The sequence below is a fragment of the Lactuca virosa genome, chromosome 9 (genome assembly GCF_052849685.1).
Source record: "Lactuca virosa cultivar CGN04683 chromosome 9, Lactuca_virosa_CGN04683_v6, whole genome shotgun sequence".
In the NCBI taxonomy this organism is placed as follows: Eukaryota; Viridiplantae; Streptophyta; class Magnoliopsida; order Asterales; family Asteraceae; genus Lactuca; species Lactuca virosa.
Genome location: NC_136434.1, coordinates 28,825,125 through 28,897,213, shown reverse-complemented (window position 1 = coordinate 28,897,213; position 72,089 = coordinate 28,825,125). Strand labels below are relative to the sequence as shown.

General features: G+C 35.7%; 4 protein-coding genes and 1 long non-coding RNA gene across 9 annotated transcripts; 1 reads left to right on the top strand and 4 right to left on the bottom strand.

Moving 5' to 3' along the window:
* Positions 1-47,676: 47,676 nt before the first annotated feature.
* Positions 47,677-48,893, top strand: LOC145139080 (uncharacterized). The gene is made up of 2 exons (XM_079073030.1): positions 47,677-48,304; positions 48,511-48,893. Exons 1-2 carry the CDS (start codon positions 47,677-47,679, stop codon positions 48,891-48,893), a joined length of 1,011 nt encoding a protein of 336 aa, XP_078929156.1.
* A 4,213-nt stretch (positions 48,894-53,106) lies between these two features.
* Positions 53,107-54,885, bottom strand: U2B'' (U2 small nuclear ribonucleoprotein B). The gene is made up of 5 exons (XM_079074615.1): positions 54,725-54,885; positions 53,976-54,148; positions 53,810-53,903; positions 53,654-53,724; positions 53,107-53,583 (listed from the first exon to the last, which is right to left on the bottom strand). Exons 1-5 carry the CDS (start codon positions 54,795-54,797, stop codon positions 53,305-53,307), a joined length of 690 nt encoding a protein of 229 aa, XP_078930741.1. The 5' UTR covers positions 54,798-54,885; the 3' UTR covers positions 53,107-53,304.
* Positions 54,886-59,123: 4,238 nt separating this feature from the next.
* EMB2735 (embryo defective 2735) lies at positions 59,124-63,161 on the bottom strand. Its single transcript, XM_079071973.1, has 4 exons — positions 63,076-63,161; positions 59,915-60,143; positions 59,666-59,828; positions 59,124-59,502 (listed from the first exon to the last, which is right to left on the bottom strand). Exons 2-4 carry the CDS (start codon positions 60,050-60,052, stop codon positions 59,300-59,302), a joined length of 504 nt encoding a protein of 167 aa, XP_078928099.1. The 5' UTR covers positions 60,053-60,143; positions 63,076-63,161; the 3' UTR covers positions 59,124-59,299.
* A 3,655-nt stretch (positions 63,162-66,816) lies between these two features.
* LOC145137990 (putative ubiquitin-like-specific protease 2A) lies at positions 66,817-69,930 on the bottom strand. 5 transcript variants are annotated; one of them, XM_079072133.1, is made up of 7 exons: positions 69,795-69,930; positions 69,155-69,334; positions 68,760-68,927; positions 68,523-68,657; positions 68,289-68,370; positions 68,090-68,203; positions 66,817-67,046 (listed from the first exon to the last, which is right to left on the bottom strand). In XM_079072133.1, the coding sequence occupies exons 2-7, from the start codon at positions 69,319-69,321 to the stop codon at positions 66,975-66,977; spliced, it is 738 nt and encodes a 245-aa protein (XP_078928259.1). In that variant the 5' UTR covers positions 69,322-69,334; positions 69,795-69,930; the 3' UTR covers positions 66,817-66,974. The 5 variants fall into 5 exon arrangements, with proteins under 5 accessions (XP_078928259.1, XP_078928263.1, XP_078928261.1 ...); XM_079072137.1 differs by having other exon boundaries at positions 68,289-68,349; XM_079072135.1 differs by having other exon boundaries at positions 69,155-69,399; positions 69,795-69,926.
* Positions 69,931-70,959: 1,029 nt separating this feature from the next.
* LOC145138195 (uncharacterized) lies at positions 70,960-71,625 on the bottom strand. Its single transcript, XR_013721378.1, has 2 exons — positions 71,402-71,625; positions 70,960-71,139 (listed from the first exon to the last, which is right to left on the bottom strand). It is a non-coding gene; the product is annotated as an uncharacterized LOC145138195 (long non-coding RNA).
* Between the last annotated feature and the right edge of the window lie 464 nt (positions 71,626-72,089).

Below are 72,089 nucleotides of genomic sequence, written 5' to 3'. Positions count from 1 at the left end.
AACCAAACCAAGATAATTATCACAAAGACAATCATCTCCTAAATACTCCTCTTTGGTGGGCCGGCATTGTGGCCTTAGACCCACCCCTACTGGAAGGTAACTCACCTCGTACGGGAAGCTGCTGATAATCTGTGCGGGAAACCTCCGTCCGCTGCTGCTTCGGAAATCCTCCGGCTACAACCCCCACAAAACACTCAGTTAGAAACTGATGTCTACTCTTAGGGTAAAATGACCATTTTACCCCCAACCAAGTCCAAGTCAAAGTCAACTTCCAGTTGACCCGACTCGCCGAGTTGGGCCGTCAACTCGTCGAGTCCCTTCCCTTTACTCGTCCTTATCCACGACTCGACTCGTCGAGTTTGGCAACGACTCGACGAGTTCCCCTTCCTTACGAACATCAATGAACCTTCATCCGACTCGCCGAGTCGGATGAACACTCGTCGAGTTCACCTTCAACTGATGAACAAGTCCTGACCTTGACTCGCCGAGTCGTAGGAACAACTCGTCGAGTTCATCTTCAAACTTAAGAAGATTGCCTTGGACTCGCCGAGTCTGTTCTAGCACTCGTCGAGTCCCATGAACTCCAGGTCTAAAATTAAGTCCAGTGCGTTAGGTCACTCCTTTTGTACTGTTACAACCTTTCTAACGCCTAACTGAGTCCTTTTGACCCTCATCAGAAATGGGACTCAAAGCCTTGGACTCGTCGAGTCCCAAGTACGGACTCGCCGAGTCGATAACGTCCACACCCAAAATCCTCGATTTCTGATGTACAACACTTGACCAAAAGATAGATCTAGGCTCCTTTAATCGTTCTAGCACGTAAAGTTACAAACTTTACGTGCACGCATGGGACTTTGAGCTCAAAAGGACATAAAATAAGCTCTAGTGTTGCATGGGGCCTTCCTTGGGTGCAAAAGCAACCCAAATCTGCCTTGTGACCCCTCCCAAGACTTAGATCCGAAGTCTTGACCCCCAACCATGTTTGCAATCATGGTTGGTTACCAAAATGGCTTATAAAAGCCCTAAATCTCCCCAAAAAGGGATCTATCAAATGAAAGAGCAAGGTACAGACTTTATACCTCTCAAAGGCTGCAAATGATGAACCAAAATCGGATCCTTCAGCTTCCTCTTGATCTTTCTATGCTCTTCCTTCTTCCTTGAGGTCAAAACCCACAAAAATCACTCAAAAGCCTTAGATCTTGCACCAAAACACTTAGGGTTTGCTATGGAGGGTTTCTGGGAGCATAAAGGGGCGATGGAGGCTGTATAAGGTTGTTTAAATAGGGTACAAATCCTCAGATTAGGGTTTTGTCCAGTCAGAGCCTACTCGTCGAGTCCGGGACCCGACTCGTCGAGTCCATCACTTAAATCCTGCGCCTCATCCCGCTTCTACTCGGCGAGTTGGTCCTTCAACTCGCCGAGTCCAAGACCAAAAATGCAAAATACTTAAATAAAAGTACATACCAAGAACCAGGTGCTACAGATGATCTGGAAAGCAAGAAACGCAATTGTTTTTAAGAATGAGAGGCGACCTTCAATGGCGATTGCTGATGATATTAGCATGCTTAGTTGCTTACGTTTAATTGGATTAAGAATAGATCTAAATTTAATGTTCTTAACTGACATATGTGGTGTAATTCTCCTTTATCTTGTTTTTCATGAACTTTATCTTGATCACCTTGCTTAAGCTTTTGTTTTTTTTAATGAAATGTTTTCTGTTAAAATAAAAAAACATAAATACTACAATTCTATTAAATTTTTGATTGATAGTTAAAAGAGTTAAGGCCATGGGGTATGGCATAGTTTTTGACGCGTAGTAGGTGACGTGGAGGGGGGTATTTATGCGTGAACACCCCCCCTCCCCCCATGTTGAGTGTGACGCGGATTGATGGGTATCACGGATGGTTACGTCGAATCTGATTCGCCAAAACTTTTTGACCGTTTTTTGGACCGTTTGGTTAATTAAAAAAAAAACCTTTTCAATTTAATTCTTCTACTATATATACACAAACACATAAACACAAAAACACATATCTCTCTACAAATAATATCTCTCTACTTTCTCATTTTCTCTCAAAAATATGGAGCAACATCAAAATACCTCTACCACTCCAAACACCCAACAACCCCAAACACTCCAAATGATCAATATCAAGGTTACATTCAAATGCTAACATCTCCAATCCAACATCAACCTCTATTTACCAACATTCCATTTCAACCAAACTAGCTTCCAACAACAAATACCACAATCCCAATTCCAAGGTTTTCAACAATTTCAACCCCAACAATTCCAAACACAACCATCTCAACAATTCCAAACACAACCATCTCAAGTCCCTTTTTCTCAATCCCCACCTATAAACTTGGACAACGACGACGACGACCGGGTCGAAGAAACACAACCATCCAGGCGAAGGAAATCAAAAGGAAAAGCTACAAATAAAAGAGGAACGACTTGGATCGAAGAGGAGGAGGAAGCTTTAGCTAAAGCTTGGATTTCTATATCGTGCGACTCGAGGACTGGTAACGCGCAAACGGGAAACAGTTTTTGGCTTCGCGTTTTAGATCACTTTCACTCGCTCTTGGGAAGGCAAACGGGCCGAACGTACGACGCGATCAATGGAAAATGGCGTGACTACGAGCGGCGTGCACCAAATTTAACGACATATTTGAAAATCTGAAAAATATGCATAAAAGTGGTAGCAACGATTTCAATATTTTATCAACCGCTTGCCAACAATTCAAAGTTACCACCGGCGGTAAAGCGTTCGGCCACCAAAAAGCGTGAGAAATTTGTCGTAACGATCCAAAATGGGTCTTTAACCCGGAGACTTCGCATTCGGGATCGACCACTGGCTCCAACAAAAGGCCAAGAACTTCTGAGTCGGATGTGAGTTTTGGTGTCGACCTCAATGACGACTTCGATGGGACCGAAGGGGAGGGTCCACCGGAAGTCCAACTTCGTCGACCACCGGAAAGGGATAAAGGGAAAAAAGCGGCGTCTTCAAGCGGAAAAGCGATTAACGAAGACGAGCTTGTGGACAGAATTGACAAAACTCTAAGTTTTTTACAAAAAAAATATGAGTCAACGGAGGATGTTCGGCGTCGGAAACAAGCACTCACTGATCTTCAAATTTTAAACATGAAACCGCAACCGAATATCGTCCCGGAAAATTTAGCCGTGTTTCTGAAAATCCAACAAGAAGTTCGGGAAAAGTATAGAACTTAGGTTTTAACGTTTTTAATATTTATGTTTAATTTCTATGGTTTTTAGTTTTTAGGTTTTAAGTTTTATTTTTTATGGTTATTCGGAATCTAGATTTGAAATTTTATGTTTTATGTTTTTTTTATGTAATGTGAAATATCTAATTATGTTATTAATTTAGGTTTCTTTTTTAATTTTAATTTAAATATATAAAAAAAAACAAAAAAAAAAACAGTGATAACCATTTTAATAGGCATCACTTTTCTAGTAAATAACTAAATACATTGTGAATTTGTGACCATAGCCATGGCCTAATAAGATTGCGGAACTTGCTGGAGCCTGGATGCGTACATAACTCGAGATTTTTCTTTCACTTGGCCCCACCATGCAAAACATGTTCAAAGGCCAATCAAGCATTGCACAGTGCACAATAAGCATTTCTTTTCCCACTAAAACGAAATTTCTTTAAAAAATGTGTTTTTTCCTTAAATAAGATTTTAAACAAAAAATTGTTTGTTATTTGTTAACAATTATTTTAATATTGTAAAATTCAATTTGACGGTTTTGAGTTTTGACCCATGAGTTTTTAATGTCTTCTAAAAGTACTGTTTAACGTTTCATTATTAGTCAAGAGAATTGTGAAAAATTCATTATATTCAATATTGTTTCAAACTAAAAATAACTAAAAATTGTGTTATAGATATTCGTTTCAAAAACAATATTGTGAAATATTGTTTAATATTTTTTATACATCTTGACACTATTAGACCAAAAACTCTTTAGTAATTATAGTTACTTTTGTTATTGTTTCTTGATAGATGCCTTCTCTACACACACAAAAAAAAAAAAATGAACACTATCCAAATTAACAAATAATTCTACAAAGGATTGTTTCTTCACCCAATTATATGTCATTGATGGAAAATTAGGTTCCTTTATTTATGGATGATATTGAGTAAATCTTCTAATTTGGTTGGTTTATTTACGTCAATTACTAGTTGTTATGTTGTATTCCTAGTTGTAATGTTGTATTGTTTTATTTATGTATTACATATTTAATGTTATTCATGTAATTGTTTTTAACACTAGTCTTTTTAGTTTGAATTTTGTTTCATCATTGGTCCTTTTGATTAACTTTATTAATTTTTTTCCTGTTAAACCCATGTGGAATTACTTTTTTGCACTTTTAATCTCACAATTAAAAAATAAAAATAAACATCCATCCGAGCGTCACCATCAACCACCATCATTCACTAGGACCATCCTTATGCTCTTGTAACACCCAAAAAAAATCAGACCAAATTTAAACTTTTTAAAATATTTAGAAACCAACAGTTATTACCAATTTATTTTCAAAACAGTTTTACATCAGAGTATCCCAGAAACATAGTTATAAAAGGTGAGGAGCTGTACGATCACACATTTGTCTTCCTGCGATCATCTGATGTACCTGAAACAATAAACTGAAAATGTAAGCCCGAGGCTTAATGAGTTCCCCCAAAATATCGATACACTGCACATAACATATATACAAATAACAGCATGTACTGGGTCCACAACTTTACAGACTGGATTACCCATGGGCCCACAGTGTGAGTCTGGATTGCCTTTCGGGCCCACAACTCACATCTGGATTGCCATCGAGCCCACAATACGAGTCTCCCTCAGCTCGTAACTAGAATGCTCCCGAGCCCACAATACGAGTCTCCCTTAGCTCGTATCTGGAATGCTCTCTGGTTTGTTGGTTACCGCACGGAGCAGTATCACCTCAACCCATCCCACATAATATGTCAACATATAACACAACTAATGCGCATACAGATAATCACATAACAACACAGGTAGTCCTACAGATCTACCTAACTGGCATAGCAACTAGCATGCAACACTAACTCATACGTAACATACTACCAACTGCTATGATATCATATCCAATGGGCCGACCTTGGTGCCTTAGACCCCTTAGTATAGTGAGGTAACTCACTCGGCACTGCTGAAGTCCTGTGGATGAAACTCCAGCTGTTGGTTGACAGATTCCCGAACTGCCAACATCAAACAAAACCCAATTAATAATTGGGTTCCAAGCCCAAGGTCCAACTCATACTCCAACAGCCCAACAGTCAAGTAATGGGCCAAGGCCCAACATATGGCCCAATTTTCCAAATTGGGCCCAACCCTTCACATGGGCCTTACCCTTAAGCCCAACCATCTCTTCTGGTCCAAACACTTGGCATTCTAATAGCCCAATCTCTCATAATCATAAAGGCCCAATTGTGGCCCATCTATGGCCTAATTTTCCAAATTGGGCCCAAGTCTCTCACATGGGCCTTACCCTAAAGCCCATCTAATTATTTTGGTCCATTAACTTGTTCTTGGATAGCCCATCTATAGTTCAACCACTAAAGCCCAAAACGAAGGCCCAACTCAAGGCCCAAGTGAAAATAGGGTTTTCACATGAAATGACAATTAGGGTTAAGTGTTCCTACTTAACCCATTAAGGAATTAATCCATTAAGGGCTTAATCCATTAAGTCCATTACTGCCTTAGGTTAATTTGCCAATGATTATAATTTAATATTTTAAGTTTATTAATTAATTCCGATGCGAGTCCTGATCGATCCCCAAAATTAGGGTTTCATGACACTAGGGTTTTCCAAACCCTAATTAGGGTTTCCAGTCCATTACTAGCCCATTAGTCACATGGTTGGGTCTTTAGGTCCATTAGGGCTTCATTGGGCACACTAGGGTTTTACTAGGTCGATTAGGGTTTCACTAGTCGGGCACCACCCACTACCACCTCGGGTAGTGGTGGTCAACGGCGGATCACAGCGGCGGCCACCACCTAACGGTGGTGGTTATGAGTTTTCCTTTTATTATTCTTATACCGATTATAATTTACAACTCGATCGAAATACACACACACATATACTAAAATAAACACACACACACACACTAATAACACGTGCACACACAACCACCCTTGCGGTGGTCGGTGGTGGTATATGGTGGCAGCCACCACTTGTAACATCCGGATTCCCAGGTATGTTAATTTAGTTATTTATTTTTGTAACGACCAAAAATTTCAACCAATTTAAAACATTTTATTTCATTCAAAAACCATTAAGTTCATACATCCTGTTTTGAAAATAGTTGAAACATCAGAGTATCCACCAGAACCATATCACATAAATCATAAAACATGAGGAGCGGTACGATCACGCCTTTGCCTTGCCACGATCACCTGATGTACCTGAAACAATAAACTAAAACGGTAAGCTCGAAAGCTTAGTGAGTTCCCCCAAAATACCCATACACACATAACCATACACATACAACAATAAACAGCATACAATGGGTCCGGTCAACCATCAGGTTGGAATACCCCTGGCCCTCAACCGTCAGGTTGGAATACCAACATACTACGAGTCCAATCATCCTTGGGATGGAATACTCTCGGCCCACAACCATCGGGTTGGAATGCCCACCCACCTATACATACAAAACTACTATGGGTCCAATCATCCCTCAGGATGGAATACCCCAGGCCCTCAACCATCGGGTTGGAATGCCCACCTACTGTACATACAATAACTACTATGGGTCCAATCATCCCTCAGGATGGAATACCCCAGGCCCTCAACCGCCGGGTTGGAATGCCCACCTACTATCAAACATGTGCACCTATCAAATAATCACATAACAGTCTACAGAACGACATACTAGGGCCCTATCATCCTACCAGGATGGAATACCCTCTACTACTGCTCAACACGTGCACATATAACAGGTAATCTCCTACCAGCATACAGACGGTCAGACCAACTACCGGTCACTAAGCATAGCCACATCCAATCTATCAGAATATTGATCTAATAGAGCATACCATCATATAGCCATCATATCTACCAGGATGCCAACTAACATAACACAACAGTAACTAACTCAAATAACAATTAAAAGGGCCGGCCTTGGTGCCTTAGACCCTTGGGTATAGTGAGGATAACTCACCTTGCACTGCTGAAACCTTGCTGATATCCCTCTAGCTGCTATCTGCCAATCCCGAACTGCTGCTCCTTTGGCTCCCCGAGCTAACAACACCAAATATCACTTAGTCCAATACATTAATCCATCTTAGGGTAAAATGACCATTCTACCCCTAAACTAATTGGGTCCATATCTATTGTCCACAACCAAGGCCCAATACTAAGTAAGCTTCCCAAGCCCACTAGTAGCCTTATAATGGCCCAATTTGCTATATTGGGCCCAAACCCTTAATGGGCCTTACCCTAAGCCCAAAATATAATTCCTGACCCATATTAACCGACTCCCAATGGCCCATCAAGCCCAAATACCCAAACATGCCTCCAAACCGTGGCCCAAAACATATAGCCCATATAGAGAGAGTACGATGAGCGTACATCTATGTACGCTAAGCGTACAGGCAAGATGGTGCGTACGCTGGGCATACCTGCACGTACGCTCATCGTAATACCTATGTTAAGACCTTTTCCCAATAAGTGCTTAATACTCAGATCTACAAGCTACCATTACAGATTATGGTCCTTTTCCACGTCTTAACCCATAAAGTCACTAACTTGGTGACTTGCAACCCACCAAATAAGCCCAAACTCAAAAAGGTGACAACATACTTCCATAACAAGGGCTAAATATCATGCATGAACTCATTAGGACCATCAAGATTGAAACTTTATTACTTGTGGGACACTTTTAGCTCTGAGGGTGGCAACCCCAAGCTCAAAATCGAAGTTGCTCCAAAAAGGTCCATTCTTGGGACCAAAATAACCCCAAAACCACACTACACAAGATCTAAGCTTTCTTAAGCAAAGTTATGAACTTTATACCTCCAAAGAGTTCCAAATGATGATGTTATTCCATATCTATAAGCTCCAACTTCCCAAGTCCTTCTTTGACAACTTCTTCTTTTCCTCTTCCAAGCTTAAAACCACCAAAATGAGCTTCCCAAGGTCAAGATCTCACAAAATGAAAGGATGAGGCATTCTAGGGTTTCTATGAGGTTGGGGAGACTGATAATGAGGCTAGGGTTTGAGCCATTATGTTCTTTATATAGTGGCTCACCCTAAAATTAGGGTTTAAGGACTCTGGACGTATGCTGGGCGTACTACCCCAGCACCCGCGATCATTTTGCCCTGCTACGCTGGGCGTACCCCAGCCTTACGCTGGGCGTACCCAGCTAAACATACGCGTGCATTACATGCATGCCAAGGGACTGCCTTGCCAACTTTTCCATTAAGGGACCATAAATGACAACAACTTCAAAATGTTATAACTCCTTTATCCTAAGTCCGTTTCCGACGAACTTTATATCCACGAAAAGGTGGCGAGAAGCCCTACGCTTCTAACGACACACCCCCGTCCGAAACCTTCTCGAATGAAACCCATTGCCCATGAAAGACCGAAAAGCCCTTACTCTTGATCTCGAAAATTCATAAATAAATACTTTTAGAACGGGGCGTTACAATTTTTGAGGTTCATTGATCTACTCGACGAGTTGGTGCTATAACTCGCTGAGTAGAAGCGGGGTGTACACGTGGGTTTAATGATCTACTCAACGAGTCCGAGAGTAGACTCGCCGAGTAGGCGCTGGGAGTGAAAACCCTAGATCCCCGGGTTTGAGACCTATTTAAAGGCACTTATAGCCTCCTTTGCGGCCACCTTCCCCAGAGAGATACCCTAACCTGCCCTTTTCGTTGCATAGAGAGACAGAGAGGCCATCTTGAGCATTCTTAAGCTTTTTGGATGAAAGATTGGAAGAGTTAGTGGATCTAATCAAGAGGAAGCTGTGGATCTTGCATTCTTCTGTCATTAGCTGCTATTTAGAGGTATAAAGCTCTCATCTTGACCTCTTGTTTGTTAGATCCCATTTTTGGGAGCTTTTAGGGTTTTCTTCCAATCATCTTGTGTCCTTGAGTTATTTGAGCATGGTTTGAGGTTAGGACCTCAGATCTAGACTATAGGAGGCCTTGAGAGCCCAAAGATCCAAGCTTTATTGAGCTAGAGGCAAGCTCATGTGCATCCAACCTTCTTTGGAGCTTGTAACGGCATATTGGAGCAAATATGCCAAGCATGAACGTAAAGATCGAAGCTTTACGTGACATTCGAACCTACGGAGTCTAGATCTAGAGTTTGGAGTGATAGATCTGCCCTAAAACGCCTGAATGGGAATATAGACTGGATGAACTCGCCGAGTCCATGAACTGACTCGACGAGTCGCTTAGGGTTTATCCCGATAAGTCTGAGCACGCTGTAACTCGACGAGCTGACGGGTCTAATCGACGAGTAGAGTTGGTTTTCATAAGGTCTCTGAGGGAACGAGGGGACTCGACGAGTCTTCTCGATGCACTCGACGAGTTGAGTCAACATGGACTGTTGACTCAAGTTTGACTTCTGTTGACGTTGGAGTTTTGACCAAATATGAGTAATGGAGACCATGGAGGGGTAGAAGGGTCTTTTGCCCTTACCAAGAGTTAGAGAGGGGTTAGTATGAAATTATTAGAATAATGTTCTAATTAGAGATAATCACCACATGTATTAGGCGGAGGCTAGATCGATGATTCGTGTACGAGGTGTATTAGCTTGCTCGCTTCGAGGTGAGTTTTATCACTATACCTTACCTAAAGTGGTGACTATGCATGACCAGAGGGTCTTATGTGTTTACATGAGTTATGTAGTATTATGTTTTCGTTTATTTGATATGTATATGCTATATCATGATGCTTACAAAGCTAGGACCGGAAGGTCAACGGAGTTAGGACCGGAAGGTCTACAGAGTTAGGACCGGAAGGTCATCATGGCTAGGACCGGAAGGTCCATCAGAGTTGTGGGACCGGAAGGTCCCACTGAGACACATTGACCGGAAGGTCTTATAGAGTTATAGCCTCGAGTGGCTAATTATTTATGTGTGGTATTTTGGGGAACTCACTAAACATGCGTGTTTACCGTGTTATGTGTTATGTGTTTCAGGTACCTCAGAGGATCGCGGGAAGGCACCGGCATGATTGTACACACGCCATGGAGTTGGAGTTATATTTTGTGGATCCTGGATTGTGAATAAATGTTTTTGAAAACTATGTTTAATATTGGTATTTGGAGTTTTTGAGAAACGTGACATGTGTTTTTGTGACAATTTAAAAAAAATGAAAAAAAAATGGTTTAAAATTTACGTCGTTACAAGTTGGTATCAGAGCCTTGATTTGAGGGATTCGGATACACCTTCGGGTATGTATGGACTCAAACTGAGGATTTGAGGAAAATTTTCAAGAAAAAGGATTTTTTTTCTAAAAACGAGTAAGAGTTTTCAAGAGAAAAGCGGAAAGGAGCAGTGTGTACAATCAGCCAGCGCTCGAACGGTGATTTCCCAAAATACCCCTATTTTATGTGTTATGAGATATTATGAGATATATTATGCATGCTAGAGAAAAGGCTATGTATTTCATATCTTAGGACTAGAGTGGCCTGATTTGTGATGCCTTAGCCTAGGAGTTACTGCTACTGTGAGTTGCTTAGAGTGCGAGTAGGTAGTAGAGAGGAGCCTATGAGAGGCCTACTAGAGAGTAGCCTGTGTTCAGAGAGGCATAAAGTACTTGCGATCTGGGATCCTAGGAGGAGGACTTGGGATGAATACGGATGCGGTGTGAAAGGTAGTATTGGGCTCGTACTACTGGAAGCACCGGATCGGTAAGTAGTCCAAGTAAGAATCTTTAGCATGCTAAGGAACAAGTAGGGGTGAGTGATCGAGTGCGAGTATTCTTGATCGAGTATCTGATTATTTTGTATTGTGTTTCAGAGAGACATCATGGTGGGTACGCGCCACAACCCAGGGGGCAGTAGTACCAGTGGTACCAGTGACGAGGAGATTCGCAGGATGATTCACGAGGAGGTGGCCGCAGCCATCCGAGCAGAGATTTCCGAGATGTTTGGGTATATCAAGACCACCTTGATTGAGACATTTGATGAGCGTTACCCTGCGATTACCGAGGCAGCTGCTGCTGCAGCCACCGCAGCTGTCGCTGCTGCCAGGCCACATGGGGGTGACTCGTTGCTGTACCGGGAGTTCAGCAACACGAAGCCACCGGAGTTTGACGGGACTCAGGATCCGATTGCCGTGATGAGATGAATCTCTGACATCGAGGGGTGTTTCTACAATTGTTCATGTCCGGAACATTTGAGGGTACGGTTCGCGCTGAACCAGCTTCGCTTGGGGGCGAAGGATTGGTGGAAGTTTGTGATAGCCAGCTTCACCCCTACAGAGCTCACTGCAGTGTCTTGGGAGAGGTTTACTACTATGTTTCGAGAAGAGTATGTTCCCCCAGTGGAGAGGGAACGGTTGGCCCAAGAGTTCTTGTCCCTTAAGCAGAGGACAGAGTCTGTGACAGTGATTACGAGGATGTTCCATGAGAGCGCGTTGTTTTGCCCAGAGCACGTGTCTACCGAGCAGGCACGAATGAGCCGATACTTGAGCATACTGAGGAGGGATATTCACGAGTTTGTGGCGAACTCGGCATACCAGACATTTGATGAGCTTCAGGCAAATACCCGAAAGAGGGAGATTGAGCTGGAGACTCAGGCCAGAGAGGACGCGGAGTCTTAGGGGAGGGACAGGCGACGGACACAGTCTCAGCCGGCAGCCAAACGGGCAAAGCTCGCTGATTCAAGATCTGGAGGCCAGAAAGGCCGCACTTTTGGGAAGTGCGGCAAGGGCCATGAGGGGATCTGTCGAGCAGGCGCTTGCTACAAGTGTGACAAGGAGGGGCACATAGCCAAGGATTGCCCCAAGGGGTTCACAGTCTGTGTTCACTGCAACCAGACCGGCCATAGGAAGGTCGAGTGTCCACAGCTTGTCCAGGGATCAACACAAGGATCTATGTCTGCTGCTTTACGCGTTACTGATGGTCGGCCAGTGAAGGCCGAGGCACCGAGAGCCCGTGGGAGAGCATTTCAGCTGACAGCGGAGGAGGTCCGCGCAGCACCTGACGTCGTGGCCAGTATGTGTTATTTTTACTTATTTCAGGTTATTTTGTGCTTATATCGTGACATGAATAGGTACTTTTCTTGTGAATTTTGTACCTGCCTTGGTGTTATTTGACTCGGGTGCGAGTCGATCATTCATATCAATAGCGTTTAGTCATCACATCAACATCCAACGAGAGGCGTTTAGTCGACCTCTGATAGTATCCATAGCCAATGAGCGTGCGGTGTTTGCGACTGATATGATCCGGGGATGTGTGCTTGAGATTTTTGGAGTTGAGTTCCCGATAGATCTGGTACCGATCGCGATGGGGGATGTCTGTGTCATCGTAGGTATGGACTGGTTGAGTCGATTCGGAGTTGTGATCGACTGCGAGCGTCAGTTAGTGACCATATGAGACCCTAATGGGGGAGTACTTACAGTATACGGCGAGGGTACCCGATCTAGGTCGGCATTTTGCTCGGCCGCCAGAGCGAGACAGAGTCTACAGCAAGGTTGTAAGGGTTTTGTAGCGTATGTTATGGATATGCGAGTGGCTGCCGAGAGATCGAGTTCTATCGCCGAGGTTCCGATAGTGAGAGAGTTTCCAGATGTTTTTCTCGAGGAGTTACCGGGTGTGCCTCCCGAGAGGCAGGTGGAGTTCCGGATCGATTTGGTTCCGGGAGCTATGCCTATTGCCAAGGTCCCTTATCGCCTTGCGCCGCCTAAGATGCAGGAGTGATCCTCGCAGCTTCAGGAGCTGTTGGGGAAGGGATTCATCCAACCTACTAGCTCGCCGTGCAGAGCGCCGGTCCTTTTTGTCAAAAAAAAGGATGGTTCACACCGGATGTGCATTGATTATCGGGGGTTGAACAAGCTGACGGTCAAGAACCGTTATCCGCTTCCGAGGATCGACGATATGTTCGATCAGTTGCAGGATGCATCTTGGTTTTCCAAGATCGATTTGAGGTCCGGATATCATCAGATGAGAGCCCACGAGGAGGATGTTCAGAAGACGGCCTTCAGGACTCGCTATGGGCACTACGAGTTCGTGGTGATGCCTTTTGTGCTCACCAACGCACCGGCAGCGTTCATGGATCTCATGAACCGGGTGTGCAGGCCTATGTTGGATCGTTCGGTGATCGTGTTCATCGACGATATCTTGGTGTATTCGAGATCTAGAGAGCAGCATGAGGAACATTTGCGAGAGGTTCTTGGAGTGTTGAAATCGGAGAGGCTTTATGCCAAATTCTCCAAGTGTGATTTCTGGTTGCGGGAGATCCAGTTCCTGGGACACCTAGTTAAATAGAATGGGATATTGGTCGATCCGGCCAAGAATGAGGCAGTTATGAGATGGGAAGTGACGAAATCCCCTACCAAGATCAGGAGTTTTCTGGGTTTGGCCGGTTACTATCGGAGATTTATCAGGGATTTCTCCAAGATTATTGTCCCCCTCACCAGATTGACCCGGAAAGGTGTTGCTTTTACTTGGGGTCCTAAGCAGCAGACCTCATTCGAGACTCTTCGCCAAAATTTGTGCGAAGCCCCGGTGTTAGCCCTTCCCGAGGGGATGGATGATTTCGTGGTTTACTGTGATGCATCCATATCTGGGTTGGGTGCGGTGTTAATGTAGAGAGGGCACGTGATAACCTATGCATCGTGGCAGCAGAAGCCTCACGAGACGAGGTACCCCACCCACGATCTAGAGTTGGGGGCGGTGGTGTTCGCCCTCAAAATCTGGCGCCACTACTTGTACGGGGTTCGGTGTACCATATACACGGACCACAAGAGCCTAAAGTATCTCATGGATCATCCCAACCTAAATATGCGCCAGAGGAGGTGGTTGGATGTGGTGAAAGACTATGACTGTGAGATCTTGTATCATCCAGGCAAGGCTAACGTGGTAGCCGACGCCCTGAGCCGCAGATTAGAGTACGCCCCGATCCGAGATGTGTGTATGAGGATGACCGTGATGACTTCGGTCTTGGATACCATACGAGAGGCCCATGTGGAGGCCGTGAGACCGGAGAACTGCAAGAGGGAGCGGGTGATTGGGCAGGTGTCTGAGTTTGTGACGGATAGCCGAGGACTTATGACTTTCCGAGGGCGAATTTGGGTGCCCTATACGGGCGGAGCTCGGCGTATACTGATAGAGGAGGCGCATAGATTGAGGTTCTCGATTCACCTCGGGGCCACTAAGATGTATTTGGACCTGAAGAGAGATTACTGGTGGCCCTGTATGAAGAGGGATGCTGCCTGGATAGTTGAGAGGTGTTTGACCTGCCGTCGGGTCAAGGCAGAACACCAGCGTCCACATGGTCCACTGCAGCCTCTGGAGATTCCCCAGTGGAAGTGGGAACAGATGTCGATGGACTTCATCACCAAGTTACCGAGAACTACGCGTGGAGTTGACGCGATTTGGGTGATTGTGGACCTGCTGACGAAGAGTGCTCACTTTCTTGCTATCAGTGAGAGCTCTCCTGCGGAGCGTTTGGCTGAGATATATGTGAGGGAAGTGGTAGCACGACATGGAGTGCCGATCTCTATCGTGTCGGATCGAGACGTGCGTTTTACTTCCAGGTTCTGGAAGAAATTTCATGAGGAGTTGGGCACGCGCTTGCATTTCAGTACTGCGTATCACCCTCAGACAGACGGACAGAGCGAGTAGACGATCCAGACGCTCGAGGACATGTTACGGGCATGTGTCATGGACTTCGGAGGAAGTTGGGACACCTACATACCATTGGATGAGTTCTCCTACAACAACAGCCATCATTCGAGTATTGGTATGCCTCCTTTTGAGCTCCTGTATGGGAGGAAGTGTCGGACTCCCATTTGTTGGGGGGAAGTGGGGCAGAGGGTGATGGGCAGCACAGAGATAGTGCTGAAGACGACCGAGCAGATTCAGCAGGTCAGACAGAGGTTACTGACAGCCCAGAGTCGCCAGAAGAGTTATGTAAATAGGCGGCGATCCGAGCTAGAGTTTCAGGTCCGAGATTTTGTACTCATGAAGGTATCCCCCTGGAAAGGGGTGATCCGGTTCAGGAAGCGGCGCAAGCTGGGGCCTCGATATATCGGTCCTTTTAGATTGACCGCCATAGTGGTTAGGGTAGCATACCAGTTGGAGCTACCTGTAGAGCTAAGTCAGACTCATAACACCTTCCACGTGTCCCAGTTGAGGAAGTGTGTAGCCGACGAAACGCCAATGGTACCGCTGGAGGACATTCAGGTAGATGCGAACCTGAATTATATTGAGAGGCCGACCGCGATCTTGGATCGAAAGGTGAAGGTTCTGAGGAACAAGGAAGTGTCCCTGGTTCAGGTCCAGTGGCAGCATCGGAGAGGGTCCGATTTGACTTAGGAGTCGGAGTCAGAGATGCGGGAGCAGCATCCATAGTTATTTGCGGAGCATGAGTTCGAGGGCGAAGTTTGATTCTAGTGGGGGAGAATTGTAACATCCGAATTCCCATGTATGTTATTTTAGTTATTTATTTTTAAGGTTCATTGATCTACTCGACGAGTTGGTGCTATAACTCGCCGAGTAGAAGCGGGGTGGCCACGTGGGTTTAATGATCTACTCGACGAGTCCGAGAGTAGACTCACCGAGTAGGCGCTGGGAGTGAAAACCCTAGATCTCCGGGTTTGAGACCTATTTAAAGGCACTTATAGCCTCCTTTGCGGCCACCTTCGCCATAGAGAAACCCTAACCTGCCCTTTTCGTTGCATAGAGAGACAGAGAGGCCATCTTGAGCATTCTTGAGCTTTTTGGAGGAAAGATTGGAAGAGTTAGTGGATCTAATCAAGAGGAGGTTGTGGATCTTACATTCTTCTGTCTTAGCTGCTATTCATAGGTATAAAGCTCTCATCTTGACCTCTTGTTTGTTAGATCCCATTTTTGGGAGCTTTTAGGGTTTTCTTCCAATCATCTTGTGTCCTTGAGTTATTTGAGCATGGTTTGAGGTTAGGACCTCAGATCTGGACTATAGGAGGCCTTGAGAGCCCAAAGATCCAAGCTTTATTGAGCTAGAGGCAAGCTAATGTGCATCCAACCTTCTTTGGAGCTTGTAACGGCATATTGGAGCAAATATGCCAAGCATGAACGTAAAGATCGAAGCTTTACGTGACATTCGAACCTACGGAGTCTAGATCTAGAGTTTGGAGTGATAGATCTGCCCTAAAACGCCTGAATGGGAATATAGACTGGATGAACTCGCCGAGTCCATGAACTGACTCGACGAGTCGCTTAGGGTTTATCCCGATAAGTCTGAGCACGCTGTAACTCGACGAGCTGACGGGTCTACTCGACGAGTAGAGTTGGTTTTCATAAGGTCTCTGAGGGAACGAGGGGACTCGACGAGTCTTCTCGATGCACTCGACGAGTTGAGTCAACATGGACTGTTGACTCAAGTTTGACTTCTGTTGACGTTGGAGTTTTGACCAAATATGAGTAATGGAGACCATGGAGGGGTAGAAGGGTCTTTTGCCCTTACCAAGAGTTAGAGAGGGGTTAGTATGAAATTATTAGAATAATGTTCTAATTAGAGATAATCACCACATGTATTAGGCGGAGGCTAGATCGATGATTCGTGTACGAGGTGTATTAGCTTGCTCGCTTCGAGGTGAGTTTTATCACTATACCTTACCTAAAGTGGTGACTATGCATGACCAGAGGGTCTTATGTGTTTACATGAGTTATGTAGTATTATGTTTTCGTTTATTTGATATGTATATGCTATATCATGATGCTTACAAAGCTAGGACCGGAAGGTCAACGGAGTTAGGACCGGAAGGTCTACAGAGTTAGGACCGGAAGGTCATCATGGCTAGGACCGGAAGGTCCATCAGAGTTGTGGGACCGGAAGGTCCCACTGAGACACATTGACCGGAAGGTCTTATAGAGTTATAGCCTCGAGTGGCTAATTATTTATGTGTGGTATTTTGGGGAACTCACTAAACATGCGTGCTTACCGTGTTATGTGTTATGTGTTTCAGGTACCTCAGAGGATCGCGGGAAGGCACCGGCATGATTGTACACACGCCATGGAGTTGGAGTTATATTTTGTGGATCCTGGATTGTGAATAAATGTTTTTGAAAACTATGTTTAATATTGGTATTTGGAGTTTTTGAGAAACGTGACATGTGTTTTTGTGACAATTTAAAAAAAATGAAAAAAAAATTGGTTTAAAATTTACGTCGTTACAAGTTGGTATCAGAGCCTTGATTTGAGGGATTCGGATACACCTTCGGGTATGTATGGACTCAAATTACTTCTCGGGGTCCCAGGTTTATTATTTTAATTATTCTATTTTAAATGGGATGTTAAACTAGAGAAACCTTCTAAAGTCACATCGACACCCACCTTTCCTTTCCCCCTAACTGTTGAACTAATCCCCATCACAGGCCGGTCTAACCATCAGGGAGGGAAGATGACGGGAGGTCGTGGAAATTGAAAAGGGTGAAACAGAAGGGTCAAAGAATTGAACTCCCCCAAGGTTCTAGACACTTCCAGGTCGAGACATCGGACCACCAAAGATTGTTGATAGATCGTTGCAATTTTGTTAATTGCTAATCTGAGTGTCGACACATAAATTGGAGGAGAAACTACAAGGAGGTGTAAGGCAAATCATTTTCGAAGGAAAGAAAAACATTTGGGGTCCCAGACTAGGGTTAGGGTTTTCATTGGTGTTTAGGAGTGCTTTTCAAAATGACTTATTGACTTATTGGCTTTTCAAAAAGTCAGTAAGTAATAAGTAAAAAAAATGTTTGGTAAACATCAACTTTTTAATTAAAAAAATGACTTTTTCAAAAAGCCAATAATTTATGACTTTTCCAAAACGCATATAAGTTGATTGAAAAGCACTCCCAAACACCCCATTTGTATTCCCCACTTCATGTATTATCCGTGTCTAGTTTATGTTTGTTGGAAACAACCAAAGAGTGGTATCGACGAAACTTAGGGTTTGGTCTAAATGATTTTGACATAAGGGGATAAACAGGTAAGACGTGAGAGGAAATAAGTGAGTTTAGAGTGCATACTATCAATGGGTAAAATTTTTGACCTTTAAATATAATTTTACATTAAATTAAATTAAATTAAATTTGAATTATTTAAATAATAAAAATTAATTAAAATTTCAAATTATTTATTTTGATGTAATTTAATTTAATTTTAGTTAATAGATAGATTTTAACTAGAGCCAAAAGTTATAATATCAATACTTGTCTTTTTAACTATTGTAATTTAGGTATAATTTTGATCAAACCTATTTAATTAGATTTTTAACTTACATTGTAAAGATATTAACAATATAAGGTTTTAATAATTTTTTTAATAGTCCTATTTCGAGTTTAATAAAAGTTGAGGGACAAACGTTTTCAAATAAAAAAAAACTTGGATAAATCACCCTTAACCTTACATTACCATAATTTTATTCATTTGGATATTAGTGGAAAGAGAAAGAATTCAAATTTCAAAAGAGAACTGAAATACAAGTAAAATTGAAGTTATATGGTGTAACTACATGGTGTAAGAGTGGGGTTTGGCCTATCCCACACAAATTTGAGGTGAAATATATTATATACAGATTTTATATTTCTTTTGAGTAAAAAATGTTAAAGCTATAAATTGTAACATGGCTCATTTCATTCTAAACTTAAATTTATAATGAAGGAAATAATTTACATGTTGAGACATGTGGATTAAACAATTAAGTCAACAATTTTTTGAATAGATCAAATTGCATTTCAATCTCCATAGTAAACTCCTCGTTCATTAGGTTTGTACATTAATATTTTTTTCATTATCTTAATTAATCAGTTACTTCCTGTAACGCCCGTATTTCTAGGCTAGACATCAATATTGATGTGATAGTCTAGGTTAACCTTTGTAACTCAATTTGAAGAAATGAAAAGGAATTATGTGAATATTATGTGAATTATGTGTTTTATGCTTAATTATTAGGATTTAATTAATTAAGAATAAAAATGAGCGTCGAAAACAAATATTAGATAAAGCCGATATCTATTAAGAAAGTTGTAGTGGTCGTGACAAGGATTACAGATATATAAAGAATACCGAAATCCGAGTTATAACGAAGAAGTTATGACCTGTCGAAGTTTTGCGACAAAACCGGCACGGTGCCGAATGTCGTAAAAAGTGAGTTTTTGATAAACTACTTTTTAGCCTTAGTGATCTAAACGAACGTCGTAGTGTTCGTCAAACCGAGAGTATGTATAAAAAGAACGCCCAAATCTGACTTCGTATGAGGAAGTTATGATTTTTCTAAGTTTCAGCTTAGCAGTACACAGCTAAAAACTCGAATTTTAGATCGAGTGATTTTTAGCCGACACAACCTAAACGAGAATCGAAGGTCTCGTCAATAGTAGTACAACGGTAAAAAGACAGACGAAAACAGACGTCGGATGAAGAAGTTATGAATTTTTAACGGATTTCCTGTCCCGGTCTGTTAAAAATAATAATATAAAAATTAAAGTCAAAATTAGCCGACGAAGTCTAAACGAAAGTTGTAGAGCGTAATTTTACCTACGCGTGCATATAAAGAACGCAAAAACGGAGCTAGTATGCGAAAGTTATGGATTTTAGAAGTTTTTGCACAAAAATCAAGAAAAAATATCAAATCCGAGAAATTTCGCATGGTGGACTTCGGCCACGTCACCCTCGCTCATAACGTGCCACGTGTTCGAAATTGCTGAGTCATCCGAGCAGTTGGCAGACGCGTGTTCGAATCCGGAGAGCCGTCCGAAGCCGCCTCGCCTCCGTCCGACGTGTGTCCAGGTGACTCCTCGCATCTGAAGCGCTGGTCCAACCGCGGAGCGACGCATGCCCTCCTGACGTGTCCGAGCTTCGCAGATGCGCCACGACTCCAACCCTCGGACCTAGACCTCGGTCCAATCAGGAGGCTACACCAGGACCCTCGCACGTGCGAGCCATGTGCTCCCTCTTCGGATCTGCTATCACCTGGAAGCCTCTCAGCCGCCCAATCAGAAGCCTCGCCCCTATAAATAGAAGGGTGCGAGACCTCCAGGGTATATTTTGGAAACTTGTCATTTTTAACCCCTCTTTCAATATTTCTTTCATTCCAACTTCCCCCAAAACCCCGGTATTATACCAAACACCCGAAACACGTCCCGAAGTGCCCGAGAAGCCCGATAAATTTATCTTTTCGGTTTTGAATCCCAACCCTCGCAGAGCCCGGTTTCTCAATAAAACTCCCGGTTTTATTAGAAACGATCGTTTTAGGAAACGAAGTGCTGTCCGATTATCATTAAATCAGGTGAGTGTGTAGTCACTTTCATCTTACACCTAGATATGAAATATTTTCTATAAAATACGTGCTATGTGTAATTATATTAAGTGTTTATTTGAGGTGACTGTTGAATAGATGTTTTATACAAGTTTTAAACTGTATATGTATTTTATCTACAAATATGTTGGGTAGAACATGGGTAGACGAAATAGTTGATGTGTGTTAAAATGGTGAGAGGCCTCGATGTTGTTGTTGTTGTTGTTGTTGTAGTCGTCTAGCGGAGTATAGATGACGACCACGGACCTTTCTAGACAGTCCAGTGGAACACTAGCAGGTTCGCAACTTGTAGGTGTTGGTGAACTAAATGTTCATTGGCGTACTCCATCCTCCTCATGGTTGCCTTTAGGACATGTATGGCTGAGGAGTCCCCTTAGCAGTAGTGTCCATCCCGATGATATTCCTTAGGTTAGGTCCCTTGTGATAGGTGTTTAGGGACGTAAAGTGAGGACAACGGGAATGGGTAATCAGGGTTATTGTTGATTGGTGAACTTAATAAGTTTATTATTATTGTGGGTTGAAAACCCTATATGCTCACCAGGCTCCCAAGCCTGACCCACTCAGCTTTTTATGTTACAGGTAGTGGACCCCGAGCATAGTCGGACGATGATGAGAGATTTTTGGATTATAGGCCAGTAGTTGTAAATAACTGTTGTAAGGCTTATAATGTCTTGTTTATGCTTTTGATCTGTATCGGAACATGACATCCCGAGGTTTTGATATAAAAGGAAATTATATATTTCTTAAAGAAAGGTTTTGATAAACTTCTATCATGTTTTGTTTTGGGGACCAATTCCGCAACATCTTTTAAAAGGATTTCTCTGATTTTATTTTAAAAGCATAAATTAAATCGGTCTTTTCTGACAGAGAAATTAGGGGATGTCACACTTCCAACTTAAACGAACAATTTACTTTAAAATCATATATTGATATATTTTGTTATCGTTTCCAGTATTTTGCTACTTGTTCATTTTTGTAAATTATTTGGCCCACTCTAAAACAAAATCTTGGCTACGCCACTGTCTCCATCAAATGAAGCAAGTAAGGTATAGTTGATCTATTCACATATTTCTCATTCAAGCTTCCAACCAAGAGCGGATCCAAGGGGATCCCGGGATACCCCTCAATTTTTTTTAGTAGTGTAATTTTTGTTTGCGCATCCCTCAAATTTTTTTCGGTATAGTGTATATATACGCATCCCTTCACTTATAATAACAAACAAACAATTGGTTGGTTGGTTAAGGCGCTGACTTATTGAAATAGACGTCTCAGGTTCGATTCATGCTTCTTACATATCCTTTGTTTACTTTTGTTTTATTTTTCCAGCTATTCTATCCCACATCGCCAAACACATGTAAAATCAGTCATTTTTGTCGATTATATAAACATGTTATCCTCATGCTTCATTTCATATCTACTTTGAGTCTCACATCGATTCAAGTATCAAAATATACTTCAACTTCATGTTTATATAACAAGAGTTGAAGTTAGTTAATGATTCAATTAAGGTTTGGGTTTAAAACCGAAACCGAACCGGGGAAACCCAAGTATCTCGGAATTTTTTTTGGGTTATCTTAAAAAAAAATTGGGGATGTCCCTTTACTTTCATTATTAAACTTTTGATTATTTCAAGTTTAGTGTTAGAATTCTAAGTTTATAACGCTAATACAATGATACAAGTTGATAGTCAATGGTAAAAAGTTGAGTTATTAAACTTTAATGTTTCGATTGTGAGCATTGTATAGGCTCGTTATAACAATGTGGGTGTAAGCTTTTTGGCAAGCAAGATGCCAATTGTAAAATAACATAAAAAAACACATCTGTATATATAATTAAATATAGGTAATACCAAATTTGGAAAACGAAAGTGCTATTTGTTTTTTCTGAGTCAAAATGTCTGTATTCTGCGGACCACATCTGTTGATCCCTGCAGCACAAGAGGTGAACTGAACGTCTGCAGTCTGAAAAAAGAATATTGTTTGTTTTTTTAACATCTGCAGACTACTAAAATAAACTAAAATCTAAATAAACTGATTTTTTTAACTACAAAATGATTTTTTAATATTTTTATGATTTTGTTATAAATAAATTAACAAATCTTGATCAACTTTTATGTATTATTGTATAAAAAGTGAAAATAAAAATGATACAAATTAACGTATATATTTGATAAAAATCAACAATTTTGGTCGCAAAGTTATACCTAAACATTGTAATTAGGAATCAAATAATTTGATACATAAATGGATGAAAATAAACTTCGATTTTTTCAATTAAATCAATTAAAAACGTGTCGTAAATATTTTTCTAAGAAATTGACGATATTGTATTAAATAATGTTTTATAAAATTTAGCACAAAAAATATAAGAATGTATTATGATTTTTTTTTCATATTCATATAAACAACTTCAACAACCATTATTGTAATAAATTTGTCAAAAATATAATGTTTGTATCGTCGATTTTTTTTTAAGTATTATAACTTTTTTTTAATTGTTTATCACTAATAAAGTTGGAATAATTATAAATTCAAAAAAAAACTAAAAGAAATATATATATATATATATATATATATATATATATATATATATATATATATATATGTGTGTGTGTGTGTGTTAGTGTGTGTGTGTGTTTTTAGGCTAGAAGATGTCTGAAGTTGTTAGAACACTCTGGTCCACATCTGTGCCAAAAAGAGGGCGCACAGACAATTTTAGGTCTGCAGTCTTCAAAAAAACAAACAGTCTGCGAAGACTAATGTCTGCGTGTGGTCTGCGCCGCGCAGACAGAAGAGACCAAAAAAATTTGCGGACAAAAAACAAACACCACCGAACTATCTCATATGTTTATATATATATATATATATATATATATATATATATATATATATATATATATATATATATATATATATATATATACACACACACACGAAAGTTGTCACAAATTGGCCTATTAGTTGTTTTTCACAAATTTGTAAAAGCAAATATTACTTGATAGGCTTGTCTTTTAGTTGTTTTTACAAATTTTTACAAATTGGTCTCTTAGTTGTTTCAACTTGTAATATCGTCCTTACAAGAATTCATTGTGATATTGGTCATGTTGATTTTATAATTTTAAATTATTAAAATTATATATATATATATATATATATATATATATATATATATATATATATATATATATAATTTTAATAATTTAAAATTATAAAATCAACATGACCAATATCACAATGAATTCTTGTAAGGACGATATTACAAGTTGAAACAACTAATATATATATATATATATATATATATATATATATATATATATATATATATATATATATATATATATATATATATATATTAAAGTTTAGAAAACAAGAATGCAAAACAAAAATAACCAAAATAAATCTTTGATTTATTGGAAAATACTCAAAACCAATGTTTACAATCTGTTCTGATAATCATAAACTCGATTATAGACATGTATATATAGTCTAACAAACCAACTTCTATTAGACTATGAAACTTATGACCAACTTGCCATAAATTAGATTGTTTGGTCTTCAAGTCCTCATCGACTTAGGATTCCAACAATCACCCCCGAATCTCTAAGTCCTTCTAGAGAATTCTTCAACCCCAATCAGTATTTAAAATGTGGGCTCGTTGTTGTCGTCACATTTCGAAAAATCACCTTCTTTTCGAACCATCTCGATTCTCGACTTTTCCGAACACCCGGCCTCCACCTCGGTCACGACCACCTTTAACGTCTTCTGTCACCCGCAAAATGAACCGAATCAAAGCCATCCGCTTTAATGTCTTCCCGTCGGTTTATTTTGCGCCTTCGGTTAGTCTCTCACAAGCCAGATTAAGAGAAATCGGGGCTGCTGTTGAGATGCTTCAACTTGCGCTCATATACAATCAACACCCCCCTAAACTGAACCCGGTTCCCGCTGCGTCTGCCCCGTAACGAAATGCTACAGTTTTCTTGAAACCGACTCTCAAACGGGCCGCCCTACGTTCTCACGAACCCTATGCTCTGATACCAATTAAAGTTTAGAAAACAAGAATGCAAAACAAAAATAACCAAAATAACTCTTTGATTAATTGGAAAATCACTCAAAACCAATGTTTACAATCTGTTCTCATAATCATAAACTCGATTATGGAGATGTATATATAGCCTAACAAACCAACTTGTATTGGACTAGGAAACTTATGACCAACTTGTCATAAACTAGACTTGCTATAAATTAGATTGTTTGGTCTCCAAGTCCTCATCGACTTAGGATTCCAACATATATATTAAAAAATTATAATAATCATTTTAAGTTTGACACAAGACCACAACCATAATAAAACATTGTTAAAATGACTACATTTTCAAGCTAAAATTTTTATAAATTGAATTGAAAGAAAACATCAAACAATAGGACTCTTATTTATTTATTTATTTATTTGAAAATTTCTCTTTGTTTTTTCATAGAGGCAAAATGGAAAGATATATTTTAACTTTTTATAGAATATACACAAAACTATGTACATTTATGTATTTTTGTAGAAAGTGTTTAGAGTTTATTATATAAAAATCCAAGATTGCTAACATCAGGATCTTACATATTAATCGTTTTATGTTTTGCAAAAACGGATCGATTTTAGATGATTCTATCAAAATGAACCAGTCTTTGAATTTGTTTGTCCAATACTCATTATAATTTGAAATTGATCAACACATTGATGGTGAAATTAACTTTAGCTTGTTAAGCATGAACCATAAATCTCAATGCTACAAACCATAAAAATTAAGAAGAAAACATCAAAAGCAGGAAAAAAACAAGATAATTGTGATCATATACAACTAAATACATAAGATCATAAAGAGAATATAATTTGTGTAATGATGCTCTGCCTAATTCAAGATAAATGGATGATGTGATGATACTCAATGGAACTTTTTGCCTCTTGTGACATGCAGTTGTCGATTTCAAGTTGTATGGATGAATTTTTTAGGCTCGACTATATGACAAAAACTAAAGAGATGAGATGAGATTGTGTTAGGGTCTTAAGAGCCTAGTTGGGATCTTAAGATCCATACATAGATTTTTTTAGATAGATCTAAGTACGATCGAGATTGTATAGTGTTTGTAGGATTCTAAAATTGTAAAATCCTAAGATTAAAATAAATACTTTTAACAAAAATCAAATCAGTTGAAACAAATAAGCATAAATGAAATACTAAAAAATCTAACAAAATGACTACACACTTGGTCTCAATTATAAAAGCCATTTTTTACTATCTTAAATTGAACCTTCTCATTTTCATGAAATTTAGAATCTTCCCCTCTTTGGGTATGTTTGGTAGCGAGCGTTTGCAAACTTCTACATTTTAACTATTACCAAAAGTTCGATTTAAAAAAAAAAAAAAAAAACCTTTTTGTTTGAGAATATGAACGTTTAACTTTTAATTTAAATAAAAAAAACTTCAAATTTAAAAACTACTTCATGTTGCATTTAAGAGAAACTCATTGAGCTTTTGTGATCAATTTCCATAATGGCTATATATATATATATATATATATATATATATATATATATATATATATATATATATATCAATTGTTCTATGTAATTTTATGTATTTCAAACCTCCAGCTATTTTTATCGAATACTCATATAACAAATAGGGTAAATTACATGAATTATCCCTATGCTTTGGGGGAATCTACATGTTTAGTCCCTGAACATGATTTTTAACTCGGACTATCCCTTATGTTTGTGTTTGTTTCGGATTTGGTCCCTGATCCGGTTGAAATGACTGTTATGCCCTTGGTTCTATTTTTTATTTTTATTTTAATCTTATTTTAATTCTTATATAGAATAAATTATTAAATAAACAAAACTATGTCTCCCCCTCATCCCCCACTTACCCCCAAATTCCTTTTACCACCCCATCGTCGCTACCTCTCCTCATCGAAATCTATCACCACCTCGCATTGCCCTTGTAATCACCTCCAGTGGCATCCATGCCCCACTCCATTTCAATTCTTCCCCTTTAATTCCAAAACCTACAGATCAATTTCACATAACTAAATCAGAGAAGGGGTAGAGACCACTGATAAACCACTACCTAACCATAATTCCAAACCAATCGGCTAGTGTATGCACATCAGATTCAAGTTTTAGGGGTAGTTGATTTCTCGTTATCTTTCTGAGAAAAAAGAGAAGAAGCCTCCTCCTCAAGATCAACAAGATCGACGGCTTCTCAAAAAGGATGGAGAGGTATAATCAGAAAGGATTTGGGAGATACAGTGGCTTCCGACAAAATACATTTGTGAGAGAGGCAGGGGAGAAGAAGGATGGGGATGTAAATTTTGTTTTGACTGAGGCATGATTTTGACAATCTTCCGTTTATGATCGGTGAGAGGGAATTGAGAAGAAGTGGTAACAGAGGCATGGATTTTACGGGCGAGAATGGGCAGGAATAAGCGAAGGCAGTATCCTAGTCGATTGTATCTGATGGTGGTCTAAATTCCAAACGAGGGAGAAAATAGAGGAAAAACCAAGAGGATGAAAGGGATAAGGGAATGGGTTGTGGTTGTGTGTCGGAGTGATGGTAGTATCACTGATGATGCTGTCGACTGCCTTTCTCTTTGAGACCTTAGTTTGGCCTTCGTCTGCTAGAGGGAATCCCAGTTTGCACTAGAGATGATAGTAGGTTGAAGATGAAGTCTTGATCTTTTGAAGGGTAAAGGTGAATGTCAGGAGTAGGCATGATATTTATTAAACAATTTTTAATATAAACAAAATAAAAAATAAATAATAAATAATAAAGAAAATAAAATATATAAATAAGGGCAATATAGTCTTTTTAGGTCTGAAAATGACCAACTGCGTAACAAAATTATCTAATAGGGACCGCCCGAGTTAAAAATCATGCCCAGAGACTAAACGTGCAGATGCCCTCAAACCATAGGGACCATTCGTGTAATTTACCCTAACAAATAAAACTTCAACTTACAACTACCAACTACACACTACTATCTACTAACAATAACCATTAGTTATGCAGTTACCGGTTAGTTTTGTCAAACAATTCAGAGCCGATCCTAAGAAATTAAATATCCTCAAAGGCTCGGGACGAGTTAGAAAAAAGGAGTCATTATCGTTATTATAAGTTTTTTATTTTTAAATAAAAATATATAAAATATATAATTAAAAAATAAATAGGTCATGTGCAGCTGTCCACTTTGTCCCCTTAGTGCCTCCATGCAAAACATCATGATTGCGACGATTCATGGCAAGACAACATGTAATTAAATATTAATTATTTCATTCAAACTCTTCATATTTGCTAAACATCATAGTATTTCACGAACATGTAATTGTTTCTGTGAAATATGTGGCTTTGTAAATACGGACATATCATGATCTTTTTTTTTCCAAGATAGATTTTTCTTTGTGCCAGTTGTGCTTTGTATTTCCAACGTATGTTTGTATTTTCTCACACATTAAAAAACAATATTTGTTACGTTCAATACTAAGCGCAACTCTTCCTATAATTTCTTAGGTTGGTTTCTGCAAATCACAACTTTGTGAAATATTGTTTTTCAAGTGTTTTACATGCAACTACCCACGTACACCACTAGAATTGCGTATTGCACACAACTTTGTGAAGTGTTTTACATGTGCGAAGTGCAACACTACGTAACACACAGTTACACAGCCACATATTCTTCCAAGTTTGATGTTGCAGTGTTGCTTAATTATACTTTTTGCATGTCTTCCAAAAGATGCAAAAATTGATATTCTTGGCTTTTGGCAATTTCATGTGTAAATTCAAGGACATGACAACAGATCATATTGTGCAATGTGCATGTTTGGGAATACCTTTGTAATGACAATGTCAACGGAAGAAAAGAAACCTTATCATAAATTATGACTAAATTTGCAACACGAACTAAATGTGTATGTGCATAGATGCATATATCTATTTTGGTGATAGAGCCTTAGCAATACATATAAGTTATTAATATTAGTTATTATTAATATTATGTCGTCGGGTATACCAGTGGCCAAATGACATGGCCACCATGACACCTCCATGATCGTGGCCTCATGTGGTGTTTACCATGAAAGAGGATGTCCAATCGATTTGCTTTAATTTCTTCTTTGTTCCTATGTTCCTCCCTCTTCTTTCTATAGACCATGATGGTGGGCTCATGTTGCAGGTAGCCAGGTAGACCACCAAGGGTTTGGAAGCAGATGGTGTTGAGGCCTTATTAATAATTTTCGTAAACAAACTTTTCACCTCAAGGACTATGACATATGTATTTTTATCTCGATAATTTTATTTTCTTGATATGGGTTCCAGTTTGATAGTATCCCTACTTCAGAATACCACACTTAGATCAATTTTAAAAATTTAAGATTATTCTTTATTAAATTAAAAAACAAAGTAAATAGCCCTTTCTTCATTTCTTGTGTTGTGACAGATGAATTGTGATTATATTTAACAGAAAATAATGGAATAAGAATAATACTTGATAATTAAGCAATTGTGCTTTAAAAAAATGGAATCACTTTTATAAATTTAAACTTGATTATGATATATTACCAATTTGGAAAAAAGGAACTCTGCATTAACTACTATTTTTTATATGATTGCGATTTTATTTTAACTTTTCATCTTTGTGTGTATTGCGAAAGCTTCAATATTTCTATTAAAAAACGATCCAAATGAATTTTAGTCTAGAGGTATCAGGTGATGCCCTACCTTTTTGAGGTTGAGAGTTCAAGTCATGTCGTGAACATAGATAAAATTAAATGTTAGTTTAATAATAGATTATATATTTATATTTACCCGTTAAAAAAAAAGTTGGAAAAAAAACAAAAACGTAAACATTGACTTACATTTTAATTATTATAATCAAACATTTGTATTTAAATTGGGGTTGGCTAAAAAGACACCCCTTTTTACCATTTAGACAACCCTAATTAATTTTGAAGTATTTTTATTGGTTGAAATTGTATTGTTTTCCGAAAAAACTAGTAGTTTATTATAGGCTGACTTTTTATAAAAATGATTAGAGGGTGTGTAAGAGGTGTCTTATTAGCCGGCCTCATTTAAATTTTACAATTTAATCCTACAAATCAAATGGCACGCAGTGCAAAGCAAAACGCGTTTTATGGACGCCGTCATTGTCTCGGTGTACGACTTTTCTCACTTTTTTTTTAAAAACCGTAAGACAAATATAATGTTACCTTTTTATTTTATAATAACTACGGAGTATTATATATTAAAACTTAAAAAATACCGACAATCTAATCTTTCTTTTTTTTTCGCTATTTAACAGGTTACAAGTTTTTAAACATAATAATCCGATTTTTGTTGCCACTTAATAGGTCACAAGTTTTTAAATATATTTTAGACTTTCACCCATTTTGACTCATTTTCTTTATAACTATTTTATTTATTTATTTATTTATTTATTTGACCTGTTCCAATAAAAAAAAACAACTGGAATTAACTCTTTTTGTATACATAACTTGAAATTGTCACGCATATTTGATCATAATAATTCTATTATTAATAATATTATTATTATTTTGCATTTTATCCTAATTAAGATTTAAGGGATAGCTTAAAATGGTAACTCATGGTTGATGCATCCCTGTCGTATCGTATGCACAAAAGATTAAGACGTTTTCAGATTTTGGTGACCAACCACGCTTTGCCAAGCACCATCATAAACCGTAATTGGGTGCTTCAATGTTGAAAGAACGCTAGCGCTAGGAGACTTTTTTCACGATCTCGTGTGAAGATGAAATGCATAATCGATCAAGAATTCAAGATAATGATTGTTTCAGTTTAGTCAAATATGGAGAGCTTCTTTTAGTGTGTTTTCATTGTAATCTAAATAGTGCAACCTTTTTATCTTTCGCTCGAAACTTCCTTGGCACAGAAAATCTCATAATTGGACCTCGTCGTAGTTAATATCGGTATTTTTATTTTTTATTTTATATGGAATTACCCCGATTTAAATATATATATTCATCACAACTAAAAGTTATATACATACAGAGAAATTAAATATCATATTTTCTTTCTATTTATCTTCCTACCCATGTAAAATAGTAACATTTGTCATATTTTGATAAAATTAATAATATTTTAATACACTTATCATCATTTCAACTAGGTAGGAAGATATGTAGGAAAGAAAATAGAAAGATATTTAATTTCTCATACATTAAACATAAATCGTTCAGGTTGTGTTTTATACTTATATAGGTTTCCTAATCTTATTTTATTAAAAACTATCTTCTAATTTTAAGAGTTTTAATGGTTAGTTAAATGTTTTATCTATATATGTTTAGACCAAACTTGTCGTGTGAATCGGAAACAAAAGCAGTCAAAAAGGCATTTATATATAAATAAATAAATAATATTAAGGTGAGAGGGGTCAAATAGTTGATGCAAATACAAAGTGGTATATTAGTTGATTTTTCTTTCTATTTTTAATGTAAAATTGATAATATAGGAAAAAAAAAGGCTTAAAGTTTAAATAGGTTGTATACGTCATATAATATCCTATGATCAATTTTTTTTATGGTTATTACCGTTTTTGCTTTTTTCGAGTTTTTTTATCCGATAGGTTATATATATATATATATATATATATATATATATATATATATATATATATATATAAAAGGAAAAGTTCAATATAGAACCATAATTATTGGTTCTTCAAGGAATCAAATCTTTTTTCAATTTCTAGAACTTATTCTTTATCGAAAAAAAATCTAAAAATATCTAAATTCATATATTAACATTGTGAATGTGAAAAATATTTTTCGGATTCACCGTATGAATCCGGATTCACATTGTGAATTCGACTTAAAAAAAACAAAAAAAAAATCGAATTTGATATCATTGGAAAAAGGATAAAAAGTTATGAATTTCTGTATTTTTAGTTTTTTTCTTTTGATAAAAAATAAGTTCTAAAAGTTGAAAAAAAGATTGGTTCCTTGGTTAATTATGGTTCTCTATTGAACCTCACCCTATATATATATATATATATATATATATATATATATATATATATATATATATATATATATATATATATATATATATATATGCATTTTAATGCACCTCACCTATTTTGCATGTTTATTTCCGTCCTTTCATAGCATTCTACTTCATAATTCTTGCATTTAGTTAATTATTTGCGTAATAGCATATTTTATTAAGAATGTCTGGTGCTTCACTATTTTTGATTTATTTTGTAGGCATTATGGAGCATAGAGCATTGGAGTATGAAGAAGATGGACCGGTCATGCCATAGAATAAAACATGAAGACATAACGTGAGTCGTTGCATATCATCATAGCAAAGAACTACGTTTGAAACTCGGTTCATGTCACACCGACACAGGTCGTGTTTATCCATTTTCATCTTATTTTTGAGCAACATGACTCAGGGTGAAACTAGACTGGAGAAGGAGCCAACTTGGAAGACTTATTGGACTTTTAGCAAAAAGCACGGACCACGCCAAAAACACATGGTCAAGACACATGGCCATGCTAAAAACACATGGACAAAAGGCATGGCCATGCCAAAGACGCATGCCCTTGAGTTAGGCACGTGAGCATTACTAAAAGAGAGGAAGACATCATTTTTCACATCAGACGGTTTTTGGAGCAAGTTTTGGCGATCTTGGCCAATTTTGGGAGATTTCTGGGAGCTTTTGAGAATACCAAATCAATGCAAACATTTTTTATTTCCATTAGTAAGAATTAAACACTTCCATTTCCATTTTTTGTTGGTTGATTTGTTCTTAGCCATGTGTGGCTAAGAAACCTTAATTTCTAGTTCTTGTTCAAAACATGTTGATTGTAACTTGACTTGAAGCATATGGCTTGATACTTGTTTTATGATTCTGTTCTAGTGATTATATTCTTGTTTAGACTAGAATCCTTGAATTTGATTTATGTTTGATTGGCCAGTTTCAAGAATTGAATTTTTGTGCAGTTAATTAACTTTTAGGGCACCTAATCGTTCTATAAAATTAATGATTGGTAACAAACAATAGTTTTTATTATTGTAGAACATATATCACATGTTTTCACACTTTCGAGCGTATGAGAATAAATGAACATTGTTGGGAAGCTTGTACCAAAACTTAATGTAGTTTTTCAATACAATCTAAGAGCGTGTTTAGATTGAATTATTAAGGCTAGGTCTAGTTAAAGAGTGTGTTTTGGTTAGATAATGTGGCAAGCGAGAGGTATTAGAGCATGTTAATATCTTTCAGTACCAACTTAGAATAGCAATCATGAATTACATCAAGTCATAATCAAGTTAAACAACAACATTGAGAACTAGAACTAGAACTATTCCAACAACTTGTTTACAAATCTATTTCCTTTTTCTGCATGTTATTATAATAGATTGTTATTTGAGTAAATTACACGAATGGTCCCTATGGTTTAGGGTAATTTGCGCGTTTGGTCCCTAACTTATTTTTTTAACTCGGAAGGTCCCTACTGTTTTCTTTTGTTACGTGGTTGGTCCCTGTCTTACCTAAAAAGACTATTTTTGCCCTTGATTTTTTAATTTATTTAAATAAACAAACCTCCAACCCCACCCCTTAGCTTACCTTACACAACCCACTATTTTTTCCTATGTAAATAATAGTATTTTTAGGTAAGACAGGGACCAAACGCGTAACAAAAACAAACAGTAGGGACCAAGCGTGTAACAAAAACAAACAGTGGGGACCTTCCGAGTTAAAAAAATAAGTTAGGGACCAAGCGCGCAAATTACCCCAAACCATAGGGACCATTCGTGTAATTTACTCTTGTTATTTTCATTATTTAACTTTTGAAAACAAAACCCCCTTTGAGACCAAAGTACCTTGCACAAAGAGGTATAAATTTTTATCCCGTGTCTCTGTGGTTCGACCTCGCTTGTCTTGTACTACTTTTTAGTGCATTAAAACAGTATATTTGGAATCTATTGTACCCCTATCATTTGTTGGGTTTGACACGCATAACAAATTGGCGTCGTTGCTGGGGACACAGTGTTACTAATTGTTTATGCCTAGATCTTTTCGTACAGGTATAACCATGCTACTGCCCATGCGTTTTTGAAGTACCACCATGCCTTTTTGGTCTAAGTCAGATGCTACATCGAACTTGATTCTATGAACCACATAACATACTCAGCGTAGTCGGAATAACAATCATCTTCTTAGTCATTACCAAAATGGTGGTAACGACATACTTGAATAAAACGAAATCAATTACTAGCTCCTTGGTAACCTTGTGACTTTTCCTGATCCAAACGTAAGTCCTGTGTTTCCGATAGTATAAGCCTCTACTACCTTTCACATCTACTCATACTCGTCCCAAGTATTGTCTCGCAGTTCTCCAAGTCATTATCACAAAAAAACAATTTTAACACATACAAATGTGTCCAAAGAATCATATAATTTTCCCTAGACTCTACTAGGACTTCTTCCATGCGTATCTTCAATCATCAACTCTGCTTCAACTCGGTTGGTGATGGAAATGTCAGACGATGGGATAACTTCATGGATTATACCAAAAATCTTTCTTTCTGCAAATCAAAAGTTTACTTCTCCCGTACTAGACGTATTATTTATTAGATGCATTCTAAAGGCAAGATATCACTCTTATGATATCTTCCGATAAGTACCATTCAGTATCGTAAGCCTTCTCATTTCGTCCATTTACTCAATTCACTACAAGTCTTCACCATGATGTTCTGTACACCAAAGCAATCGTTTGGTGTATTGAGACGAGAATAAAGATAGAGGAAGGTTTAGTCGCGTATTCCTCCTTATTACCTCGAAAAATTATATGTCAGTTCTAATATCGTAATTAAACGTTTAGAAATCTGAACACATAAAATTTCCAGATCCGGTCGGCAACAGACCATAGATCCGATCAAATGATAGCATAAAGCATCACAAATTATTAAGCACATAAAAGCATCTTAGGCATCTTCCCTAATTAAGCTAGTGCTTATGTCTATTCAGACGTACTTCCTAAAATATATTAGACACACTCCTCACGATCATCGCTTAGCATTCTAAGTTTAAGTCTAGAAATAAATCCTTATTCCTAGTTCGCTTAAACTAATGCTCTGATACCAACTGTGACATTCCCATTTTCACGGCCAGAAAAGACCGATTTTGTTTATGCTTTATAAAAATCATAGTACCTCTTTTAATAAAAATGTTGCGGAATTTGTTCCCAGAAAAACATGATAAATACGTTATCAAAGCATTTCCGAAGAAATGTATTTTTCTCCATTTTAAAACATTTGGGATGTTATCGTCAATACAGAAACATAAGCATAAACAAAACTTACATTCATTTACACTAGTGATCTACATCTCTTTTAAATCCCTCAGTGTAAAGTAACTTCATATCGACACCTGTGATACAAATAAGCTTGAGTGGGTCAGGTTGGGAAACCTGGTGAGTAGATAGGGTTTTCAACCCACAATAATATAATTATTATGTTAAACATCAAACAATCAACCCAATTACCCATCCCCATTATCTTCTTTACTCTTAAGGATCTACCCTAAGATTCATCTATTCCTCGTTTATTCATTCCTAAGGAGTATCCTAAGAATCGACACTAAGTCTGGATAGTCTCCAGGGTTTATCTCGTTTATTGACAGTATCATTTTCGAGAGTCCACTCGTAATACCTTTCAATGGGTTTTTAGAGCACACCAGGTGAACACATCGTTCACAACACCTACAGGTTGCGAGCCTGCTAGAGTTCCACTAGACTGTCTAGAATAGTCCGTGGTTGTCATCCATACTCTGCTAGATGACGGGGCCATCGCTTGGGTCATCGTTTGGCTCATCGTTTTGGCTCATCGTTTTGGCTCATCGTTTTGGCTCATCGCTTAGGTCATCGCTTCGCACCATATTTTATCACTCATATATCATCGCTCATCATTTATCTCATCTTTCATCGCTCATCATTTATCTCATCTTTCATCGCTCATCATTTATCTCACCTCTAATCTACCCATGTTTTACCCAACACATTTTGTACATATAAAATACATATACAGTTTAGATCATTTGAAACATGTATAAAACGTTTCATCCAGCATAGACAACAAGTATTCAGACAGTATACACACATAGCACGTAATTTATATAAAATACTTCATATCTATGTGTAAGATGAAAGTAACTATGCACTCACTTGATAAGGTGGTGACTCGGTACTCGGACAACGCTTCGTTTACTTTAAAATAATTTCCTTCGACGAAACTAGTATTATTACCACTAGATTTTAGTCTAATATTTACCGTGACTAATTATTATTATTATTATTATTATTATTATAATTATTATTATTATTATATAAGCGTTTAAACAATACTTTACAACCACTATGTACAGACAGGGGCCAGACATAAAACACCGGAGGGCAGGACCATTTTGGCATATAGCACTTCTGAAATCCAACAACCCTATGCGGCCCTTTAAACCAGATTCCCCGTACCGCGAGTAGTTAAAAAGATATTATAACGACACTTATATAAGTCATAATAATAGCTCAAATATTTATTATAAGTTCATAATAACAATACTAATTTTAAATATAAGCTATATTAAAATAGGTAATCATAACTTACTTACAAGGGGGTTTTAGCTAGGAGTCGGGTTCTGCAGGGGCAGAACTTCGTCGTTGAATCTTTCTAAGAAAGATTCGTGCAGCGCTTCAGCGCTCACCTTACTATACTAAAACAACAGAAAGAGAAGTCGAATCACGAGGGACCGAAATGCTCGGGGGATAAGAAGAGAAAGACTCTTGAATCAAGAGAATGATGCAAGAAATATGAGAGCCCAAGCCTCTTATTTATAGTAATTGAATTTACAAAAACTACCCTCCATAGTTACTTAATGACCTTATAGTTATATAAACGACTAAACACCCCTTCATAATATTATACTAAATAGATTTAACGATATTTGTACTAAACTAATGTCAAAAGTACTCAACACTAGTCTTATAATAACCGCATCGTCGATACCTTTCTAATGATATATACATTTGTATATATATGTGTACGTATATATGATTTATACTTTATTTTAATACGTAAATATACTATTATAATTTGTAACTCGTTCATACGAACTCCATTTTTGACGTTCTTTATATCTACGCGTTGATATTTACGAGTACTACAACTTTCATTTAGACGCCGTCAGCTAGATCTCATTCTATCTCAGATTTACAAAACTGTATCGAATTTATCGCGCTCGAAGAGTAGGGACCAAGTTTCGTCCATATCTTTAACATACAAGCTCTACTCTCGACATTCTTTATATCCACGCATAGGTAAAAACAAGATCTAAAACTTTTATTTAGACTCTGTCGGCTAATTCTCGACCGATCTTAAATTTAATAGTAGGAGGAGATTATACTGTTAAATGTCCTCGTAAAATTCATAACTTCTACATACGGACTCCGTTTTCGTCTGTCTTTTTACCGTTGATTTCCTATTAATGAGATCTTAAACTCTCATTTAGGTCGCGTAGGCCAAAAACCGCTCGAACTAAAATTCGAGTTTCGGGCCGTGCACTGCTATGCCAAATCTTAAAAAATTCATAACTCTCTCATACGAAGTCAGATTTGGGCGTTTTTTTTTTATGTTCTCGGTTTAACGTATACTACAAATTTTGTTTAGATCACTAAGGCTAAAAACTCTTCTACCGTAAATTCACTATTTACGTCTCCCGGTGCCGTGCCGGTTTTGCCGTAAAACTTCGGCGGACCATAACTTCTTCGTTATAACTCGGATTTTGGCGTTCTTTATATGTACGGAACCCTTGTAACATTTACTAAAACTTGGTTAAGATTAATCCTTCTAAATAATATTCCATCAAAAACTCATTTTTGATGCTCATCGTCTCTAAATTGACTAGCCCGGATCTACGGGCGTTACATTTGTCATCATGCCAAAATGCACGAATCTAAATCCAAAAGAACAATTGGAATCCAAATATGGTGTCACAACCATTGTGCACAATTGTCTTGAGCATCATGACCACTACCGTCACCTAAAGGACCATGAATACTCTCAGCAATGGTTTGTAGATATTCCCACTCTCCAAGAACTAGGAGTTTATGATGGAAACCTTAGGTTGTTTAACAATATTGGTTGGGAGAGTCTTCTCACTTTGGCACCAATGGATTTGTATAAAAACAAAACTATTGAATTCTTACAATCTTTGGAATTCAATGACAATGCCAAACGTCTCTCATTCCGTCTCATGCAATTGCACTTTTTTTTCGAGTCTAAATGAACTTAGTGGGTTTGTTGGGAATGACTAAGAGGATGATTGTTATTCCGACCCTAGTGGTCATATCGAATTGAATCCTGCTACGATAAGTATGTTACGTGGTTCAGAGAACCAAGTTTGATGTAGCATCTGACTTAAGTCGGAAGATTGAAATAAAAGATAATCAAAGCGATCGGTAGAGGTACCACGATAGTTGCTTGTAGCTAGAAATGCTACCTTTTAAGATGTGATTAGAACATGAAGAAATGTATAGTCTATTCTTGAAGACTCTAAGAGACCTGAGTCTAAGCGTGGGAACATACGATGATAAGTCATTAGAATATGACACATCGGTCCATTTTAGTAATAAAATAACTTATCTTAAGTTTGTTAAGAAGAAGAAGCAGTCTCCAGTAAGGATCAAGATTGTGACTTGAAGGTCATAATTTGGAGTCTAATGTGAGATAGGGAGCAAGTACAAGATCGAGCACCGGCTGCTATCAGGAAGTCTTAGAGTTAGATATTCGTTCGAAGAAACATCAAAGTTACGGTTATTACTTAGGATGAAGAGATAACGTATGGAGTCATGATGTGAGCCCTGTTTCGTTGATGATTCCGGGCCGTAATCATCCTAAAGGGGAGATAATTGTAACGCCCGTAGATCCGGGCTAGTCAATTTAGAGATAATAGGGGTCAAAAACGACTTTTTGACAAAAGATTATTTAGAATAAATAATCTTAACCAAGTTTTAGAATACGCCTCAAGGGTTCCGTACATATAAAAAACGTTGAAATCCGAGTTATAACGAAGAAGTTATGGTCCGTCGAAGTCTTACGGCAAAACTGGCACGACACCGGGAGACGTAAATAGTGAATTTATGATGGAGAACTTTTTAGCCTTAGAAATCTAAACAAAAGTTGTAGTATACGTTAAACCGAGAACATACAAAAAAAAGAACGCCCAAATCTGACTTCGTATGAGGAAGTTATGAATTTTTCTAAGATTTGGCTTAGCAGTGCACAGCCCGAAACTCGAATTTTGGATCGAGCGGTTTTTGGCCTACGCGACCTAAATGAGAATTGAAGATCTCATTAATAGGAACTCAACGGTAAAAAGACAGACGAAAACAGAGTCCGTATGTAGAAGTTATGAATTTTACGCGGACATTTAACAGTATAATCTCCTCGTACTGTTAAATTTAAGATCGGTCGAGAATTAGCCGACGGAGTCAAAATGAAAGTTGTAGATCTTATTTTTACCTACGCGTGGATATAAAGAACGTCAAAAACGGAGGTCGTATGTGAAAGTTACGGATTTTAGAAGTCGGAAGTGTGCTGTGCGAAAATGGGTGATGTGGCACAATCTTGGCCATTGCTTTCTGCCCAAGTCTTGCCACTAGATGGTGACATGTGGCACCAAGTTCAGCCATTTTTCACCCTATAAATAGAACCTCTCCCACCCTCATTTTCTTCACACATTTCCCATTCTTTCTTCTCTTTACTCTCTCTCTAGAACCTCTCTCTAGCCCCGAAACCCCCCGAAAAGCCTAGGGAACCTCCCTAGCACGAGGCGGAAGCCCCGGAGTGCTCGACGGCTCCGAGAAGAAGAGCTTTTCGGCTCGGGAACGCTGCTCCAAGCAAAGCCCGGTTTTCTATAAAACCCGCTGTAAGTAAGCTACGCCTACGCTATTTTTAATATAGCTTTTATTTAATTATAGTAACGTTATTCGAAACTTATAATAAGTATTTGGGCTATTATTATGGGTTATATAAGTATTGTTTAACGCTTATATAATAGTAATAATAGCTAGACTATTAATTAGTCTCGGCGAATAATAGACTAACCTCTAGTGGTAATAATACTAGGTTTCGTGGAAGGAAATTATTTTTAAGAAGTGAAGCGCTGTCTGAGTTTGGAATCACCGCCTTTTCAAGTGAGTGCATAGTTACTTTCATCTTACACATGGATATGAAGTATTTTTATATAAACTACGTGCTATGTGTGCATATTATCTGTATACTTGCTATCTATGCTGGATGAACGATTTTATACAAGTTTTATATAATTTAAATTGTATATGTATTTATATCTACATAATAATTTGGGTAAAATATGGGTAGATGAAATATGAGTTGGATGATGAGTTGAGAGGTGATATAGACCATGAGGTAAGGGTGAGAGGTGGACGATGTGAGAAGCCTTCTTCCTAAATGTTGGCCCCGTCATCTAGCAGAGTATGGATGCCAACCACGGACTATTCTAGACAGTCCAGTGGAACACTAGCAAGCTCGCAACCTGTAGGTGTTGTGAACGATGTGTTCACCCGGTGTAATCTAAACCCTGGCGATCATGCAGACTTGGTGCCAAAACCCTGGCGACTATGTGGACTTAGTGCTTGTTGTATAAACCCTGGCGACTATGCAGACTTAGTGCCTAAAACCCTGGCGACTATGCGGACTTAGTGCCTGTTGTATAAATCCTGGCGACTGTGCAGACTTAGTGCCTAAACCCCGGTGATGATGGACTTTGTGCCAATTCCTTAGGATGATCCTTAGGAATGAATGAACGAGAAATAGCTGATTCTTGGGGTAGATCCTTAAGAATAAATAAGATAATGGGGATGAGTAATTGGGTTAAATGTTTGATGATTAAACCTAATAATTATATTATTGTGGGTTGAAAACCCTATGTACTCACCAGGTTTCCCAACCTGACCCACTCAAGCTTATTTGTATCACAGGTGTCGATATGAAGTTACATTACACTGAGAGATTAAAGAGGTGTAGATCACTAGTGTAAATGAATGTAAGTTCTGTTTATGCTTATGTTTCTGTATTGACAATGACATCCCAAATGTTTTAAAATGAATAAAAATACATTTCTTCGGAAATACTTTGATAACGTATTTATCATGTTTTACTGGGAACAAATTCCGCAACACCTTTATTAAAAGAAGTACTCTGATTTTTATAACGCATAAAAAAAATCGGTCTTTTCTGGCCGTGAAAATGGGGATGTCACACCCGCAGTCATTAGGTTGCCCTACTATCTCCGAGCATCGAGGACGATGCTTGACCTTAAGCTTGGGGAGGGGTCTTTATACATTAGGTTATAGTTTCCACGTGCATTTCATCAAAAAAAAAACGTTTCCACATGCATTTCATTAAAAACATTTAAAAAAAATCCAAAAAGATTTTACTTTCATTTTTCGTGCATTCATTTCAAAACATTTCAAAAAAAATCCAAAAAGATTTTACTTTTCTTATTTTCATTTTTCGTGCATTCATTTCAAAGCATCCACAAAAAATTACAAAAAGATTTTGTTTTCAACTATTTCTTAGTTTGCATTTATAAAAATTCCAATTTTTTTTTTTCTGTTTTTAGCATTTTTATCTTTATGCATCTTAAAAAAAATTAATCTAAAGGAACCTAATATTCTTGAATCAGTTAAGTTGGTAAATGAGTCGTGCCTCGAGATTAAAACTTGTTCATTTTCATTGAAAAAATCTTGAAGCAATCTACTCACACATGAACATGTCTCCCGAAGCTACTCGTGCAAAACAAAAAATGATAAGGTTATCAACACTGAAGCATAATAACAGGTATAGGTTAGCCTTTGGAACACACGACCGGTCTTATGAGTAGTAAATGCTCAATCATACCCAAACTCCAAATTCAAAAGAATCATAAAAAGAACATAAAATTTCAGTCCCCCGAACCTTCTAGCGCTCTAAAAAAGTCCTTTCTTCCTATTCCCTTCTAAGTACCCTGTTTGGGGACATTGTTTCTAACTATACTTACGGGTCTTTGCGTGTTAACATCAGTCCCCCGAAAAATGCCTTAGAAGCCCCTCATGGTAATAGACCGTGAGATGTCCCAACAATTGAAAGAGTCAAGGACAAAAATATAAAGAATTAAGCCAAAATATATATATAATACTAAAAAAAGTAAATTAGTCAATAAGTGGACAATTCAACAAGTTTTGAGTCAAGAGTCGATAAGTGGACAATTCCACAAGTTTTGAGTCAAGAGTCAATAAGTGGACAATTCCACAAGCTTTGAGTCAAGAGTCAATAAGTGGACAATTTCACATCAACTTGAGTTGCATAAATGAACACAATTAGGAAAACTTGGCTGCTAAAAGATCCCTTTGGACATGAACTTGAACTTATGACATCGGGACTGATTGTTAACTACTTTGACTAGTGTAAGTGGTTTGAAACATATAACCATTCTGGGTAAATATAAGGGAATTTTTAGAAATGATTTTTTAGAAAAAGAGTGTTATTAGTCAACAAATAGCTGGAGTCTGTCATTGTCATGTTTTGTAAAATAAAGATGACTGAGCATATTTTTTTTCATCACATACGTTTTCACGAGAGTAAGACCATAATTTATTCCATGTGCTAACCTAATACCGGTAAAAGTGAACAAGCGTTGTAACTTTTGATTTTATTGAGTTGTGTTATGGAGTGGCTAAAAGTCTTGTTTTTAATGTTATATATCTTTGTGGGGTTAATGTCAAGTTATCTCAAGGCACGACAGGTACACCTTCGACTGTATGACACAATGAGGGTAATTGGATTGAATCTCGTTCGTTTTGTTTTGTTTATTGTATTGATGTTTGAAAAAAAAATCTTTGAAGCTTTGTTAATCTTTTTGTACATATGTTATTTTCATTAGTTTTTCTTTTATTGCATGCATTCACACTTAGTTCCCTTTAGGTCCTTTTCATTCCTTCTATTCTTTTCATCTTAGTTTCTTTTTAGATCACACTAAAGTTCTATAATATCAGGGTTAGAGCCAATATGCGGCCTTTAAAACTTGGTGAGTATTCCCCTGGGGATGTTTACATTAATCCACCTAATTATAAAAGCTTTGATGGATGGGAAGAAAGTCGTTATATGGGTTTAATCGAAAGTCATGGGCTTCATTAGTGCTCTAAAATATTTTGAGTACTCCAATGAATTTCATAAAATGTCACGAACTATAGTATTAATATAAACAAAGTTAGTATTGTTTGCTCGTTTATTTATGAAAGTTGAGATACTGAAGAAAAAAATGGAAAAAAAAGTTGAAAAAAAATTAAAAACGAAAAAGAGAAAAAAGTTCCAAAAAAAATAATATAGTGAAGAAATAAATTTTGAGTTATATATATATATATATATATATATATATATATATATATATATATATATATATATATATATATATATATAGTATTTTCTTTTTAAGTCGTGTCACGTTGAATTTGGCAATAACTTTTGAAACGAAAGGGGCTAAATAAAAAGGCATAGGTTATACGAAGCAAAAATGAATGTTATTCAAATTAAGTGGGGAACATTTATGATGATTATGAGTATTTAGGATTTAGGAAGTATTTAGGATCTTTTAGACACAAATTTTTACATTAATGTGAAACATAATTTGTGAGTTCAATTCAGATTGTTTTGTATGATATTTGTGAGCAAAGTTTTGATGTGATATATTAAAATAAGTTTTACTTGAGGGCATGCACAAGACAAGAGTGAGGTATTTTAATATTGCTAGATTTAGTCATATATTTATGCAATATTTAAGTACATTTAGCTATAAATTAGTCATTATTTAAGATAATTGGTACTTAATTCATTTAAATTTCTATTTTGTAGCCAAAAAGACACCCTCTAGGAAAAAAAAATTGGAGATTGGATGCAATTTCCAAAGAAAATAAATTGTGCATAAAATGGATGTCACGTCGTGGGCATAACCTTGTCACGACGTGGTGACGTGTCTAGCCTACAAGATTCTTGTTCATCTGCATGGAAATCTTTGAGCATACGTAAAGAAAATGTCTCTCGCGACGTGACAAGCTATCTGCCACGGCATGGCGACCAATTTATGGCAACTTATAAATACAACTTCTAGGTCAGAATGTGAGGGGATGCTGCAATTTTCTGCAACAAAGAGTGACCAAAACCTTCCTAGAAACCCTAATAAGATCATAATTCGATTGAAGATCAAGGATTGAAGAGATCTTAACGAAAACACTTGAAATCATTCGGTTTGCCTAGTTTTAACATGTTTACTCTAGTTTACTTTGTTTTTGGCTAAATACCCTAACTTTCGTTTAGCATAGATGAAACCTAATACTATGTGTTGAATAGCTAGATCTAGAGATTGAACATATCCTAGAGTTAGGTGGTAATAGTTAGTAATTTTAACTGTGTTAGAGAGCATAATTATCTTTATTATGGGTTTGAATTGTTTGTCTTGATCATAGATAGGTAATCACTAGATCTTGTCATTCATAGTCTACATATCCTTAAAATCAATTTAATGTCCATTAGTTACATGATCATTGTAATAGTAGTTCATGAATTGATAAAATACTATAAAATCAATTTAATGTCCATTAGTTACATGATCATTGTAATAGTAGTTCATGAATTGATAAAATACTAGTGGTTAGAAGTTAGTATTCCCCCAAGTTAGTAAAATTCGTATATATCTGGATTAGAACTCGAGACCTTCGATGTAAGTGGCAAAGCATCTACCAAGTGAGGTAGTCCCATATTGGTCGGCAACCAACATTAATAATCTATTAAATTAGAAATCAACCATATTAAAAAGGTGATTGGAAGCTAAACGAAAATACTTTTTAAATCGTGGTTTAAAGTCATTTATGTTTGATCATTTTTGTTTAAATTAATGGTAGTAATTTGTTAGTTAATTGTTTGATTTAAATTGCCGATCTTGCAAAATAGTACCCCCACCCCCCCCCCTCCCTCCACTTTATAGTTATTTTCTTTAGTTTAATTAGTAGCATTTATTTTCTGATTAAAAAGGGTAAATGTCACTATTACCCAATCAACTATCGTCATTTATCCGATTTGGTCACTAAATTATTTTTTTTGCGCAATAGGTCATTAAACTTACAACTTACCTGTCTATTAAGTCATTTTCTTTAGTTTTTAACATATCCTCCGTTAACCAATTATTATAAATTACACAAATGGTCCCTATGATTTCATTTTCTTTCGTGGTTGGTCCCACACAAGCACAGTTCATCATCGACATCACCATCGTTCAATTCCGACAACCGCCACCCTTCACCTCGGGCAACCCCTTTAACCATTATTCTAACATATGATCACTCACAAAAAAAATTCAATCGATTTTAATTTTTATAAAAAAAATAATTTCAACGGGTTTCAATTTCAATGAATGCATTTAAAAAAAATCTATATATGTTTAGAATCAACATTGAATGAAAGTGTAACAATGTCTATTTGCTAAATAAGAAATTAATTACCAATAAGATATTCGTGATTTAATCTTTTTTTTACAGAGAATGCATCAATACTCCTTACCCTCACAAAGTATATACATGACATGCTTATTTCAATTGGATTATACGAATGAAATTGTTACACCATGCAATACTAAATGTAGTTCACTAACTACCAACGTATACATTTTTATTTGCAATAAGAACCCATATTAAAAACTAATAATTTTTAATGCGACTATTTCACCAAATATATTAAATGCAGTTTGCAAACTTCTACGATGACATTTTTTAGTGATCTAGCATATTTTTGGTCGATTTAAGAGATTTAAATAGTTGAAGTTTCTACAAAATGTATCATATTTTTACTTAAAATCGACCGGTAAACTAAACTCTAAATCAAAAATCACAGGGGTTGCTCGAGGTGAACGTTGATGGTACCGAAAGTGAACGGTGGTGGTGCAGGTGATCAACGATGCTGGTAAAGGACCAACCACAAAAGAAATTGAAACCATAATGACCATTCTTGTAAATTATAATAACTTATTAACGGAGGATCTGTTAAAAACTACCGAAAGTGACTTATTAGACATGTAAGTTGTAAGTTTAATGACCTATTGAGCAAAAAAAAAACTTTAGTGACCAAATCGGATAAATGACGATAGTTGATTGGGCTATAGTGACATTTACCCTATTAAAAATTATTTGTTCCCTCAAGTGCGACACCTTACTTAGGTGCTGTTTGTTTTTTCGAAGCGAAAATTGATGAAGTCTGCGGACCACCTCTGCAATCCTCTGTAGCAGAAGAGGTGGAACAAATGGATGCAGCCCATAATAAGAAGTATGTTTGTTTTTTAACATCTGCAGTAAACTAAAATTTAAATAAACTAATTTTATAAACTTAAAATAGTTCTCAACACCGAAATTTTCATAATTCTAGTCTTAAGACATTGAAAGAGTACTAAAAAGAACATGTAAAAAAACAAAAATATAAAACTTAAAAAAAAACTTACAAAAATATAAAAGAAGCTAACAACTTTATTCTAGAAAAAAACTAATTTTATAAAACATAAAAAAGAAAATAATAAAAAAAATTAAGAAAGTATTGCAAACGATGTCTACAAAGTTCGTAAAAAAATTACACACGTTAAAAAAGATGAAACTGAAACTGAAAATATTATTAACGGAAATGGTAAAAAAAATTAAAAAAATCAAAGCTTTTTTTTTTTAAATCAAGTTAAAAAAATTTGTGGAAACTATAATAAGAAATTGTATAAAATCCGTAAATAAAAGTTTAAAAAAAATAAGTTATACCAAAATTCTAAAAAAACACTTCAAAAAATTGAAAGCTGAAGAGGTTTGAAGAGACAAGTCAAGTGCTGCGTCACGCAGCACACGCGCAGAGGTTTTGCAGTCTGAAGTCTTCCAAAAAACAAACTGCTGCGAGAGGGAAAGTGTTGTGCGTGTGCTACGCCGCGCAGCAGAAAGGGGTTTGAAGAGGTTTTTTCTAAAAAAACAAACAGCACGTTACTTTTACTATACTATTATGTAAACAAAGACTTATTTTTAATTGGTTCCAATAATCAAATAAAAAATAAAACTTAGTAATTGATAAATAGGAAAATTGGTCATGGAGGCTATTATACAAGCATACTATTTATGTTTTTCAATAATAAATTTTTTAAAGAAGGCTACTGAATTATATAATCCGATTTTACTAACATAAAATCTAGCCAAAATGATCAAATAATAAATATACTCCGCAATATAATATTAGATAAATCTGGTCAAAATCTATAAATCTAGTTAAAATTTTATTTTAGCATGTGAGAAGTTTAAATGTTTTGATTACTTTCATTAACAAATGTATATGACAGAAGTTCAAGAATCACCATCATTTAAGCTATGTGTTTATATTTTTATTCACCTTTCATCCATTATCTATCGTTTCAGAATCATATCATTTCCTCCTCAATCTTTCGATTATTCAGACAATGTATACCTATCTTTCACTCATTCAAGAACAAAAAATACTAGTGCATAGTGCATGTTACATAATGTGCAAAGGAAAAGAGGGGAAGGGCATGAGAGAGGAGAGAGACAACTATCACAAAAAAAAAAAAAAAAAAAAAAAAGAGAAGAAATAATTTGTAGATGATTCCACAACGAGGATGAAAATCATGGGTACTGCCTTAGGCGGCGCATTGTGCCAGCGGTGCACGTCAAACCCTGCTCCCATTTGAGGAGAGGTATAAGGCTGAAGGGTGTGGGTGCGGTCCCAGACCGCACTTTGTGCCACGTAGACCAAGAACACCGCCTCCAGACCGCGGTCTGGTGCGGTCTTGGCCGCACTGCGGTCCTTAAGTGCCGCGCTTTCTGATTGGTTGAGGGGAAAAAGGGAGGATCGCCGGTTGTTGGGTATTTAATATTTATTTTTTTTGCTTTTTCTTTCTTATATATACATATCTAACATCATTTTTTTTTCACAACACAATCTCTTGTCTCACTCAAAAAACTTTTTTAAAAAAATCAACACTCTCTCAAAAATGTCATCTTTTGAAGAATTTCAGACTATTTTTGATACCGCTATTGCGTGTGTTCAAATGACGGAACAAACATACAACGTTGTATGTAACAACGCAGCTGCAAGTTCTCAACGGAGAACACGAAGATATATTTGTAGAAATCGTAAAGAAGCCAACCAACATTTGGTGCAAGACTATTTTGCAGAAAATGCCACTTATCAAGGGTATTATTTTCGTAGGCGCTTCAGAATGCTCAAAGGTTTATTCGAACGTATAGTTGAAGATGTAACGAGGGAGTGCAGTTTTTTCCAACAACGCTACGATGCTAGAGGTACACTCGGTTTCACTCCCTTACAAAAATGCACGGCCGCACTTCGTCAGTTAGCATATGGCATTCCGCCTGATGCGTTAGACGAAAGTTTTAGGATGTCTGCTAGGATAGCACGAGACAGTCTCCATTTTTTCTGCAAAACTGTGATTCAGTTTTATGGTCCAAAATATTTACGTAAGCCTACACGTAATGACATCCTGCAATTGCAAGCTCATCATGCTAGTGTGCATGGGTTTCCTGGAATGCTAGGAAGCTTAGATTGTCTCCATTGGGCATGGGAAAATTGCCCTACAGCATATCATGGGCAATTTACCCGAGGTGATCATGGTCACCCAACGGTCATACTTGAAGCAGTTGCATCACAAGATATGTGGATTTGACATGCTTTTTTTGGTTCTCCTGGTTCGATTAACGACATCAACGTTCTTAATCGTTCACCAATATTTAACAACATATACGATGGATCCGCACCAGATTCTTCTTTTCAAGTGCGTGGAACGCCATATAAGTATTGAAAAAACCAGAAAGAGCTAGGAAGGATGTTGAGCATGCCTTTGGAGCTCTAAAGAAACGGTGGTTCATATTGAAAAAACCAGCAGCTTATTTAGGCGAGGAAAAACTTCAAGAAATCATGTATACATGTCTTATACTGCATGACATGATTATTGAAGACGAAGGAAGAGTGATATGTGCGTTTGACGAGGAAGAAACCATACCAGAGACACAACCAATAGAAATTGGTGGCGAAGAGTATATAAACAGGAGAGCAGAGATACGTTGCACTGAAACATTTCACAATCTTCGCAATGACTTGGTGGAACACATTTACGGGGTTCAAAACATTAACCTTAATTTGGATCCACCGGATGACCCCGAAGACGAGTTCTCGGAGAACGACTTTATGTAGTTTGTTTTAGTTATTTTATTTGTGTTTTTTAAGTTCCTAGGATTATTTAAATGCCATGTGTGTGGTTTTCGTGTTTTTTTTTTTTTTTTTTTTTGGTAATGCAATGTAATGTTTTTTTTTAATTTTCAAGTAATGAAAAATTATGTTTTTTATTAAAATAGAAGTTTTATTAAATTAAAATAGTTAAAAAAAAGTTTTATTAAATTAAAATAGTTAAAAAAAACACAAAACAAAAAAAAATGTGTGGCACCACTCCATTGGTGTGGCAAGAAACCACACTTGAGTGGTAAAAAATGACATGACGCTTATGTGGCGGGAGAAAGAGTGCGGTTTCGGTATCACCACACCCTCCAGCCTAACACATAACCTTATATACAACAGGTAGCCCTTCATTATTGTTGTTTGTTACTATGTCGTCGTTAGTAACTTCATTCCACCTATAATTTTTTTATCAAATTGACCGTCTAAATTTGTATATTTAAACCACTAAAAAATATAAATATAGGGTTTTCCGATATTATCATATATTTTAATCGAATTTGACATATATAAACACATCTGAGTGACCATTTTATAAACATTATCCTAATACATATGCAAAAGAAAAATGTTGTCCCCATACACCAAACAATGCTTCATTAAACAAGGCAAAGAAAAGGTCAAATTTGTTATAAGTCCACTATCTATTTTTGACCAGCATAAAGCCAGTCAATAAAGGTGCAATTTGTATGAATGTTGTAATAATATTCTAAATTCTCCATGATCGTACCCCCACTTTCATCATATAGTGTGACTAAACATTAAAGACTTAGAGCTATGTTGAATGCATTAATTTGCAATTAAAAAATAAAATAGATTGTTTTAATAACGCTTGATTTTTTGGATATGCAAACATCATTGTGGATCAAATTAACACATATGTAAAATACTGTTCTCGCTTCAAAACAAGAATACTAAATTAATATCTGATAATTTCGGATATGATAAATATATATTTAGTTTAGTATTATTGGTAGCATTTCAATTGATATTTTTGGAACAAACTTTATTTCCGAAAAGGGTTTGAATTTGGAATCATGTGTTAGAAATTTTTTTTTGGAAACGACAAATCTAACCTACTCCTAAACTACACCTTAAATTCACCTATGTCCACGACGGGACTTGAACCCTCAAATTGAAAAAGAATTCAATAAAACAGAATCTAGATCTCTTAGGGAACGTATATGGTTGCTTTTTATGAAAAAGAATTCAATTTGTGAGGAAAACAATTAGTTTTAAGCACCAAAAATCCAAAATTGTGAATTCGTTTATGAAGAAAGTATACGGAATGTTAGTTTTCGTAAGACAATTCCATTATTCCAAACTAGGGAAAATATGAGTATATACTCATCTATCCGAAAATTGGATAAGGTTGGCAAAATTTGCATATTTAACATTTGAAAAACCGTTTCTGAAAAAAATTATTTAGACAGTTGGAGGTGCCACAGGCAACTTTGGTTGGGGATGTTGCAGGCAGCTTGGGCTGCCAGCTTTGCCAAGGCAGCTTGAGTTGTCTGCTAATTGCTTTCGAAAAGACTCATTATTTGTGTTCCATACCAACCAAATGTTAAATGTTAAACCAAAAAAAGAAGTAGATGAAAAGAATCAAAATATTGAATATTTAAAGTTTAAACCGTAACTTAATTTTAACTTCGGGGTCATATAAAGATTATTATCACTTTGACGAAGCTTAGTGCAATATTGAAAAAAGAAATTCCAATGACAAATTTGCATAATGTGGTAAAAACAATATTGCGTTAAATTGGAATACAATCTGTATATATATTTTTTAATTAAGTCAAAATCGAACATGGTTTGTGTCGACAATATTATATACATAATCAAGGGTACTAGAGTAGTAAGTAGTAACTACAATTCAAGGTGCACCAATAGTTTTGCAATCAATATTTGGTCATACGTTGTCGTGTCTTTTTTTTAATTATCAGCTTCTATGTAGTCCCAAATTTGGATTGTACTATAAATAGCAGAGGGATAAGTGATAAATATTGAACCTTTTAGGATAGTTTCATGCATCTATCTCTTGTCACGTGTTCATGTAAAGACCAACAACTTCTAAAAGATTAAATGGATAGATACCGAGTATCCAAAAACTATATTAACTTTCGCACAACCTCTTCACGTGCAAACCTTGCTACCATATAAATTTAGTTCGACTCTTCACATGCAACCTCTATTTTATATAATACAATAGGCAAATAGTAAGTATGCAATACTAATATTATTAAATATAGTTAAAAACAACCAAATTAATAAATTATTGTCATTAACAATAATTTAATAATATCACCGGGCCTTTGACCCAACAGAGTTAGATATATTAAAAATGTGTTATTTGATTCACCGTGAGACTCACGGTGGATAATATATAGGTCTATAACTATGATTAGAGGTGTATGTCTATTTGATAGTTCTAAAAAACTATGATAAATGAGAAAAAAAAACAAATCTAACAAAATTCGTTAATTATTGAATCTGATTATTTTTTCTCGTAGAAGAAATCACAAATGACATATTGCCATATGCAATTTCTTATAGTCTATCTATGATTTTCTTAATAGTATAACTTTTTGTTCAACCTTAAATACTTTAGGGTACGTTTGGTCGTAGAAAATTGTTTTCATTTTTAAGGAAAATGTTTTCAGAATATAGAGTTAAGTTTTCATTTTAAGTTTTCAATGAAAATTTTAGAAAACGCGTTTGGTTGAAAGCAATTGAGTTTTCATTTTCCATCTTCGAAATTTGAAAAATTTTGGAAAAGCGTAAAACTCGTTTTTCTAATTTACATACAATTTGAAAATTGAAAATTTTCATTTTCTTAGAAAATTTTGGAAAACTAAAAGAACCAAACGTGTTTTCAAAATTTTCATTTTGTTGAAAAGATTTCCTAAATTTATCTAGAAAATTGAAAATTTTTCTACAACCAAAGCAGCTTAACACTTCTACTTAATTTTCGTCTGCTGTTTTCAAAAAGAAATTACCTTAGGCTTATGGGATTGGTCTATGACCAAATTGCAGCCCATATTCTCGAAATTACAGCCTATTAGATAAAACTGTAGCCCATTAAGACCCGTACGCAATTTCAGTGGTTAGATTGGTTATTCTTTAAATTTATGGGCTATTTTTAAAAAAATAATTAATGAGTTTGGCTGTATTTGTTTTTTTATCTATAATAATACTTATAATAAAGTAAAAAAATTATATAAAACATTGTCATTGTCATTCTTAGTTGAAGATGTATACTTGGATGAAAATTAGAGTATCAAATGGTAAGTTTAGTTACCGAAAAATTTTCAAAAAAAAGAAATTAGAATTTTGAAAACGTGTTTAGTATGGACCATAACCGAAAAGGAATTGCGATTAAGGGTAAACAGGAAGACAAGTTAGCGCTCTCCTCTTCTGGCTAGTTAGTTTGAAAGCAGCAGTCATTTACTTAGGCAAGCTAGCCAGTTAAGTTATATGAGTAATTGAGTAATAAAGGAAGAATTACACTTAAGCTAAACAGCTAGATCGATCCAAACGTGTGATTAGTAGCTGATGCAGAAAAAAGAAGAACAGCTTCTTCTTCTATGATGACATCAGAGTCCATTTTTTTGGAACAGGGCGGGAAAATTCATCCTATGGTTGTACCACAACTTTGATGCTTCAAACGGGTCTCTCTCTCTCTCTCTCTCTCTCTCGTTATGTTTCTTTATTTGTATGTTGAACAGGTTAGTCTCGTTTTCATGTATTGTGGGTTAAAAAAAAAAAAATTTTGATGTGAGTTGATTCCTTGCTATTGATCCCTGATGAAGAAGCTTGATTTCCCTATTTTTTTTGTTTCTAATTTGGTTATGGAAATATATTTGGAATTCAACTTTTCAAAGGATTTGACACCTTAATTAGTAGTTACATTCCCCTGAGATATTATAATCCCCAGATAACCTATGTTATTAAATTAGACATCAATCCGAACTTTAAAAGATTCATTGTTTACAAAAATGTCATCTTAATTTTAGTCTTTCATTTTTATTTTTGTTCCATGAAATACAATAGAGTTCTTCCATACATTTTCCCACATAATATCTTCTTTTTTAAGGAAAAAGTAGAATTTGAGAAGTGATAAAGTGATCATGCCATACAATTTCCCACAAAATATTTAATGAGATCTCAAACACACATAAGATCGATTCTCTTATAACTATATCCTGCATAATCCCAAATCAAGTTTGTTGAGAGAAGAGGTCACAATTGATCTTAGAATAGTTTCCATAATTTCCTCACATCAAAGAGTTAAAAAAAAATCTGCCAAAATTCCTTACAAATCATTCATAGAATACAAAACCCAAAAAGGGTGGTTGGTTTGGTTGACTGATTACTTCTTGGCATAACTGATAGCCATTGAGTTTTGAGGGGTGATCTTGAAACCTTGCAGGGATTGCATTGCAGTTGAAGATTGATTATCATCATCAAACTCAACAAATGCAATTCCTGGTTTTGCATCAATCATTCTCACCTCTTTAAAACCAGGGAACTGTTTGAACAGAAGCTGCAGCATGTCCTCTGTTGTATCATGTGTCAGATTTTGTACAAACAGAATATTGTTAGGTGGTGTCGTTTCTTCTGTGTTTGATCTCCCATTTCGATACGAAGCCTGCAACAAAAATTCAACAAAATTACCATCCCACCCCTGACAATAACAAGTTTGGTTACAAGAAACTTACAGCAGGGGCACCATTGGTGTCGCTTCTTGCACCATTAGTAGTAGCTTGTGGAGTATCTCTCTTCTTCTCAGCTGTCAAAACATGGGAAAATCTTGTATGTTAGATTTATAGTCAAATTTATAAGTAGCAGGGCAAATATGTAATTTTTTAACTTACTTTTTTCCTCTTGCTTCCTTCTCTTATCTTTTGGAACAAATGTATTATCTGCTTTTGCAATACAATCTGATTTGCCTTTTGCATATTGGATCCTCTGTGTTGTATAAATAAATTGATCATGATTCTCTTGTTCTTAATAAATTTTTATAAAAGTTATGAAACTCACCATAGGCTTTTCATAAAACGGGAAGTTTTGCATCTGGCGAACTGCATTGCTGGCAGCAGTGACTTCACTGAAAACAACCCATGCCTGCCCACGAAGTTTTGTTGTCTTCAAAGCAACAACATCCAAAATCCTCCCATATTGAGAGAATAAGGCATACAGAGACCTTTTCAACTCTGATAACAAAAAGAACATGTTACTACTGCAGCAATTTTACTAAATATTACACTTCAAAATTCCAAGTCAATTGGTGTCCTGTGGAGCTACTAAAAGTGGCAACTTCAATGGCTTTTGTTAACCTCTAACATGGAACAAAACATAAATCCTTTTTCCCTAATACAGTCCACAATGCACAAATGTATTTGTTAGTTCCAGATCATATCTTCACTCAAAGTTTAGGTGTTCACCAGCATTCTCATTAACAAATGTTTTTAGTTAGCACGAAATAAAATTAACAACAACATTTCTCAAGTTCCAACGATTTAAGACCGCTAATCAGAAAGAGAAAGTTTTCCCAGCACTTCTCCCCGATTGTAGTCAATTAGTGATGCCATATAATTTGCAAGCAGTCGATAGAATTTTACACACTCATCCCTTATATCGAGTAAAAGAAAACCAACATTCACAGCACAAGTGCAAGACTCTCGTTATAATTTTTTTTTTCAAGAAATAGGAATTTAACACTAACAACTTCGAATTCGTGGTATTACAAGTTCATAACAGAAACAGCAGAATAGCGCTAAAACAAATACCTTCTTTCTTGACCTTCTCGTTGAGATTCTTAACGTAAATTGTCTGGTTCGGTGGTATATCGGCCGTCAGCATCGTCAAAGAGAAACTTCGAGATCCTACTGCGATTTTCAATTTGTGTGTTTGCGAATGAAAAGGGGGGAGAACGAATACCAACAAGTTCAAGCCCTAGAAATAGAATTAGACATCTTTCGATAAGTTTTACAAACTACCCTCTATGTTTGGTAAACCTTCAGAAAGAACCATTCAAGTATTAGTAATCTCACAAAACCCCATTAAAGTTGAGATTGAAAAAAATTTGTATTATCTTATATTTGACCAAACTAGTTTTTTTTTTTTTTTTTAACGACAAATACTATATAATCCTAAACTACTTCAAAATCTATATATTTCTCCGACGAGACTTGAACCCTCAACCTCAAGGAGGAAAGGCAACACCTGAAAATTAATTGGTAGCTAATAAGTTATCAATTTGATTGATTAAAGTTTTGGATAATTAGTAGAAAAATGCTTATGGAATAATCTCTAATTACCATGTTTTTACTCCTATTTCATTATATGCATTTTCTTTTAACCCAAGATCGTTTTTTATTATTTTATGTTACTTTAAAATTATTGAAAATTGTCAAATATCCAAACAATTAAATAACTATTGCAATATGTGTTCGTTGTTTGGGTCGGTCGATATTTTTCCATATATCTTGTTATAAACATGTTATCATGCAATAAATATGTTGTCAGTTGCTTAAAATATATTTAAATAATGAAAACTTTTTAAAATCTTTCTGTAAAAAATATACTATTATTATAGAATATTGTACTATAAATAAATATTAAAAACATTATAGGAACTTTTAAAAAAAATAATAATAAAGACGTTTTATTTGCAAAATGTTTTTTGAATGAATAGAATATATCAAGATAATTGGATATTAAAGAAATTTGAATCTTAGGGGGTGTTTGTTTAGCAGGAATGTAATGGAATTTGAGGGAAAAGGATTCCAATTCCCTCAAATTCCTGTGTTTGGTTCAGCTTCAAGGGAAAGAAAAGGAATGCTAAATGAATTATTTTACGTTCAAATGAAGTAAAGTCCATTCCTTCACAATCTCAAAGGAATTAATTCCTTCATAACATGGAAAGCACAAGATTACAATTTTGCCCTTGCTAAACATTACAATACATCAGTTAACCTAGTCGTTCATCCCATTCTCATTGAGCCGACATCCTCTTCGCGTCTTCTCCTCATCGTAACAAGGATCGGCCGACGACTTTCAGGTGATCTCTCTCTCTCTCTCTCTCTCTCTCTCTCTCTCTCTCTCTCTCTCTCTCTCTCTCTCTCTCTCTCTTCATATTCGAACCAAACAACACCTGTGAAGCATGTCTTGGTCGATTCATGATTTCAAGCTATTTGATTTCTGAATTCAAGTGAATCATATCGATTAAATTAAAGTTCTTTTCTGAATTTCATGCTCGATTCATAGTCTACAACAACCGTTAGCTAATCGATTTCTTCACATTCTTTCCATCTTTTTCTAATTTTATGATTTTTCTAATTCCTCCTCTTTTCATGATTTCAGAAAAACCAAATGTTCTTTCCCTGCTTGTTTTGATTTCGTTTGTCTGTTATAGAACTGGGAAGCTATTCAGGTTATTTGGTTTAATTTTTTTATGAAGCTGTGTAATTCCTTGTCCAACAACTGTTACTGAACAGAGAAAACATGTCTTGGTTTCTTGCTAAATTGATAGAACAGAAAACATGTTGTGGTTTTGTTGTTTTACTATCAATATATGCCATTTTGCTTTTTTGCTATCAATGGAATATGTATACTGTTTTTATGTTTTATAGGAAAATGCCTCGACTTAGTTTAACAACACGCAATCGTAGACAAAGGCAAACTTCATTGATTTTAACATGGTGGAACGTGGTTTTACACGTTGTTGTAGTCCTTTTGTTAATGATATTCAAAAAGCATAGGGATAAACGACGTATTAAGCATCTTTCTTCAAATGTAGATCGATACCCAATACTATATAGATACGTTTATGAGAGTGACACCATGTCTATATCACAAATTAGGATGTCTAGAATGTGTTTTAGTAAATTATGTTGTATGCTTGAAACATTGGGAGGCCTAAAACCAAGTAGGAATATGGAGATTGATGAAAAAGTTGCTATTTTTCTGCATATTCTTGCTCATAATGTTAAGAATCGTGTTATAATATGTCGGTTTCGTCGCTCGGGAGAAACGATTAGTAGGCATTTTATTCGAGTTTGTAATGCAGTCATACGATTACATAGTCATTTGCTTAAGAAACCCGAACCTGTTCCCGATAACTCTACTGATCAAAGATGGAAGTGGTTTAAGAATTGTTTAGGAGCTTTAGATGGAACATATATAAAGTGTCTAGTTCCAGTCGAAGATCAGCCTAGATATAGAACAAGAAAGAATGACATTGCAACAAACGTTCTAGGGGTTTGTTCCCAAGATATGCAGTTTATATATGTGTTAACTGGATGGGAGGGGTCGGCTGCGGATGGTAGAGTTCTTCGTGATGCTCTTCTTAGACCACATGGATTTAAAGTTCCAAGGCCGGGTATGTTCTTTTTTAACTATACATGTTATTTATAAATTTTTATTAATAAGTTATTAACTACAATTTTTATCTATAGGTTATTATTTGGTTGATGCCGGATACACAAATGGAGAGGGTTTTCTAGCGCCTTATAGAGGACAGAGGTACCACTTAAATGAATGGCGTCATGGATACCAACCAACTACACCAAAGGAATTCTTTAACATGAAACATTCATCGGTAAGAAATGTTATTGAACGATGTTTTGGCCTTTTGAAGAAAGATTGGCAATGTGTTTATGATATGGTAAACGGTTCAAACACAAGCGGTTTTGGTTATGACCCCGAAAAGCATTGTGTTACTTCTGAGGATCCGGTCTGGGAGGCGTACCTACAAGTACATTTTAATAATTAAGTGACTACATGGAAATATTTTGCTTTTTGTTTTTTATATGAATTATAATGTTGGTAAATAGGTACATAAAGAAGCGACTAGATGGAAACACAAAACATTTCCTTATTATGAAGCTCTTTGCATTGTTTTTTGAAAAGACCGAGCTCAAGGAAATAGAGCTAGAGATTTCATGGAGATGGAACAAGAGGTGAATTTAGAAGAAGAAACGCAAGATTCAGATGACGATTTTCTAGATTCAGAGGAAGTTAGTCGTACTACAGCCGTGCAACATGATGAAACTTCACCGAGTGTTCGTTCCAAGAAGAGGAAAAATCGAAGCGACGAGGGGTTTAACAAGGCGGTTGGCTTAATTACAGAAAGTCTTAAAGAAATATCAAAGGACTTGAGTGGAGGTATTAAATTTGACATGAAGATTAACGAGTTAAGTGAGAAGATCCCTCCGGCGATTTTAAAGATGAATTCAATAAGTCAACTTGAAAAGTTCAAAGCTTTGACCAAGATAAGAAGTGATCTCATTAATGTTCAAAATTTTTGGGAAATTGAAGAAGATGATAGAGAAGCTTGGGTAAAATACATTTTGGAAGGGTAGTATTACCAGTTGGGATGTGCATTGGATGTTGATCGGTATTTTGCATATGAAAGTTTTTGGTGCCTTCGATTTGGATGTAACGAAATAATTTACGTTAACTTTTTTTTTTGGTAACAATATTAAGATATCTAGTGAAGAAGGTGATAGCTTTTAAGTTATGTTTTTTGTGGTAACATTATTGGGATGTGTATTTAAAGAATTTTATATGAAGTCATTTGCATGATTTTCACATTATATTGACACAAACACTCAATCAATTAAATTAAATTTATTATTTTTATAATTTATGTAATGTATCTTTACATATAAATTAAAAAAGAAAGTAAAATTAAACAATATAGACAAAAAGGGCAATTCTATCATTTTACATGGATTCCAATTCCAATTCCTACGAACCAAACAAAATATGGAATTAATTCCAATTCCATTTCCTGCCTGCCAACCAAACAGGACATGGAATTGGATTCAAATTCCTAACAGATTCTTTTTCCAATTCCAAATGCAATTCCTTCAGCAACATTCTGCGAACCAAACAGGCCCTTAAATAATATTATAGAGTGGTTTAACAAATCTCAAGGTTTTGTCATTTCATTGACCAATTTCAGCTTTATGAACAATTATTTTTGGTTTTTTTTGTACGACAGTTAAAGGAAGATTTACATGCTTACAACACAGACTATTTTCTTTACCAATAAAACCAATAAACTAACATGTTTATTCGCAGTATGTCACTATACTGTAACTGATCATTTAACAAGTGATGATGACATAGCACCGGTTTTATGTGATGTGTGTGCCTAGTCAACATATACGAGTAGAGTCCTTATGTTCAATGTGCTACAAAAATTTAATAAACATGGAGGATATTTTACAAAAACAGTATCTATAATCCATATAATCTATACCTAAAAAGTCATTTTCTGTTTGCAACATCACTAAATCTGAATACTATTATTAGCTCATAGGGAGATACAAAATTTGAGGGTCCTTTGAGACAGATCAAATAGTCTTTTTTGGGTCATTACTTTCTTCTTGTTGAGGAGGTTCAAGGGTGGTGTCTTTCTTCTCCATGACTTGTTGTATGCCTTCTTGGTAACCTTGTATGAAGCTCTTTAATGCATCCCTGTAAGCAGATGCTCTAATCATATAAACCCGTTGCAAAGCTGGCCTAAGTGTCTCCATTCCACCTCGAGCAGCAACAGCTATCATCATTATCACAACAACATCACAAAAAAAAAAAAAAAAAAAAAGTAAATTCAACTTCACTGCTGTAATTGGGTAAAAATTTCAACGTATAATTTCTAAAAAGAATGTAAGCAAGATGCATAAAATATAAATAGTAGAAAAGATTTTTGTGAGATTTACCAAGATCCTCCAATGTTGAAGGTTCCGATTCTGTGTTGGAACCTGTTTTCCCATCATTTTCATCTCCTGATTTTTCCTTGTTTTTGTATTCATTTGGTCGAAGCTCTGGACCTATATCTCTTACCCAGCTTGCAGCATAAAGTCTAGTTGCTTCCTTCATCACCTGAAAAATAATGATTATAAAACACATAGTAGTTTTATAATAATGAAATTAATAGATAAATAAGAAGAAGAAAAAAAAATACTCACCAAATATCGTTCTTTCCAAGTTAATTTTCTACGTTTTTTGAAATGAGGAGGGTCGGGCAAAGATGAGGGGAATGCAATTTCTTTCAAATCATAGCGGACATAATCACGAACTTTCCTCCAAACTATTTTCACCTTCATTTTGATCTTTGAATTACCTCAATGTTTTTCTTTTTACAATTTACGGGTTCACTAGAAAATTTCCTTGAGATGTTGATTCCCATAAAGAAACCTAAAGGGGGAGATGAAATACATGATCAATTGAATAACTTTTGTTGGAATTATAATTTAATCAAAACGCTTGAAATTGAATGTAGTAGGACTAATTAAACTAAACCAACATGAAACATCAAGACATAAGATCAAGTCAAATGCATTTTTCCTTTAACACTCTCCACTCCGAACAGAAAGTTCCTAGACAAAATTTTATTTTATACCAGAAAAACGCAAACACCAGCATCATGGAGCAAATTATCAGACACCTAGACGAAATTTAACAAATGTCAACTTATTTAATCAATCATGGGTGGGATGGATGCCCGTGCATAGCAGGCAACAAAGATGGAGGAGAGTGAGGTAATGGCGGTGATTCGCTGTAAAAGAAGCACGGGAAGAAAGTAAGGCATCACGAGATTGTAGATTAGATGGGTGAAGTTTAAGATAAACAAGATGGGTGATGGGTTGGGGAAGAGGAAGAAGTGGGGTGGGTTGTGTGTTTTTTTGACTTTTTCTTTCGAGAGAGAGAGAGAGAGAGAGAGAGAGAGAGAGAGAGAGAGAGAGAGAGAGAGACTATTATTTTTTTAATTGTTAAAATAAATAAACAAATATTAAACTTTAAAATAAATGAAAGAAAAATGAAAAATAAATACCACAAGGGTATTATAGTCATTTCAATTTTCGGAGGGACTATTTTCACATACAAACCACTCCAAAAGGACCATGAATCCAAAAAACTCGAGGTTTGGACTAAAACCCCAAAAATTTGCATACCACAGGGACCATTTTTGCAATTTTGTCTTTAATTAACTTAATATTTTAAAATACTGTTATTTCAAAACAACATAGAGAAGATTGAAGAGTATACATTTAAAATTTATTGTTTCTCCTCGTTAAAGATATTGTACCTTCATGTATATAAATTATTTTTTCTGATAAATTTTAGAAATTTAATACATACTTTTTTAAGATATTAATTAACATACGATTTACTCCGTATTCAAGATAGCATATCCGTATCACTCGTTTGAGAAGTGTTTGAAATATCAATAGAATAGTAGTGGCTAAACCGCTAAAGTGTGAAGTGTGAAATTCAAGTCCAGTTGACTGTTGAGTTCGAAAAGCCCTATTTAATCAAAATTGGCCCAAACACAAAACGGAACGGGTTTAGTGGTTTTCGTCGTCTCATCGATTGTAGAGTTCTCGATTCCATCATGGCATCATCCACCGAGGTACTCTCTAGTCTCTTCGCTGATCTCGATCACGTTGCATATCGAACCAATAACATGTTATCCCTCTTTCTAGGGTTCTAATTTGCCCACAAAATCCCTAATTTTCATTCCAGTATCTATCGACTTCTCCATATCTCCGAGCCTTTCCGTTTATTTTTTTAATTATTGAGAAATTTGATTTTTTTTCATGTGAAATCGGTTGTAACTTGTATTGGGTAATTTGTTTTTGTTCTTTCTAAATAGTCATGTAGGTTTTATTCATCCATCTGGAGTGAAGTGTAGCTTCATCATTGTGAATAGGTTTTGATTGGCCAGCATTCTAGAAGAATCATCCAGCATAACTAGAATAGGGGTGGTAAAACTTGGCAATTTTTTATCCTTATCGAATTCAACCCATATAAAGGAAAATCTGTAACTTGCAAGCTTTATGCTGTTGCTAAAAGTTTTAGGTCTATTGAATTAGCTATCTCTTACTATTAGTTATTGGCGACTTAGATTAGTGTATTAAGTTACATCACCCATTTGGGACGCTGTTATCAGAATTTGGTCTTTATCTGATTCTAATGTGTTTATTACAGATTGATTAAATAAGTTGACATTTGTTAAATTTCGTCTAGGTGTCTGATAATTTGCTCCATAGTATGTTGTTTATGATTATATCAACGTTTAAAAGAACGGAATCGCGCCTCGAGGCGTTTTCCCTTCGCCTCACGAGGCGTAAGCCTCGAGGCGTAAGCCCGAGGCGGAATTAAAAAGTAAATATAAAAACTATATATCTTATAAAAAATAAAATACTAACCATATAATTGAAACTACAATTATATATATAATTGAATCTCCAAGGATCTGAAATTCTTTGGCTTCCTAATGCACCTGATTGTCTTTGGTCGTCATTCTCCTCACCGAGACCAATAAAGTTCTCTGGTGCTTCTATTTCAATATCCTCTACACGAAGTGTAGAATACGCAGAATAGAGTACTAGAAGGAATTGTAGAATACATGGAATAGGAATATAGGATAATAGGAATGTCACTTGAATCCATTAAAGTACCAGGCGAAGCATCAAAGCATAAGACTAAGCATCAAAGCATAAGACTGGAATTTCAGTCGGCAATCAATTTCCCGTCAATCTCCAATTCTCAATCTCCAATTCAACATTCCAAAATCCAAATTGACGATCCCAATTGCAAATTGAAGCAATTCCGTTTGGTAAAAACACGTTCCAGTATTCAATTTGGCCATGGGATAGGATCGTCAAAATTAGACTAAGTCAAAATAAGTCAAAATTAGACTAAAAATTCGAAGGCGTGCGCTTCTGAAAATCGTTCCACCTCAACCGATTCCTATATGCTTCACTATTACGAGGCGTACGTATCAAATCCTACCACAGAGGCGGCGCCTCTAGTTCGATCAGCAGCCGCTTCGCCTCAAGGCGCGCCTTAAGGCGTGCGCTTCTCACGTTTTTTAAAACGATGGATTATATGAGTATTGCAGCAACTTTTTCGAAACCCTAACCATCGTTAGAACTCAATATGACTATACACACTAACTAGAATTAAAAATCATGACGAGCGTACAGATCCGTCAAGTATGAATATATAAGAAGAAACTAAAGAAACAGTTTGCGCTGGTTTTGAAAGTCTACAGATGCAGATTTCATATGATCAGAATCAATTAAACAGAAGGAATTAGAGAACACTAATTAATCGGTCATACCTTCTACTGAGAGATCCGATGGCAGCCTTGTTCGTAAGTTCGTCAGTCGGCTGAGACGAAGACTTGAAGTGAAACCCTACTCTAATTTATAGCAAAGATAAATAGGAGCAAAAATGTCATTTCTACGGAGGCCTTGGAAAAAGAACATTACAATAAACCCCTAGAGTTTGGGGAGTTTAAACTTTTAAGACTATCTTCATAATTAATTAATGACAAGTCTTCATAAACAGTTCATGTGGTTTTTCAGACTATCAAGTTGAGTTTTTAATTTTTTTTGGTCTTATGGAGGGCCCCTTGTGGTTTAAAAACTTTTTACAAACAATCATTTTGGCTAACACCATTAGTTTTGGTTCGTTAAGTCATAACATATGAAGTGGGTAAATTTGTCTTTACAAAGTCCATGGACCATTTATGAAGATTTTTCTACATTTTATTTGTTTTAAGTTGGCGCCCAAATCTCCCCCACCATCAAACATAAAAGAAAGCCCTAGCTCGTTCACATGCCTTTTGCTCGAAATGACGTACAAAAGAAACCCACACAATTCTTCATGTTCACCTTGACGACTGACGTACGCACACAATTTTTTCTTCTTGATCGCTACTTCACCTTGAACCGAAGAAGGCGCCAACCCAAAATTAGATTGAGTGTTTAATGACTTGAGTGCTTGACGAAGTCAACTTGAAGAAGTCAACAGGCCAGACAAACCTTCTTTCAGCCTTTATTCTTGATTATATTAAATTCATATTGTTTTGAGTGATTTTAATATCAAATAATTGTAAGTTTGGTAAATATCTGGTGATTTAGGTTTATATATGTTACGTGCCTATTGCTTTCACTATTATATGTATCTGATACTTTATAATCACAATGTTCTTTCTCGCAAAGTTTCAGTTCACACTTGTTCAAAACAAATGTATGCTAATTTTGGTTCAAAATGGAAAGAACAAAACTTCAAGACTATGATTTTTTTTATCTTTGTTGCTCAAAGAGCCTCAAACCAATAGTTTTTAAGCAATTATGTTATTGATTTCGTCTCTTGGGATGGTTGGGACAATTTTCTTAGTTTGTGGTCATGATGTTCATCAATTCGAGCTACCGAGAGAAATTGGACCCCAAGAATCGAAGGTATGATTTGGTGCTTTTAGTTAGTGCAATTTCTAAAACTAAAGTAGATATTGGTTCATATATAGGGTGAGAATCCAAGCTATGATATCATTATTTTGTTGTGTTATGGGTGTTTCCAATGCCCGAAAGTTAGAAAGCAATTGAAAAATTAAGCTTAAAGAAGACGACATGCTAAGAGCTACTAGAGTTATACTTCCTGCATTAATCCTTGTAATTTCAAAAGCTTGAGATGTGTTCTTCGGCGAACCATCGACGACCCTTAAAGTAAATTCATATCCCTAAAGTTTATGTAACATAAATTTAACTTTACAATTGATCAATCATGGTGTTAAATATTTCAGGTAACACCATTTTCACTACTTGGATCTTATTACGGGCATATGGTAACCTTCAAGTGGCTTTTTGCACTTGGTAAGATCATTTTCCAGATGACTTTTGATTCATGTATCAACGGTGAAACAATGAAAACTTATGTTTTGAGTTTGTGTCTTTTAGGATTTTTCATGTAACACCTGTTTCCCGATTTGTTCCTTGTGGTAATTGTGGATATTCAATTTTGGGTCTACGCCACACGTAGGTCAATATCAACGGCATACATGTCTACGCCGCGTGTAAGATGATTTATGTCACACGTAGATCTACGTTGCACATAGGTTTATCTACGCCATGCGTAGCCTTTGTTTCCATGAAACCCTAATTTTGGGATTTGGGCCCTATATAATGACCGTAACTTCCTAGGGTTCAGTGTCATTCTCAACCTCCACCCTCTGAAAACGAAACCCTAGCCTCATTATCTTGTGTTCTTAAATTTTGAGTGTTAAAACCCCATTTTGTGGTGATTTGAAAAAGGAGAAAGACCTTAGTGGTGCTTAGAAGTTTGATTCATTAAAGACCTAGCCTTTCCTTGTGCCTCTGGATCTTTGGAGGTCATAAAGTTATCTGTTTTATTCAAATCCATGCTTAGGTATAGACTTTGGTTGGGTTTTGGTCATGTTTGGTCCTTTTATGCTTGATGTTTTTTGAGTTTGAGCAACTCCAAAACCGTGGAATGGATATAAGTTATTTTGTGGTCATTTAAGAATAGGAAAGAGTGTGTAAATGGATTCCACTTGAGCCATGCACACTTTTAAGCTAGGGTTATAGATTAGGATTATTTGAGCCATTTGTATGGATAAAGTTGGAAACTTTATCCATTAAGACACTTAAATGCTCATGATACTATGTAGGATACTAGGTATGAAAGACTACGGTTGTACCGTAACAATTGCATGAAAGACTATGTGAGATCATAGCAGGAAAGACTACAATGGTAATGTAGCAACAGAAGTAGAGTACGACTATGATGTCATCATAACATTCACATGAGTATGTGGTATTTTGGGGAGCTCATTAAGCTTTATGTTTACTAGTTAAAATTTAGATATTACAGGTTGCTCTAGTAGCAAGGGGTAGTGTGTGACTTGATTGCATAACATCTTTGGATATGTTTTAAGACTTCTGTATGTTTGATTTCACTATCTTTTTATTACTCTGATTTTGATTTTGGTTGTTAAACTTGAACAAATGATTATTTATCTATCTTTTAGGAATGGAATCAGGATGAATGCTTTTATTTAAAAATAAAAAATTTAGTTTAAAATTTAGGACGTTACACTTCATGGGGTTTGCTGGCCCAAAACTATACACATTGTACGCGATGCAAATACACAAGAATATTAAATGTGTGAAAGTGTGGATAATGGAAATATGAGGATGTTGTTCTCATAAGAAAATATTTGCAACATCAGTAGTTACAACCTTTTGGAATCTGACTTTGATCAAAACATACATTTTTGCTGGCAATTTTGTTGAACCATCTTACTGTTGCATAATGTTGTTGTATCATGTGATGGTGGTGTTTAAGGACAACGATTATGTGTGGTGATCTTTAGACGCTACAAACAGCAATTGTCATGGAAACATATGGAATTGTTGGATGATCTGATCATGTGTCGTGATAAACATCAGATGTCAAAATTAATTATAGAGAAATCTTCATAAATAGTCCATGTGGTTTGTCAAAAATGATTTTGCCCTCACATGTCTAACATGTGTTGTGACTTAACAAATCAAAACTAATGGAGTTAATCAAAAGGACTATCTGTAAAAAGTTTTTAAACCATATCAACCATCCATGAGACCAAAAAAAGTTAGGGACTTAACTTGATATTCTGAAAAACCACATGGACCATTTATGAAGATGTGTCTTATTAATTAGTGTTTTGTTTCTAACTTTTCATGTATTTTTAGAGAAAAAAATAATGGCAAGTCAACTTTAATCTTTGATCTTGCATGTCAATATGGTTACATTATAAAATTATTTTACCTTGTTTTATGTCAAAACCACAGCATTTTTTGTATGTTAAACATCAAATACTGAGGTTACTTGTTAAATTAATACTTTTTGCATATTAGGGGTTTGGTTTTTCATTTTCAAACACTGAAATATCCTTCAATCAAGGAAAATCAAATACTTAATTTGTTCTACATTCCTTCATCAATGAAGACAAACATGCTCAATTTTGATATAGGCTTTGCTGGTTCATCTCTTTTTTTCATAGAAAAGTCAAAAAATGTCTCTATACACGTAGAAATAGTCCAACTATAAAACCAGTTTCAATAGTTGCAACCAGCTCAAGTCATGTTAGTCTTTGAGGTTTTAACAGAAAAAACAAAAATACAACTGCTTTTTGTTTATTTACATAAATAAATAAAAGTCGCAAGTGAATGAATGCTATTTGTGAGAAGAATCAAGAGTTTTGCAAAACCCATCCAAACCTTCGGAACTAAACCAGTCTTTCTTCATCTACAAACACATAAACATACAAACGAAACAAATCTAAAATCAAAATCAATCACGCAAAAGATTATTAGTTGGTTCATTCAAATGTATATTAGAACTTTTGTTTTTTTACAACTTACTTTTTTTTTTTATAAATTCGGTTGTACAGAAATAGTGTTTTTTTTTTTTAATAGAAATACTTTTTACAACTTTTTGCCTTATTTTTTTTTTACAAATTTGCAAAAACAAATATGTAAAAAAAAAAATTTTTACAACCTTACATACATGAAAATGAATATGCAAAAAAGTTAGAAAACGAAGTTGTAAAAAAAAAAAAAAAAAAAAAAAAAAAAAAAAAAAAAAAACATGTAAAACAAAACATGCATAAATACGAATATGTAAAAAAGTAACTTTTACATGTTTTTCACAACCTTACATGCAGAAAAACAAATAAGTAAAAAAACTCGTGAAACTAAAGTTGTAATAAAAGTAATTTTGTAAAAAATAATTTGTAAAAAAGAAATAAAAGAGGTTGTATAAATAGTTATTTTGTAAAAATAACTTAGTTTTAAAAACATGTAAAACAAAGTTGTAAAAAAAGTTGGCAAATTTGTAAAAAGAAATGTTTGGACCAAATTCATAACAAAAATTTAAAAACTCGAGCTAAAATTGTAGAAAATAAAAGTTTATAACCTTTAAAGCTTCTTGATATAATTGTGTGTGTAAAACGGTGTTTTAGAGACATTTGGAATATGGTGTAAAAGTTATTTTTTATTTTTTATTATTTTTATAGCTTATTTGGGGTTCAATAACCTTCCATTACATTTTTTTGTAAGTAAAAAAATTCTTAACTACAATTAAAACAACGTATAAAATAAAGTTAAAATTACACATTGTATTGACATATAATATACAAAATTCATTCCATTCTACAAGCCAACCAAACGTATGATCATAGAATGTAATGCTTCATTCCATTCCTTTGTCATTTGTGATTCCATTCCATCATATACCAAACATACCCTTTATGTATTTTCAAGAAAAGAAATGTGGCAAAAGGAACTTACAAAATAAGGGTACCCATTTGATATGCTAAAACTTTCAGGAGCACTCTCAACAAAAAGCTTTATATAATAAAGAGCAAAAAAACCACATTCCTGATTATCTCTCTGCTGTGGAACCTGATAATTCAAAACTCTTTGTTTCAATATTATCATTCAATAAATCAAATAAATAAATAAAAATCAAGAAATTCTATCAAGTCACCTTAGGAACTAAAAATGGCATTTTACGCAACAATTTTTTATCCTCTGTCCTCTCTAAATTCCTGTAGATATCAGAAACAAATCTGACATGGCCAAAGTCAGCAATCTGTCATGAGTTTTGTTGGCAGGAATGGAATGGAATGGAATGGAATCTCGGATTCCAGTTCCACCATAATTAATGAACCAAACAAACCATAGAAACATAAAAAGACAGCATTACAAAATCAAACATTACTTTCTTATTACAGGTTCCAGTTGCTTGGAATGATCAGCTTTTGCTAGTGAATCCAGCAATAAAATGCATGGAGTTTTGAATTTTGATCCTAAACTTTCACCAAAGTGACAGAATATCAACACACTCCAATGACCCCTGACAAAATCACATTCTTTTTATATCATTCCCTTTCCAATAAAAAAAAACATAAGAGAATATGCTAAAATTGATGTATTTTAATTTTTAAGGATTACTCACCACTGAACAATGGGAAAAACCACATATTTTCTAGAAAATATGTCCTTTTTCTTGATCCAGTTCAACACCTTTTCTTTGTTGGAGTCACTAGAGTACAAAGTATACCACAATGGATCAAGATGTGTGAATGAACTCTTTTTATCCTCTGGAATGCTGAGCCATAAATTCCTACATGATATACAAAAACACGTAAAATTAAGGGTTTGTTTAGTATGATGGAATGGAATGGAATGGACCATTACATTCCATTATCATGTTTGGTTGGCTTGAGGGAATGGAATGAGCCATTCTAATGATTCTTGTTTGTTATGTTTAATTAAAAAAACTTAATGAAAGTAAATACTATTGGTTATTGAAAATTATATACATAAATAAAAATAAAAGGTTTAGCTTACTCTAGGTAACTATGAACTTTATCAGAGTTCAACTTCTTAGCTTGATTTACCATATTGCCACGGTTCCCTCTTCTTTGACGAGTAATGGTGGTTGGATGATGGTCATCCTGAGAGTCGCTAAGCTCTTCAATTGCTCTTTTTTTACTTGTTTCTGGAGATGGATGCATCAGGTAATCTATTCTGCGAGTAATTTGTAACGTAAATATATGCAATCTACCCCTTACCCCATTCTCATTACATTAATTCTGCAAAAGGAATTTTCTCAAAAGTAGTCCAAATTCGTTCGAATGATCATAAAGTAATTTCGCAAAACTAAAGGGATTTTTGCAAAATGTGTGGTTATTTTAGGAAATTTATGAAAATGGTAGTCATTGTTCCCTCTGTATCAAATCAGGATAGAATCGGAAATTGCAAAATGTGTGATTATGCAACTATGTCTGAAAAGAAGAAAGCACGCATAAAATTAATGACGAGATCAACTATGGTTTGGAAATAACCATATCAGAAGTAGTCATTAGAGAATTGCCCTCGTTATGAAATGTATAGAAACATATGTTTGACGTGAATTATAGATTCATCGACCGAATGACTTTTAAACTGAAATGTAGAACCCTAATTCTGCGATTTAAGAATGGCATACCTGAATGAATCCCGTCTCACTCACTTGTGAGCAACGTGGAGCGATCGGATGGGTCGAAGCAAAAAATAGAAAGAAAAAAGTATACTGATTTATGTAACAAAAACCTCTACGTTCTACTATGTGCAACACACGCTAAACAGACACCAAAAGAAAAAGGAATTTAAATCAAATATTTTAACCCATTTAGTTAAGAGATTTTCTAATATGTGCCATATAATAAGTATTAATGGGTGATATATATTACCATAATTAAATTCAAAATACATTTATTATTGAGATTATTAATTCACTTCATATTTAATTATGGTAATATTTCTTATAATTAATGTATTTTATAATTAATTATGATAATATATACCATCAATTAATGCTTCTTAATTCTTATATGTTCCCGCACGTATTAGAAAATCCCGTTAGGTAAATGGATTTATGAATATTAAATGCCTAAGTTTACGGTTAAAATTTTTAACTCCAGCTATTCATTTTGTGAATTCTTTAGATAGTCCTAGAACACTCAAACCCAAAACCATACTTAAAAGAAAAAAAAAATTGTGGGTTTAGTTATTTTATAATGGAAAATTGTCAAAAAATTCTCAATATCTTCAAGAAAGTTATACTTTACTCTCAATATTTTTTTTAACATAAAAATCTCGATTATTTGTAAAAACATGATAATATGTCATTTCATGTTTAAAAAAATGATTTTTTTGTAAACTTGAGCCAAAATGAAATAATCGAGACTTTTATCAGTTTATGTTCAAAAAAAATCTTTGGGCTAAAGTATAATGTTCTTGAAAATATTGAGACTTTTCTGACAATTTCTCTTTTATAATATGGAAACAAGTTAGGGGTTGTTTGATAGTTATTGATTGGGTAAGACCTGACTGGGTCAGAATCTGACTGAGTCTGAAGCTCTGACTATATCTATCTCTGATTGAAACTATGTTGTTTGATTAGACATCTGACTGAGTTTGCTGACTGCTGAAAATGATCATTTTACCCTTGTATTATGTTTTGTGCCGATTAAAATGTATTTGTTTGTTTGATAAAATATCTTTAAATAAAATTGATGATTAGTTATAAAAAAAAATATACAAAATATCATGCAAAATCTAGATTGAACAACAATAATTACAAGGTTTATAAACAACAATAATTGTAAAGATGAAACAAAAACATAAAGGATTCCATATATGCTAAAACTCCATTTTAATTATTACATGAAACAATGATATAAAACTTCTTGGGTATATGAGCAATAAGACACAATACTATAGGCTTCAATTTCCCAAACTAACAGATCACATCAAAGTCGTACAAAAATCTGGAGGCATAAGAAAGCAACCTACATAAAGAATCAAATTTTCCCTTTAGTTAGAATAGAAAAATACTTTGAACATAACCAACCAAGTTGGGATTCGACACAAAAATGACGAAATTAACAACCACAACACCAATCTCAAAAACACAAAATTCGAAATCAATTCAGCAAAGCTAAGCACAACATCGCCATAGAAGTTGTAATCAAATCCCTAATATAGTACTGAACAGATACACATAGATATGTCAAACACAAAAAGCAAACAATTTAGATCTAGATAATTAACCTAAATCGATGGAACAAGATAGGAAGAAGTCGATGGTCGACGACTCTGATGTGGTCGGTGAAACTGCTCTAATCGACGGCGCTGCTACCTGCGGTGGCCATAGAAGTCGACGGACGTAGGCAGTTGAAGTCGCCGGACATTGGCGTTCGGTGGAGGAAGTTGGATTGGCCGAAGGATGAAGTAGAGGGGGACGTTGGAAGCGGGAGATGAAAAGAAATAGAGACATTAATTTGGGGGCACAAAGGGCAAATGTTTTATATTCACCAGTCAGCTGTATTTTTTTTGCTTACCCAGTAGGAGGCTACGGACCGAGTAAGGGAATTAATTTTTGCAGTTCAAACGGTCTGACCCAAACCGAGTCAGCCCTTGCCTCTTACTGGACTCAGTAAGAGACGAAACAAACAAGCTGTTAGTCATCTAGGTTAATATTTTATTTTTTGTTTTTTCCCAAACTATACAGTCCATCGACACTACCTACTCTCCATGATCTTGCCCTTCTGCCTCCCCAACTTCTATTATTTCAATTCTGTCCTCTAAACTTTACTATGAATGTAGTCATTTGTCTCCTAACTATTATTTCTCCAATTTTTATCTTTTCCTTTTGGTTTATACATTCCTACTATGTTTAGTGTTTCAACATCAATTGACAACACAATTTTCAAGGTCCATCCTAACCTGAAACCCGACA

What these genes read in the sequence shown, in the direction of transcription:
- LOC145139080 (XM_079073030.1), top strand. Translation starts at nt 47,677, where the DNA reads ATGTCATCTTTTGAAGAATTTCAGACTATTTTTGATACCGCTATTGCG. An exon ending in TCATGGGCAATTTACCCGAG is followed by an intron (nt 48,305 to 48,510) that starts GTGATCATGGTC and finishes TGAAAAAACCAG; the next exon opens with AAAGAGCTAGGAAGGATGTT.
- EMB2735 (XM_079071973.1), bottom strand. Translation starts at nt 60,052, where the DNA reads ATGAAGGTGAAAATAGTTTGGAGGAAAGTTCGTGATTATGTCCGCTAT. An exon ending in CTTGGAAAGAACGATATTTG is followed by an intron (nt 59,829 to 59,914) that starts GTGAGTATTTTT and finishes ATTATTTTTCAG; the next exon opens with GTGATGAAGGAAGCAACTAG. An exon ending in TTCAACATTGGAGGATCTTG is followed by an intron (nt 59,503 to 59,665) that starts GTAAATCTCACA and finishes TAATGATGATAG; the next exon opens with CTGTTGCTGCTCGAGGTGGA.
- LOC145137990 (XM_079072133.1), bottom strand. Translation starts at nt 69,321, where the DNA reads ATGCATCCATCTCCAGAAACAAGTAAAAAAAGAGCAATTGAAGAGCTT. An exon ending in GTTTTTCCCATTGTTCAGTG is followed by an intron (nt 68,658 to 68,759) that starts GTGAGTAATCCT and finishes TGATTTTGTCAG; the next exon opens with GGGTCATTGGAGTGTGTTGA. An exon ending in CTGGAACCTGTAATAAGAAA is followed by an intron (nt 68,371 to 68,522) that starts GTAATGTTTGAT and finishes TGGCCATGTCAG; the next exon opens with ATTTGTTTCTGATATCTACA.
- U2B'' (XM_079074615.1), bottom strand. Translation starts at nt 54,797, where the DNA reads ATGCTGACGGCCGATATACCACCGAACCAGACAATTTACGTTAAGAAT. An exon ending in CGTTTTATGAAAAGCCTATG is followed by an intron (nt 53,904 to 53,975) that starts GTGAGTTTCATA and finishes TATACAACACAG; the next exon opens with AGGATCCAATATGCAAAAGG. An exon ending in ACACCAATGGTGCCCCTGCT is followed by an intron (nt 53,584 to 53,653) that starts GTAAGTTTCTTG and finishes TTTTTGTTGCAG; the next exon opens with GCTTCGTATCGAAATGGGAG.